The sequence below is a fragment of the Nicotiana tomentosiformis genome, chromosome 3 (genome assembly GCF_000390325.3).
Source record: "Nicotiana tomentosiformis chromosome 3, ASM39032v3, whole genome shotgun sequence".
Lineage (NCBI taxonomy): Eukaryota > Viridiplantae > Streptophyta > Magnoliopsida > Solanales > Solanaceae > Nicotiana > Nicotiana tomentosiformis.
In genome coordinates, this window is record NC_090814.1 from 133,422,054 (window position 1) to 133,494,142 (window position 72,089).

The 72,089-nt window shown below is 40.4% G+C and overlaps 2 protein-coding genes and 1 pseudogene across 2 annotated transcripts; all 3 read left to right on the top strand.

The window, feature by feature from the left end:
* Positions 1-1,582: 1,582 nt before the first annotated feature.
* Positions 1,583-4,139, top strand: LOC138908529 (uncharacterized). Its single transcript, XM_070199204.1, has 2 exons — positions 1,583-2,201; positions 3,754-4,139. The coding sequence occupies exons 1-2, from the start codon at positions 1,583-1,585 to the stop codon at positions 4,137-4,139; spliced, it is 1,005 nt and encodes a 334-aa protein (XP_070055305.1).
* A 40,751-nt stretch (positions 4,140-44,890) lies between these two features.
* On the top strand, positions 44,891-46,960 carry LOC104097346 (protein FAR1-RELATED SEQUENCE 6-like; annotated as a pseudogene).
* Positions 46,961-48,487: 1,527 nt separating this feature from the next.
* Positions 48,488-53,294, top strand: LOC117281520 (ribulose bisphosphate carboxylase large chain-like). Its single transcript, XM_070199205.1, has 3 exons — positions 48,488-48,742; positions 49,635-49,872; positions 52,903-53,294. Exons 1-3 carry the CDS (start codon positions 48,488-48,490, stop codon positions 53,289-53,291), a joined length of 882 nt encoding a protein of 293 aa, XP_070055306.1. The 3' UTR covers positions 53,292-53,294.
* Positions 53,295-72,089: the final 18,795 nt, after the last annotated feature.

Consider the following 72,089-nt stretch of genomic DNA (forward strand, 5'->3'; position numbering starts at 1 on the left):
GAACTAGCAACGTTTATATATTTATATAACTGATCTCTCCCATGTTTTACAAATGGTGATGCGATCCCTTTTTGGATTATGAATGAGTCGGGTAGGAAAGGTTTAATAGGCTTGCTCGAACGAGTTCACTCGGTTGAGCGTCGGTCGCGCTCCCCGAGGTTGGAGCGTGACAAACTTGGTATCAGAGCCTAAGGTTTTAAAGTGTCCTAGGATGTCTCGAAGTCGTGTCTAGTAGATCCCTTCTTATCGGTGTGTTGTCGACCATATCTATAATTAGTGGGCTACTTGGACATTTAGGAATAATACCCTTCATTGTTGTTCTATACGTGCGATTGAGCGAAATGTGAGGTTGTTCTCCTCTAACTCGTGCATTGTTCTAACTTTCGGTAAATGGCACCTAAGAAGAGAGCGAGAATTGGCCAAGAAGCCAATGCTACCCCATGAGTGGCTGTTGATCCCCTACTTGATAATGCGGGTGAGGATAATCCCCCTACTATCACACTGCCTGATTCGTCTACTCCAGAACGGACTACCCCAGTTCCTACACCCACGGAGGATGCCACAATCACTCCCGTCGATACACCTGTTCCACCTCCAGCCCCAGCTCCTGGTCCCGATATTTCCGATGGGGATCTTAGAGGAGCTATTCAGATGCTGACTCAGTTAGTAGTTTCCTAGGCTCGAAGGTCAAATGTTGCACCCACCTCATTTAGCTTACAAGGAGATTCTTCCGGTTCCAGGGTGAATAGGTTCCTTCAGTTAGACCCTCCAGTGTTCACAGGTACTTATCCCGGGGCAGACCCTCAAGATTTCATTGATGAGATGCATAAGACTCTCCGAGTTATGCGTGCTACTGAGACGGAGGGAGTAGAGTTGGCCTCCTATTGTTTGAAAGGGGTGGCATATTCCTGGTTTGAGATGTGAGAGGATTCCCGTGAGGAGAGGAGCCCTCCGGCGAGATGGAGTGAGTTCGCGGATGCCTTCATAGACCAATTCTTGCCTGTCGAGACTAAGGCAGCCCGTGCTCTAGAGTTTGAGACCCTTAAACAAGGTAGTAAGAATGTGTGGGAGTATCACATGTAGTTCGTGAGCCTGTCGAAGTATGTTGTTCATATGATGCCGACTATGGAGGCAAGAGTGCGTCGATTTGTGCAGGGCCTTAGCCCTTTGGTTATTAATGAGGCTACCACAGCTGCTCTAAATTCTGACATGAACTATGGAAAGATGGTGGCATTTTCCCAAGCTACGGAGGATCAAAAATTAAAGCTCAGGATAGAACGAGAGGGTAGTAGTTGGGCCCGATCAGCAAGCAACCTTGGGGACTCGTTTGGAGGTGGGAGATCAGCTTTTCGGGAAGATCGTCAGGGCCATCCTAGTCTTATGCTCAGTCTTCAGTTATTGCCCCGCCAGCAGGGCACGGTCAGCAGCAGATGACTCGCTTTAGGACCGGTCAGGGCAGCAGGGGGTCCCACCATCAGGGCCGATCAGGAGGGAGATTCCAGCAGCAGCAGAGGGCCCCATGACCTAAGTGTGGGAGGTTACATTCGAGAGTCTACTACCTGGACATGCCAGTATGTTACGGATGTGGAATGAGAGGTCATATTCAGAGGGAGTGTCGTGCATCCCGTCAAGGTGCAGGCAGGGGCACAGCTCAGTCATCCAGTCCTACGGCTGCTATATCTTCAGCACACCTCCAGCTCGAGGCTCTCCAGCACCCACAGGGTATGGTGCAGCTAGGGGTGGTGCACAAAGTTCGGGCGAACCCAGCCGATTCTATGTTATGAGTGGTCGACAGAGTGCGGAGGCTTCCCCAAATGTCGTCACAGGTATATTGACCGTTCAATCTCATGATGTGTATGCCCTTATTGATGCTGGATCTTCTTTGTCCTATGTTACTCCTTATGTTGCTACAAGCTTCGGGACAGAACCAGAACAGCTTCATGAGCCGTTCTCTGTATCTACCCTAATTGGCGAGTCTATTACGGCCGCGCGGATTTATAGAGATTGTGTTGTCACGGTGCGTGGTCGGGATACCATGGCTGATCTTATTGAACTAGGGATGATTGATTTTGATGTAATAATGGGAATGGACTGGCTCTATTCATGTTTTGCCAAACTCGACTGTCGGACCAGAATTATGAGACTTGAGTTTCCTAACGAGCCAACTGTTGAGTGGGAAGGGAATAATGTTATGCCAAAAGGTAGGTTTATTTCTTACCTTAAGGACACAAAGATGATCAGGAAGGGGTATATTTATCATTTAGTCTGAGTTTCGGATACCACTGTTGAGGTGCCTGCCCTTGAATCTGTACCAATTGTGAATGATTTCCCCGATGTCGTTTCGGATGAACTCCCTGGAATTCCTCTAGACCGGGAGATTGATTTTGGGATTGATATGATGCTAGACACGCAGCCTATATCCATTCCACCTTATAGAATGGCGTCGGCAGAATAAAAAGAGCTAAAGGAACAACTAAGGGATTTGCTAGAGAAAGGTTTCATCCAACCGAGTGTGTCACCTTGGGGCGCACCGGTTCTCTTTGTCAGAAAGAAAGATGGATCGCTGTGGATGTGTATTGATTACTGGCAACTCAACAAAGTCACAATCAAAAACAAATACCCATTGCCTAGAATAGATGATTTGTTTGACCAATTACAAGGTGCTAAGTTCTTCTCCAAAATTGATTTGCGGTCTGGGTACCATCAATTGAAGGTAAGGGAGCAGGATATTCCGAAAACAGTTTTCAAAACTCGGTATGGGCACTTTGAATTTTTGGTAATGTCTTTCGGGCTAACAAATGCCCCGACAGTTTTCATGGATCTTATGAATCGAGTCTTCAGGCTGTTTCTTGACTCCTTTGTGATAGTATTCATTGACGACATCCTTGTATATTCACAAAGTCGAGAGGATCATGCCGACCACCTCAGGGCAGTTCTACAAACTCTTCATCACCACCACTTGTATGCAAAGTTCTCGAAATATGAATTTTGTCTTGAATCTGTTACATTCCTGGGTCATGTCGTCTCCGGAGAAGGAATTAAGGTTGATCCTCAAAAGATTGCGGCGGTGAAGGATTGGCCTAGACCTACCACTCCAGCAGAGATTCGAAGTTTCTTGGGTTTGGACGGGTATTATAGGAGGTTCGTGGAAGGGTTCTCCACTCTTGCCTCTCCATTGACTAAATTGACACAGAAGGCGATTAAGTTCCAGTGGTCTGATACCTGTGAAAGGAGCTTCCAAGAATTGAAATCAAGATTGACCTCGGCGCCGGTAATGACCCTGCCAGAGGGTATCGAGGGGGTTTGTGGTGTATTGCGATGCTTCAAGGATCGGTCTTGGGTATGTATTAATGCAACATGGTAAGGTTATAGCATATGCTTCAAGGCAACTTAAGAATCATGAAAAGAACTATCCACCTCATGACTTAGAGCTTGCGGCGGTGGTTTTTGCATTAAAACTTTTGCATCATTATTTGTATGGAGTCTATGTAGATGTAATCAAGGACCACAAAAGTCTTCAATACATTTTCAAGCAGAAGGAATTGAACTTAAGGCAGAGAAGGTGGCTTGAGTTGCTGAAAGATTATGACATTGACATTTTGTATCATCCGGGGAAGGCTAATGTGGTGGCGGATGCTCTTAGTCGGAAATCTATGGGTAGTTTGGCTCACTTGGAGGCATGTCAAAGGCCCTTGGCCCGGGAGGTTCACCAGTTGGCCAGTTTGGGAGTTTGTCTTGCGAACTCTAATGAAGGGGGAGTGATTGTGCGGAATAGGACGGAATCATCACTTGTGACGGAGGTCAAGGAGAAGCAATATAGTGATCCAATGTTGGTGCAGCTGAAGGAAGGGATTCATAAACATAAGACTACGGATTTTTCTCTTGTCATGGATGACGGTACATTACGGTACCAAGGACGACTATGTGTTCCAAATGTAGATGGTCTCCGGGAAAGAATCATGGCAGAAGCTCATACTTCTAGATATTCCGTGCACCCAGGCTCTACAAAGATGTATCATGATCTCAAGGAAGGTTACTGGTGGAATGGCATGAAGTGGGATGTGGCGGACTTTGTGGCAAAATGTTCAAACTGTCAACAAGTGAAGGCCGAGCATCAAAGGCCCGGTGGGTTAGCATAGAGTATAGAAATTCCAATGTGGAAATGGGAAATGATCAATATGGATTTTGTGGTAGGGTTGTCGTGCACTCCGCATAAGTTTGACTCAATTTGGGTGATCGTGGATCGACTCACGAAATCAGCACACTTCTTACCAGTTAAATCCACCGACATTGCGGAACAATATTCTCAATTGTATATCAAGGAAATAGTCAGGCTTCATGGCACTCCAGTTTCCATCATTTCCGATAGAGGGGCCCAATTTACAGCTAACTTCTGGAAGCAATTTCAGTAAGGTTTGGGTAAGCAGGTAAATCTTAGCACGGTTTTCCATCTACAGACTGACGGGCAAGCAGAACGGACTATCCAGATGCTTGAGGACATGTTGCGTGCGTGTGTGCTTGACTTCAAGGGTAGCTAGGATGATCATTTTCCGCTCATAGAATTTGCTTATAACAACAGCTTCCATCCCAGTATTTAGATGGCGCCGTTTGAGGCCTTGTATGGTAGAAGATGTAGATCACCGATTGGGTGGTTCGAGGTTGGAGAAGCTGAACTAATAGGACTAGATCTTGTGCATCAGGCTATGGAAAAAGTTAAGATCATAAAAGAGCGGTTGAAAACTTCTCAGAGTCGTCAAAAATCCTACTCGGATGTTTGTCGCAGAGACTTAGAGTTCAAAGAAGATGATTGGGTGTTCTTGAAGGTATCTCCTATGAAGGGGATCATGCGGTTTGGAAAGAAAGGGAATTTAAGTTTGAGGTATGTCAGGCCGTATAGAATCATTCAAAGGATAAGGCAGGTGGCGTACAAGCTTGAACTACCACCTGAGATGTCATTAGTACACCCGGTATTCAATGTGTCCATATTGATGAAGGTAGTTAGAGATCCGTCCGCTATTGTGCCGGTTAAGACCATCGAGGTTAGTGAAGAATTGTCATATGAAAAAATTCTGGTTGCTATTCTTGATAGGCAGGTCCGAAAGTTGAGAAACAAAGAAATTGCATCCGTGAAGGTGTTATGGCGAAACCAACTAGTCGAAGAAGCTACTTGGGAAGCCGAGAATGAAATGAAAGAAAAGTACCCTCATTTGTTTGAATAGCCATGTAATAGTTCTATGAAGTTGTTTCCCCTAAAGTTTGTATCACTTGTTCGTCTAATATAAAGACACTCCTTTCTAGCTATATGTTCCCCATGAGGCTTCGGTTGGTGTTATTTTGCATTTTGTTGTGTCATTTAATTCTATATATGTTGCTAAGGTGTGCTTTGGGGGATCTTTGGCAGGTGGATAGGCCTAAATACAAAGGAAACTCTGGCAAAATCAGGAACTTAAGAAGTTAGGAAAATTTGGGGCTGATGGTATGTGGCATAACTGAAACTATGTTAAGTGAACTTGATCCTCATTCGAGGACGAATGATCTTAAGTGGGGGAGGATGTAAGGACCCGTAAAAATTTTAACCAAAATACTCGGGGTTTCATGGTGCCAAGATAGATACATGTGTTACTATAGTAGAAAGGTTCGGACTTTTTAGATTGGACAGTACCCTACGGACTGAGAGGAAAATGTTTCGCAAAGGAACGTGTTTCTGCGGCCCATTATGCGGACGAATAATCACTCTGCGGCCATTATGCGGTCCGCAGAGTGAAGCAGTAAGTTTGGCCAATTTGAGGTCAGTTTTGCGGTCGATTATGTGACCGCATAATCGATATGCGGACCGCATAATCGATAAACAGACAGCATATCGGTCGCGTAATTCCTCTTGGGTTTCTACGGAGGGAGTTCTGTCGTGCATTATGCGACCGCAGAACAAGTATGCAGACTGCATACTGGTCGCATACCTGAGCCGAAAGTTTGGGCCCCTGAGGGCCATTTCTGCGGTCACTTTGCGGACCGCATAAACATTATGCGGTCGCATATGCGACCGCAAACCTGTGTCATGGCACCATTTTTCTTAATTTAAAACCTGACCCCCATTCCGTTAAAACACCTATTTAGTCTGTTTTGAAGCTCATTTCTGATGTTTCTAGAGTGAGAGAGAGAGGGTTCTAGAGGGAGGGCCTAATTTCTATTAATTAATCTTCATCCATCACTCAAAGCTTGGAAATATTCAAGTAGAACACCAAATTATTCATCTAAAAAGGTAAGACTTCATCACCCAGCTCTTAATTTCAAACATAGCTATAATGGGGTACTAGTGTGATACTTCATGGGTATAAGGGTGGTTTATCTTGCATGCATGTATGATAAAGAGTGTGGGAAAAAGTGAGCTAGAACCATGAACGTTTTCCTAATTCTGGGTTCAATTTGTATATTGCAAAAATAGATTGAGGTTGATAAGGGTTCTGGATAATTGTAGAGTCTAAAGAAGTGCAATTGAGGTATGTATGGCTAACTCTCTTCTTCCTAGAATCGAACTCCTGGTATCCGAATAATGGGTGTAAGTTCTAACTTGATCATAATAGAATTGTTTTCCTTAGTGTGTTGGATTGAAAGATTCATGTTCCCTAATTGTTTTAGATGGTTACCATGTCATCATGCTATTTGAGAAGGTAGTTATGATTTTCTAAGCTCCTTCCCTTATGTGTGAAATGCCTTATGTGATGGTACTTATCGACATGAATGATGATGTTCTTTGGACTAATAAAAAGGGAAAGACTTGAATTGTAAAATGTTCCCAAGTGCCAAGAACTAATTAATAAATGAGGCTATTTGTGCCATGTAACGAAATATGGGAAAGAAATGTGAATTGAGTGAACAATTGAAAGAGGTTATGCCTCAAGTGAGATGGCTTAGCCGATCAGGCCGAGATCGGACGCCATGCTGTACACATGGTGGAAATTGTGTTGGAATTATTGATTTACATTGTGGATATGGATATGTCTCACTTGAGATGGCTTAGCCGGTCGGGCCGAGACCAGACTCTTTGTAAAAACATGGTGGCATTGTCAGTTGTGGCTTTGGCACTAAAGATTATTAATCTAAAAAGATGGAAAGATTGAATTGGAAAATATGTGATCCTTACTTGGTGTTTCTTTGTATTTCTATGAAGTACTTATTGATTATTATGACTGCCTTCTCTTTGTTTCACTGTTCATTCTACTAAGATTGGTGTTTGTCTTACATACTAGTACTATTCGACAGTACAAACGTCCCTTTTGCCGCTGGCGCTACATCTTTGAATGGATGTAGGTGGTTCCATCGCAGATAGTGCCGATCGCAGATAGTGGTGCTCTCTTTCTCTCATCACAACAGTCTGGGTGAGCCCCATTTCTCCTAGGGGTCATGTAGTCCTTCTTTTGTATAAGTTTTCATATTTTGAGGTATAGTCGGGGTCTTGTTGTCGGCATTGTCATGTTACTCTTTTGTACTCTTAGAGGCTCCGTAGACGTTTATATGGTTCATGTATGTATGTTGGGGTGGTCGTTGGATCGAGTTGTATTTTGGGAACTCAACTATGGCATAATGTATATAAGGAAAAATGAACTAGCAACGTTTATATATTTATATAACTGATCTCTCCCCTGTTTTACAAATGGTGATGCGATCCCTTTTTGGATTATGAATGAGTCGGGTAGGAAAGTTTTAATAGGCTTTCTCGACCGGGTTCACTCGGTTGAGCGCCGGTCGCGCTCCCCGAAGTTGGGACGTGACATTATTATTATTATTATATACTGCTACACTGCACAGGTTAATTGATTAGTTAGTTTCTTGACTGTACCTCGTCACTACTCCACCGAGGTTAGTCTTGATACTTACTGGGTAACGACCGTGGTGTACTCATACTACACTTTTGCACATCTTTGTGCAGAGCCAGGTACTGGAGATATCGGACTCGGGCAGAGTTAGTGTGTTGATCGCAAGGATTCAAGGTAGAGCTGCTTTGTTGTCGCAGTCCCTTGGAGTCTTTCCATTTTATTGTACTGTTAATTATTATTCGAACAGAATTGTATATTCGCTCCTTGAGATCATTTCATAAATTCAGTTAGAGTTCATGACTCATAAATTATTTCCGTTGTTGGTTTCGACACATATATTAAATTATATCTTTATTAAAAAAAAGACTTGAATTGTAATTGTAATCGGCTCACCTAGTCTTAGAGACTAAGTGCCATCACGACGCCTGTGGTGAGATTTTGGATCGTGACAATAATTCAAGGGGTAACTTATGTATTTTACCTAAATAATAATATAAAATTGTACTTGATCACCTTGCTATTCCCTTGTGCTCTAAACGGCAAGTTGCAACACTCCGGCCAATCGTTTTGAGAGTTATAGCCCCATTACCACATTAACTACTCAATTTATGCTTCACACTTGTTATGCGACTTACCAGGTTAGTTGGTTCTGGTCTGGAAGGATTTCAGAGTGAAATGAGACACTTAGTCTCATAATTGAAAACTTAAGTTGGAAAAATTGATCGTATGTTGACTTATGTGTAAACGACCTCGGATTTGAATTCTAATGATCCTAATAGCTCCGTATGGTGATTTTGGACTTAGAAGCGTGTCCGAAAAATTATTTGGAGTTTTGTAGTGGAATTGGGCTTGAAATGGTGAAAGACGAATTTTTGGAAAGTTTGACCGGGGGGTTGACTTTTTTATATCGGGGTCGGAATCCGATTCTGGAAATTTAAATAGGTCTGTTATGTCATTTATGACTTGTGTGAAAATTTTAGGTCAATCGGATGTGATTTAATAGGTTCCAGTGTCGTTTGTAGAAATTAGAAGTTTCAAAGTTCATTAGGCTTGAATTGGGGTATGATTCATGGTTTTAGCGTTGTTTAATGTGATTTGAGGCCTCGACTAAGTTCGTATGATGTTTTAGGACTTGTTGGTATATTTGGTTAAGGTCCCAGGGGCCTCAGGTGAGTTTCGGATGGTTAACGGATCGAATTCGGACTTAGAAGAAAATCTGAAAGTTTCTGCCATCTGATGTAACCGCACCTGCGGGCGAAGGAGCGAGCTCGCAGGTGTGAGCTGGGATGCGTAAGGGCGCAGATGCAGAAGGAACATCGCAGGTGCGGACTCGCATCTGCGCGTGGAGGATCGCAGAAGTGGCATTTTGGCTTGGGAGCCGCTGGTCCGCAGAAGCGGACATTTTCGCGCAGATGCGCACCTGCAGAAGCGGTGCCGCAAAAGCGGCTAAGTGCCCGCAGAAACGAAAGTCCTGGTCAGAATGTTGAAAACAGAGGAGTCCGAGATTTTTGTCATTTCTAACATTTCCAACACGGGTTGAGGCGATTGTTGAGTGAGAAATCACGGGGAAACTTAAGGTAAGTCGCATGTCATCATTTTTTGTCAATAAATGGGATTATCATTGAGTATTTCGACTAGATTACATGTTTTCGAGGTGAAATTAGAGGATTTGAGCCTAGGGATTTCAAAATAAGAATTTGAGATTTGGAGGTCGAGTTGATGTGGGATTTTAGTAAAAATTATATGGTTGGACTCGTGGTTGAATGAGGCGTTCGTATTTTGTAACTTTTGTCAGGTTCTGAGACATGGGCCCCATGGGCGATTTTTGGGTTAAATTTTGAATTTTGTTAGAAAAGTTTTCTTTCATATGGAATTTATTCCTATAATTTGTATTGATTGAATCGAATTAATTATGACTAGATTCGAGCCGATCGGAGTCAAAAAATCGAGGAAAAGGCATACTACTTGACTGATTGAGCGTGGGTTGAGGTAAGTGACTTGTCTAACCTTGTGTGGGGGAAATTCTCATTAGGATTGATATTGATATGAAAATGTTGATGTGTTGAAAGACGTGTACGCGAGGTGATGAGTGTGTACACATGCTAAATGTGGAAGATTATGTCTTTAAATTGTATAGATTAGTGATGCATATTAATTACATTATTTTATCCAGTTATATTCATCATCATTAATCTATTTTATGTTTTTAAATTTGCCTAACATTTTTTCTACTAATTACTTTACCTGTTTAGTTGAAACTTTGTTTCTTTTATTTTGTGCTCAATATTTGAAAGTTGAATTTCTTAATTGAATTATTATTAATATGAAGTATTTGACATTTGTAAACTTGGTATTGAGGCAACGTGCTAAAAATTGTGAAATGTTATTTTGCTGAGTTATTCATTCCCGAATATTTTGTGAGATTTTTATACTCATTGTGATTGATCCGCGAGTTCCTTATTGTGGAAATATTATTGTTGTTGATTTCTTTTGGCAAGTTGAAATATTTGGGCACTTGAGGTATAAGTTGTGATATTGATACATATGCGGTGTTATAAAGTTTGGGTGTTGAAACGCATGCGGTGAGATAAGGGTGGATTGATACGCGTGGCTAGTAGGGGAACTACTATAAGTCATGCAGTGTGATAAGGGTGGCTAAAATGGGGGATGCTATTTCGGGAAAAATATTTTCTTTAAAATTTAATGTGAAGGCTCCCACGGTGATATAAGAAAATGAGATATTTTGAATTTATTTATGATTTGGGACTACGAGGCGGTACCTCGGTAGTGCCCTTATTGATATTTCTTTGTGGCTGCACTGCCTTTGGTTATTTTGGTGAATTTCCTTAAATATGTAAATTTCCATTTTTCCTTCCGCGAGGTATTATTTGCCTGTATTCTATGTAGTTAAATTGTGACATACTACTTACTTGATTCATCCCCATTGTCATTATTATTATTATTATTATTATTAATAATAATATTATTATTATTATTATAATTATTATAATACTGTTAAACTGTTCGCCCTGTCTTTTATTATTTTCAGTAGGGCCCTGACCTGACCTCGTCACTACTCTACAGAGGTTAGGCTTGGCACTTACTGGGTACCGCTGTGGTGTAATCATACTACACTTCTGCACATCTCTTTGTGCAGATCCAGGTACTTCCTATCAGACCAGGCATCAGTGAATTAGACTGTACACAGAGAGTTCAAGGTACATCTGCCAGCGTCCGCAGACCCCCGGAGTCCCCTTCTATTCATATTATATCATTTTTCTTATTTTCTTTAGACTCTGATGTATGGAGACAATGAAGATAAATTCTTAGAAGCTTGTGACTTATTCCTATCGGGTTTTGGGAGTTGAAATTGTTAAATTACAGTTTTTATTTATTCGACGGTTAAGGATTAAATTTTAGTTTATATTCAGTTATATTTCGCATTGATAGGCTTACCTAGTCTTAGAGACTAGGTGCCATCACGACATCCTACGGAGGGAATTTGGGGTCGTGACACAAGTAGATTAAAGAAAAGTAGTGAATCATTTTTATCAATTCTTGTGGCCAAAATATTCCGATAATCATTTATTTCTTGTGGCCAAGATTTTTCAATAATTATACTTTTGGTTACATAAATTTTACTGGCCAGTTAATTGTGAGGAATAATTGTAGTTAATTAGATCCCTTTCACTCTACTTTTCTAGCTTTAGATGTCACGGGTTTTGGAGGTTTAATTACTTTACGAAGCAGGGTGAACAAATATTTTTTTGGTTGTAGTAATATGACAGTCTTACATTTGATAAACTAAATCTTTCAAGAAGATTGATGAAACTAGGGGTGTACATGGACCGGGTTGGTTCGATTTTTATCAAAACCAAAACCAAACCAACTACATTGGTTTGGATTGGTTCGGTTTTGTCGGATTTCAAATTTTTCAGATTTTTCTGTTACATGAATATTTTTCAATCTTACTTTGTTAAAGTTATAGATAAAGTTTTGATAAGTGAATATATGTTTAGTAAAAAGTTAAAAAATTGAATAACATATTCTATTAAAATATTCTTATGGGAGAATTTTCTTAGTAACACATGATAGTTATTTTCTTAGTTGTCTAACAATAATTTCGTTGTTAATGTACCCTTTAAAGGTTAACCGAATTAAACATAAAAATCAAGATGATACCTAAATAATGATATATTCTATTTAATTCTAAATCAAATTCGAAAAAGATATAAGAAATCTTGACATATGAATATGGAAGAACAAATAGATGATTGATGCATTTCAGTAACACTTAATAAGAAAGTGATACAATCCATTATTTATAGTAAATAAAAATAAATGCACTTTGTAGTTCTATTAAATATTACATCTCATGAGAGGATCTCAAATATTTTTACATTTTTTAAAGAAATTTCAATATAAAATCTTAAAAGTATATATAAAAATTATATATTTATATGTCGGTTTGGTTCGAATTTTTTTACTCAATACCAAACCAAATCAAATCAAACCAAACCTAGTCGGGTTTTTTAATCGGTTTGGTTTGACCTTTCGATTTGGTGCGGTTTTCCAGTTCGGTTTGAATACCCCTAGATGGAACTATAACAAAGACATAACAGAGCCCTAAAACTTTTTTATTGTGGCTCTATTATCTTTTTGACATCCAAACTTGGTTCTCGACCCCCGAACATGATCCCGACTTAATATTTTGGGCTTCTACTCAAACTTTAAAGCTCCAAATCATCCATTTTAGCTTCAAACTTGCTTCTTTACTCAAAATCACATCCTACACAATATAACACACATAATAAGTACAAAGTACTAACAGTTATGCTCAATACAATCAAAGTGTCATAATTAGAGTGCAAAATGTAGCTAAAACACGAGCTCTTAGCCTACCATCATGATGTAAGTCAGCAAAATAGGGAAACTCCCAATCATAATGAACTTGCTGAGGGAGTGTTGGTAATTTTGTCTGAGAAACAGGGTGTAAAGGAAAAATTGACTCATAGAAGACTACATCTCTGCTCACAAATATTGTCATGTTTTCAATGTCATGCAGTTTATATCCCTTCTGAGTGGGAAAATATCCCAGCAGGACTGCTTTGGTAGCCATGGGTCTAAATTTGTCCCTTCTCAACAGATTGGTTGCATAGTAAAGACAACCAAGAGTTCCCATATGTGAGAAGGATGGTTGTTTCCGATAAAGTAATTTATATGGCATCTTATTTCCAAGTACTGAAGATGGTACTCGATTGATGATGTAAACTACAGTCTCAATGCAATCATCCCAAAACCTGATTGGGAGATGACCTTGAAATCTAAGTGCTCGAGTAGTTTCAAGGATGTGTCTGTGTCTCCTCTCCACCACCCCATTTTGTTGGGGTATGTCACGACCCAATTTCCCCTCCGTGTGACGTCGTGACGACACCTAGTCTCTACAACTAAGTAAGCCTAACATTTTGCGTAATAGTGAAATAAAAATATAAATTTAACCAATTGTTCAAAAATACACAACAAATCCAAAAACTCGGAACATCGTGAATCACAAACTACAGTAGGAAAAATCTAGTGTCTCTATACATCAGAGTCTAACAAGGAAAAATATAGAAGATAATGGACATGAGAAAGAGTAGAAGGGGACTCCGAGGTCTGCGGACATGGCAGATATACCTTGAAGTCTCCAAAGCTATCCCAGCTCATTGATAGTGCGGCTGATAAGGTGCACCTGGATCTGCACACGAAAAATATGTGCAGAGAGTAGCATGAGTACACCACAATCAGTACCCAGTAAGTGCCAAGCCTAACCTCAGTCGAGTAGTGACAAGGTTAGGTCAGGGCCATACTGGTAAATATATAATAAAACAATATAGAGTGTAATACCGCAATAAAAATAAAGGCTGAAATTTAACAACAATGAAATCATAGAAGGTAACAGCTCAGTACACAGAAACACAACAGGGGATCTCCCGAGATACCGTCTTGTAGTCCCAAACGTAAATGTGCAGGGGGAACTCCCAGAATACCGTTCCGTAGTCCCAAAGTAAATGTGTAAGGGGATCTCCCGGAATACCATTCCTTAGTCCCAAAGTAAATATGCAAGACAAGTGGATCTCCCAGAATTACCGTTCCGTCGTCCCAAAGTAAATATGCAGTACAGGGGGATCTCCCGGAATACCATTCTGTAGTCCCAAAGTAAATATGCAGTACAGGGGAATCTCTCAGAATACCGTTCTGTAGTCCCAAAGTAAATATGCAGTGCGAATGATAGAAATACAACTACATCACGAAATTCTAGGGTTGTAGTCAAAGCTGTATTGAGTTTCTGAAAGCTCTCCTCACATTCCTCTGTTCACCTGAACGGAGCACCCTTCTGGGTCAGCCTGGTCATACGTGCTGCAATAGATGAAAATCCCTCTATAAAGTGACGGTAATACCCCGCCAAACCAAGAAAACTTCGGATCTCTGTAGATGAGGACGGCCTGGGCCAACTCTGCACTGCTTCAATCTTCTTCGGATCAACCTGGATCCCCTCACTTGATATTATATGACCCAAGAATGCCACTGAGTCTAACCAAAACTCACACTTTGAAAATTTTGCATATAACTTCTTTTCTCTCAAGATCTGAAGTGCAGTCCTCAGGTGATGCTCATGATCCTCCCGGCTCCTGGAGTATACCACAATGTTGTCAATAAACACAATGATGAATGAGTCAAGATAGGGCTAGAACACACAGTGCATCAAGTGCATAAAAGTTGCTGGGGCATTGGTCAGCCCAAAAGACATCACAAGAAACTCATAGTGACCATATCTGGTCCTGAAAGCAGTCTTTGGGATATCCGTCTCCCGAATCTTCAACTGAAGATAACATGAACGTAAGTCAATCTTGGAAAACACTCTAGCACCCTATAACTGATTAAATAAGTCATCAATACGAGGCAATGGATATATGTTCTTCACTGTGACTTTGTTCAACGGGCGGTAATCAATACACATCCGCATAGAACCATCCTTCTTCTTCAAAAATAAGACAGGAGCACCCCAAGGTGACACACTGGGCTGAATGAAGCCTTTATCAAGCAATTCTTGTAACTGCTCTTTCAACTCCTTCAATTCAGGAGGATCCATATGATATGGAGGAATAGAGATGGGTTGAGTGCCCTGCAACAAATCAATGCCAAAATCAATATCTCTATCGGGCGGCATGCTTGGAAGATCAGCTGGAAACACATCTGGAAAGTCCCTCACTACTGGAACTGACTCCACTATAGGTATATCAATATTGATGTCTCTCACATAAGCTAGATACGCGCCACACCCCTTCTTAACCATTCGTTGAGCTTTAAGAAATGAAATAACTCTGGTAGGAGTATACTCTAAGGTACCTCTCCACTCTAACCGCGGTAAACCTGGCATAGCCATCGTTACGATTTTAGCGTGACAATCAAGAATAGCATAATGGGGCGACAACCAGTCCATGCCCAAAATAATATCAAAGTCCACCATGTTGAGCAATAATAAATCGGCTCTGGTCTCAAAATCACTAAGAGCAATCAAACACGACCGATACACGCGGTCCACAATAAGAGAATCTACCACAGGAGTGGATACATAAATAGGGGAACTCAACGAATCCCGAGATACACCCAAATACAGAGCAAAATAAGAGGACACATAAGAATATTAAGAGCCTGGGTCAAATAATACCAACGCATCTCTATGACAGATCAGAACAATACCTGTAATGATAGAATCAGAAGCAACTGCCTCTGTACGAGCAAGAAGTGCGTAATATCTGGCCTGGCCTCCCCCTCTAGGGCAACCTCTACCTCCCCGACCTCCACCTCAAGCTGGTTGAGCCGGTGGGGTGGCAACTGGTGCTGTAATCATAGCCTGATGACCCGGTGGAGCACGCTGTGGTTGAAAAGTCTGTGGAGGTGCACCCCTCCTAATCCTGGGGCAATCTCTCACCATGTGGCGAGTGTCGCCACACTCAAAACAAGCTCTGGGAGGGCGTGGCTGTTGTGACTGGCTCAGGCCAAGTCTGCTAGACTAGCCGCTAGGAACACCCTACGCAGGAGGCACACTAGATACTAGCAGTGCATAATAAGGCTCCTGGGGTCTAGAAGGAGCTGGAACACCGCTGGAGGCTGGAAGAGCTGAATGAACGGGGTGGCTCACATAACCCCTACCATGGCGAGCTGCTGGGGCACGAGCTCTAGAATAATAACCAGCCTCTCGAGACCTCTTGTCCTCCCTCTCCTCTCTATCCCGGGCAAACATGCCCTCGAATCTCCTAGCAATACCCACAACCTACTGATAAGAAATATCCATCTCCAATTCCCTGGCCATACTACTCCGGATGCTGGGATGGAGACCCTCAATAAACCGTCGAACCCTCTCTTGAACTGTGGAAACTAAGGCCGGTGCATGTCGGGCCAAATCACTAAAGCAAACTGCATACTCTGACACATTCATAGCACCCTGGCGCAACTACTCAAACTCCGCGCGCCATGAGTCCCTGAGGCTCTGAGGGACATACTCTCTCAAAAACATTTTCAAGAACTGAGTCCATGTAAGTGCAGCTGCCTCAGCCGGACTACCCAACTCATAAGCACGCCACCACTGATAAGTTGCTCCTCTAAGCTGGAATGTGGTAAAAGAAACCTCGCTCGTCTCCGCTACGCCCATAGTACGGAGAATACGATGACACTCCTCGAGAAATACCCTGAGCATCATCTGTAGCCAATCCGCTGAAGGTAGGTGGGTGGTACTTCTTGTACCTCTCAAGTCTGAGTTGCTCCGCCTTAGAAGCTGCTGCCCTAACCTCGAGCTGAGATGGAGCTACCGGCTACATTGGTACAATCTTTGGAACCTGGTCGACCTGAACCCACTGCTCTGGAGTACCAGCGACGGGAGTCTATGCTCCTCCCCCGGCCTGAGATATGGCAGGAGCAAGTGGAATCAATCCAGCCTGAGTTGGTGAAGCAACAAGTATCTCAAGTGTCTGCCCTCCAGCTTGAGCTACTGGGGGCTCCTTCGTAGCAGCTCGTGCGGGTGCTCTGGCTGCACCACATGGACGTCCTTGGCCTCTACCCCGGCCTCTCGCAGCTCTAGCAAGGGGTGCGGGTGCCTGTTCATCAGATCCGCTTGTACGTATCCTCACCGTCTGTGAGAGAATAGAATACAAAAATTTAGAATCTCTGAAGTCAATAATTTTCGCACAACAAGGAATCAAAGTAGTGAAATTTTCCAAACAGTTTCATAGCCTCCCGAAGATAAGTACAGACGTCTCCGTACCGATCTGCGAGACTCTAATAAACCGACTTGTGACTCACGACACCTACGAACTTAGAGCTCTGATACCAACTTGTCATGACCTAATTTCCCCTCCGTGTGACGTTGTGACGGCACCTAGTCTCTATAACTAGGTAAGCCTAACATTTTGCGGAATATTGAAATAAAAATATAAATTTAACCAATTGTTCAAAAATACATAACAAATCCCAAAACCCGGAACATCATGAATCACAAACTACAGAAGGAAAAATCTAGTGTCTTTATACATTAGAGTCTAACAAGGAAAAATACAGAAGATAATGGACATGAGAAAGAGTAGAAGGGGACTCCGGGGTCTGCGGACGCGGCAGATATACCTTGAAGTCTCCAAAGCTATCCCGGTTCACTGATAGTGCGGCTGATAAGGTGCACCTAGATCTACACACGAAAAACATGTGCAGAGAGTAGCATGAGTACACCACAATCGGTACCCAGTAAGTGCCAAGCCTAACCTCGGTCGAGTAGTGACGAGGTCAGGTCAGGGCCCTACTGGTAAATAGATAATAAAACAATATAGAGTGTAATACCGCAATAAAAATAAAGGCTAAAATTTAACAACAATGAAATCATAGAAGGTAACAGCTCAGTACACAAAAACACAACAGGGGATCTCCCGAGATACCGTCTTGTAGTCCCAAACATAAATGTGCAGGGGGATCTCCCGAAATACCATTCTGTAGTCCCAAAGTAAATGTGCAGTGGGATCTCCCGGTATACCGTTCCTTAGTCCCAAAGTAAATATGCAAGACAGGGGGATCTCCCGGAATTACCGTTTCGTAGTCCCAAAGTAAATATGCAGTACAGGAGAATCTCCCGGAATACCGTTCCGTAGTCCCAAAGTAAATATGCAGTATAGGGGGATCTCCCAGAATACCGTTCCGTAGTCCCAACGTAAATATGTAGCGCGAATGATAGAAATACAACTACATCACGAAATTCTTACAATTTAGACTAAGTACCAGTCAGGGAAGAAGCGGGAAATTCACTAAGCATGTTGCGCATAATTCACAAATTCACTAAGCATGTTGCACATAATTCACATAAACAATTAAGACACGTAGACATGTTGTATTAGACTAAACATAATAGCTACACATATTTGAATAACTCAATTAAGAATGAAAATAGTTTAGTACTCATTAAAATGGTATAACTCAAAATAATAGGAAAACATGTTGCTGCTCGGTAAGAAAATCGGGTTTTACCACAACTAGCCCGTGTACGTACTCGTCACCTCACGTACACGGCGCTCACATAACACAATAGTTCCAAATCTTAAGGGGATTTCCCCCACACAAAGTTAGGCAAGCCACTTACCTCGAGTCAAGCTCAATCAATCCATAAGTATGCCCTTTCCACGCATATCCGGCTCTGAATGGGCCAAATCTAGCCAAAAGGAATTATATATCATAATTACAACAATAATAGACTCATCTAATTAACGAAATCAACATTTTTAACAAAAATTCCGAAATTAACTCAAAATTCACCCATGGGGCCTACGTCTCGGAATCGGGTAAAAGTCATAAAATACAAAAGCCCGTTCACTCACGAGTCTAACCATATTAAAATTACTAAAATCCGACACCAAATGATCCTCCAAATCCACAAATTAAACTTCCAAATCCCTAGCCTCCAATTCCAAATTTCCACCTTAAATACACACTAACTAGGTGGGAAAATACATGGGGAAGCAAGATTATTGATCAAAAATAAGAACAATGGACTTACCTTAAGAAATATCTCGTAAATGATCTCAAAATATGCCCTAAACCGAGTTGCAAAGTCTAAAAATGACAAAAATGGCGAAGCCCTTCGGTTTTAACCACTGCCTAGGTATTTCCGCACCTGCGAAGCCTGGGCTCACACCTGCGGGTGCGCTTGTGTGGCAAAATGTGCTCATCTGCGCAAATCCCTTACCCCTTATGCCTTCGAACCTGCGATGAAGGGCCGCACCTGCGCGTGCGCGCATGCAAAAAATCCCTTCCGCTTCTGCGGACATTGCACACTTGCGATGACCCTGACGCATCTGCTGGAATAGCAGATGCAGAATTCACCTCGCAGCTGCGACCCCTGGCACTCCTCCATTTTTCCGCTTTTTCGCTTGCCTCTCCACACGTGTGACCACGCACCTGCGGTCTCTCCACCGCAAGTGCGAAAATGACAGATGCCTGAAGACTTCAGCAGCAACTCAAATCCAACTTTTGATCCGTTAAGCACTCGAAACTCACCCGAGGCCCCCGGGACCTCAACCAAACATACCAACCAATCCTAAAATACCATACGAACTAAGTCAAGCCCCCATATCACATCAACTAACGCTAAAATCATGAATCACCCTCCAATTCATACCTAAAGAACTTGAAACTTCAAATTTCTACAACCGATGCCGAAACCTATCAAACCACGTCCGAATGTCCCCAATTTTGCACACAAGTCATATTAAACATTATGGACCTACTCCAGCTTCCAGAATTGGAATCCGACCCCGATATCAAAATTTCCACTACCGGTCCAAAACTCTAAAAATTCGCTTTTTAGCCAATTCTAAATAAGCTACGGACCTCCAAAATACAATCAAGACATTCCCCTAAGTCCAAAATCACTTAACGGAGCTGACGAAGTCGACGGAATTCCATTTCGGATCCGTCTTCACACTGTTCCGACTACGGTCCAAATTTTAAGACTTAAGCTCTCATTTAGGGACTACGTGTCCCAAAACACTCCGAAACTCAAAACCAATCATCTCGGCAAGTCACAATAGCAGAAATAAATATGGGGAAAGCAGTTAATAGGGGTTCGAGGCTCTAACTCTCAAAACAACCGGTCGGGTCGTTACAAGGTGTGTGTAGACATGAACTTTGGTGAATTATCCCATGTCATTTGAATAACTCTGCACAGTTCTGGCTATAAAATTTAGTTCCATTATCTGACCTAAAAGTTTTAACCAGTTTCCCAAACTGAGTATGAACCAAACTATGGAAGTTTTTAAGTATAGTAACTACATCAGATTTTAGATGCATCAAGAACACCCATGTCCATCTAGAAAAATCATCAACTACTATAAGAAAATACCTCATTTCATTGTATGTAGGCACTTTATAAGGACCCCAAACATCCATATGCAACAAATTGAAAGTTTTAATAGATTTATTATCACTAGTGGGAAAAGGCATTCTAGTATGCCTAGCTATTGGACATACATCACAGTGATCAATGCTGAAACTAGATTTATTATTAAACTCAGTTATCTTCCTCAATACAGACATAAGAACATGTCTCATCCTTTTATGTCAAGTATCTGCATCTACTGACTCTGTTACTGCCATAGATGTAACGATCCAACCGGTCATTTTGACTTTTAGAACCCCGTTACCCTAAATATAACTCCCCGTATGTGCTTTTACTGTTTTATGACTTGCGCGAATGGTTGGTTCGGGATTTGGAAGTGCTCGGGCTGAAATCGGAATACTTAGTTCCTTAATTTGGCTCTAAAAGGGCAGTTTGACTTTGGTAAAGATTTTTAGAAAATGACCCCGGAATCGGGATTTGATGATTCCAATAGGTTCGTATGATGATTTTGGACTTGGGCGTATGTTCAAATTGAGATTCGGACAACCCGGGAGCATTTCGACGCTTAATAGTGAATATTAGCTATTTGAAGGTTTTAAGGTTCTTTAAATTTGATTTAGAGTAGGTTTTGGAGAAATCGAGGTCCGTTTGAAATTCTGAGCCTGGGAATAGCTCTGTATGGTGATTTAAGACTTGCACGCAAATTTTGGTGTCATTCTGAGTAGTTTAAGTATGTTTCGGCCCGTTCGGAGTAAGTTTGAAGAATTTGAAAATTCTAAGTTGAATCAATTTGGTTTGAGGTATGATTCTTTGTTTTGATATTGTTTTACGCATTATGAGGGTTCGAGCGAGTCCGTTTTATGATTTCAAACTTATTGGTATGTTCGGGCAGGACCCCGAGGACCTTAGGTGTTAACCGGACGAGGCTCGGACCAAGTCTGGATTTTTGAAGGGCAGCTGTTGCACCAGGCTTCTGGTGTAATCGCACCTGCGGTGGGTTAGCCGCAGGTGCGAGCTCGCAGAAGTGAGCCCAAAGTTTGCAGAAGCGGCCAAGAGTTGGCAGCCTAGAAGACGCAGGTGCGGACGAGTTGGGCACAGATGCGCGACCGCAGAAGCGGTCCAAGGGCCGGAGAAGTGGAAGCCAGCGCAGGTGCGGCACATGCACCGCAGAAGCGGACTCGCAGGTGCGAGTCGCTGACCGCAGAAGCGGGTGAGCCGGCAAAAGGGGAGAGCCGCATGTGTGAGGTCCTTTTCGCAGATACGGAGCCGTAGAAGCGACAGGCCTGTTTGGGTAGAGTGTTTAAAGGATCGGGAAACGTCCATTTTTGCCCACTTTTCTTCATTCATGGGCGATATTTGGAGCTTTTTGAGAGGGGATTTCAACAAGCAACTTGAATATAAGTTAATTCTACACACTTTGAGTTAAATACATAGATTATTGGTAGATTATAACCTGTAAATCATGGAAATCAAGGGTTTAGATGAAAAACTTAGGTTTTGATAAAAATGAGATTTTAACCAAGAAAATGGTTATGGAATTGGATGGAAATTGTATATTTTAGTTCTTGAGATTATGGGTAACGTTTTCCTCCAATTATTTTAGGAATCCGAGCACGTGGGCCCGGGGTGAATTTTAGGAATTTTACCATTTTGGGTTGGGTAATAAATTTATTAGTCTAATTTCGAATTATTGAGCATGTATTAATTATTTTGTATAACATTTGGATATTTTCGGATTTTTCAGCATCGAATTGAGACTTTAACGCGACATTGTGATCAGGAAGTGGACTTTGAGATAAGTTAAGTCTCTTGTCTAACCTTGTAAGAGGGAATTTACCCCATAGGTGATTTAAAGTAATAATTGTTGCTAATTGCGGGGGCTACATACGCACGAGGTGACGAGAGTCCGTGCGTAGTTACTAATTATGTTATGTCCGGGTGGTTTAGGACTCAGATCATGAATTACTTGTGATAATTGCATCTTTTATTTAATTAAAGTACTGGAATTATATTGTAAGCTGTTAGAAGAAATAGTAAAAGACTAAAGTTTCGCATACTTGAATTTTTGTGCAAATTATTTGACTATTAATAGAAATTGTACATCCTTATGTATTAGCCTTATAATAACTTCTCTTTCCGAAGGTTCATAAGAAAATGTCCTCCTTTCTTGTGGAGCGGGCTGAATGCCTCGGCAATATAGATGCATCTATGGATCATGCCGCACGTCTCTCGGCAGTGTACACGACACTCTAGACCGGACCGAATGACCTCGGCAGAAATCGTGCCTAATAATAATAGTTACACGATACCCTGACAGTTTATTGCAGCTTGTGAAGTTAATTGATAAATTGAAAATTATCGAAATTTAAAGAATTAATTAATTCTGCTTGTTAAGGAAATTATTGTTGTTCATATAAATCACGGTTAATTAAATATTTCTATTTTAATATTATCGACCCATAGTGAGTGTCAAAGTCGACCTCTCGTCACAACTTCTTCGAGATTAGACTTGATATTTACTGGGTACACGTGGTTTACGTACTCATGCTACACTTGTTGCACTTTTTGTGCAAGATCTAAGACAGGAGTTTTAAGTGGTCCTACCAGAGCGCATCCACGTTACCCCGAGGCGTAGTGGTGAGCTGCCTTTATGAGTCGTTCTGCAGCAACTAGTGCCTCTCCTTATATTTGTATTATGTCTATTTTATTTCAGACAGTATTTAGAATTTTTGTATAATCTACTAGATGCTCATACACTTGTGACACCAGGTCTAGGCACACACACTAGTAGAATTATGGATTTAAATATTTTTCTTGGTTTTTATTTAATTAGACCCTTTATATTTCCTTAAATATAGCAAGTGAGAAGAGTTTAATTACTCGAAAAAATTACTAAAAGAATAAATATATGTTTAATTCACTAGTAGGCTGGCCTAGTTGTGATGTTGGGGGCCATCATGACCTATAGGAGAAATTGGGTCGAGACAACATGGTATCAGAGCACTAGGTTCACGTAGGTCTCACAAGTTATGAGCAGGCCTAATAGAGTCTTGCAAATCGGTACGGAGACGTCTGTACTTATCTTCGAGAGGCTATAGGGTGTTAGGAAACTACCTTTCTTGATCTGCCATCATGCAATTGATGTAGTGCTAAATATGTTTCTCTTATTCTCTCACAGATGGTGAGAACGCGCTCTAATGAGGTTCCAGACCAGGGAAGAGCTGATCCCCCTATTCTTAGAGGCCGAGAGAGAGCTCCAGCCCGTGGTAGGGGATGAGGACGTCCCAGAGTTGTTCCAGTTATGCCACCAGTGGATCCAGTAGAGGATCCTATTATCGAGGAGCACGGCGAGGTGCCCACAACCGAGCTAGCTCCGGTGGATTTCACATCCGCACCGGGATTTCAGGAGGTCATGGGCCGTATGCTGCGATTCATGGACACTATGACTCAGGCCAGTTTATTTCTGGCAGACCCAGTAACATCTCAGGCGGGCGGGGGAGCACATACCCCTACCACACAGGCTCATGGGTAGGCAGCTGCCGTATATCATACCTAGGGTGCACTACCCATGGGTGGATCCCAACCAGTGGCAGCAGCTACACCTGAGCCCAGACCAGCTGCAGCCGCCAAGCCACAGAAGCTATTGGACAGATGGACTAGGCTACATCCTCCTGTATTTGGGGGAGAGCGACATGAGGATCCCCAGGACTTCATTGATCGGTGCAGGGACAGACTGCACAACATGAGGATATTGGAGTCTCATGGGGTAGACTTTGCTACCTTTCAGCTGGAGGGCAGGGCCCATAGATGGTGGAAGTCTTATTTTCTTGGCAAACCAGCAGATTCTCCTCTAATGAATTGGGACAGGTTCACCCGTATTTTGCTGGATAGGTTTATTCCACCCTCCCAGAGGGAAGATTTACGGTTTCAGTTTGAGCAGCTCCAGCAAGGTCAGATGTTAGTGACTGATTATGAGGCGAGGTTCTCTGAGTTATATTGCCATGTACTTATGATACTCCCTACTGATGTAGAGAGAGTACGGAGGTTTATTGCGGGTTTGCATACTGGCATCCATGCCACTATGGCCCGAGAGGTTGAGATGGGGACTTCTTATAAGCTTGTTATGGAGATAGCCCGGAGGATTGAGGGTGAGCGTCAGCGTAGCCGATAGCAGGTTATGAGAGATAAGCGATTTAGATATTCTGGAGAGTTTAGAGGTGCTCCATCTGGGAGTAGAGGTCAGTTCGTGAGAGGGCAGTCCAACAGGCCCCCATATCCAGCACCACCGCCTCCTCGGGGTACTCTAGTGCAACCTTATTTCAGCATTATGCCAGAGAGTTCTTACCGCCCACCGGCTATTCAAGGTTCTTCCAGTGGGTATTCAAGTTTCTAGGGCCAGACTTCCAAGTCACCATCCCATCGCACCGAGAGGTTGTTTCGAGTGTGGGGATTTCAGTCACATGCGGAGATTCTTCCCCAGGCTTCGGGGTAGACCAGTGCAGCAGGGTCAGCAGCCTATGATTACTGCACTAGTTGCTCCACCAGCCATCCGGCCGCCCAAGGGTGGAGGGTAGGTGGGCAGCCGTCCTAGAGGTGGAGGTCAGCCAGTTGGCACTCCAACTCGGTTCTATGCTTTTCCATCCAGACCAGATGCAGAGGCCTCAGATGCCGTGATCACAAGTATTATTTCTATTTGCGTCAAAGATGCCTTCGTATTATTTAATCGAGGGTCTACTTATTTCTATGTGTCATCTTTATTTGCTCATTTCCTCGCTGTTTCTCGTGAGTCCTTGGGTACTCCTATTTATGCGTCCACTCTTGTGGGCGATTTTGTTATTGTGGATCGGATCTATCGGTCCTGTATTGTTACATTCTATGGTTATGAATATATAGCAGATCTTCTACTGCTTGAAATGACTGACTTCGAGATCATCCTAGGCATGGACTGGTTATCTCCATATCATGCTATCCTAGATTGTCATGCCAAAACTGTTACCTTGGTGATTCCATCCTTACCTGGATTGGAGTGAAAAAGTTCGTCTGTCAGTGCATCTAATCAGGTCATTTCCTTTCTAAAAGCTTGACACATGGTCGAGAAGGGTTGTTCGGCTTATCTATGTCACGCCCCGAACCTGGGGGTCGAGACCGGCGCCCGGTGCCTCACCTAACCTAGCGTACCAACTTGCGACTAAGGGACTCTGAACATATAATGTCATAATTTGGCCATGGGGCCACATTGCAAGACACTTTGCGAAGCAAAATATAAAACTGAACGGAAACTAGTACTGACTAAACATCAATATAAAGCTGGGCCGACAAGGCCGTCATAACTACTACAGCTGACAAACTAACAAATTATACATACCAGGCCTACAAGCCCAACATACTGCACTAGCTGACAGGATATGTCTACAAGCCTCTACTGATAGATGTATTGTGATCAGAACAGGGCCCCGACCTACCCATAACATATATACATACATACAGAATATGTACATGAAATCCTAGACCTGATAACTCCGAAGGACGTGTAGCTTACCGATTAGGCTGAACTCGAGAAATACCTACTGAGGAGGTCTACCCGTCTGTCTATCTGAACCTGCACGTATGAAATGCAGTGTCCCTAGAAAAGGGACGTCAGTACGAAATAATGTACCGAGTATGTAAGGCAATAACATAAATGAAAGCTAAAACTGAACTGATAAAATAATAACTGAAAGTAACTGGGAGTCAAAGATGATCTAGAGATATACTTAACTGTTGATACTAACTCAACTCCATCAATATAGTAAGTAAAATAATTATCCGACCCTATAAGGCTCGGTATGTGTAGCTGCTCGGCCATAGTAGCCTCGCTCATTGGTACTCAGGCATACTAGGCTCTGTATCTCGGCCATCCTGGGCTCGCTCATAGGCGCTCGGTATATAACTTACCATCTGATCAGAGGTTGCCCAATAGGGGCTTGCCCACTGATTATAACTCGATGGTGGTGAAAATATTGTAATACTTTATATATATAGACCCTCTACTCTCTTGACTAGAAGAATACAATACTCAATTGAATATAAAGTCCCGATAAGGGAGAATACTGTAACTTATGAGACTAGGATAATGTATATAAATCCGGGAGTATGAACTTCTCTTTATGCCTCATTATCAAACACATGTAGTTACGAGATCATGCCAAAATGAAGGAAGGAATTAGCCTTAATATACCTTATCACCATCTTTCCATTCACCAAGTTGAACTCGCCTCTTCGCACCTTAATCTATAACAATGATAATAATACTATCATTAAGTTACGAAAGGTACAACTATCGCACAACGAACGACAAGCTTATTTTGCATTAAAACGGGCAATATCTCCCCTATAATCCTTACTTCCTCCAAATTCAAGATAACACCAACAACCCAAAAATTCAATAATAACAACATATATACATTATGTTTCAACCTTATATACACCACAAAATACTACAAAATAGCCCAACACACCCCAATCTCTTCATACACAAAACGACCACTGTAGTAGTGTCAAATAGCCCGAAATTGTTACGATGAATGACCAGCCCACCACCCTGAATTTATGCGGTGTTTCTCCACACCCTTCCTCCACCAAAACTCCACAAAACAGTAGTAAAATACGCAGCCCAACAGCAACACAAAACAGTCCATAAAACAGTCTGCTACAAGTAAATAACTCGAATTCACGGCTTCCGATCACCGTCCTGTGAGTTCTTACAAATATAGAACGACTTAGTATGAGTTTGCAGTAGAAAAAAATGGATGAAAGAGAGCAGGAAACTTACCTTATTTGTTGAATAACTCAGCTCCTATCTTGGTTCTTCAAACTCTAAGTTTTACCTCCAATTAGAACTTGAAAGGGAGAGAAAATCAATTGGGGTTTGTGGGAATTTTTTGTGAGGATTTTTGCAGAGCTTATGTCTGGTTATTATGCCCTATTATCAGTATAATATATGAAGGAGATTGGCCTTTTAAAAGGCCTCTTTGGACGACCCGAACTGGCCTATATTTGGACTTTTATTTAAGCAAGTAGGTGACAGTCAGCGCAGTCTTGCAAACATGCCCATATCTCTCTACTCCAATATCGTATTGACAAACGGTTTAATGCGTTAGAAAATAAACTCATAGATATTAAATTGGATAGGTGGAATACCCCATAAATCTAAGTATATTGGGAGAGAATCATAGTTACATTTGACCCAAAGTTTCAGTAAAACTTATGAACGTAACTTGTGATGACTTTTATCGACTTTTGTTCCACCACACGCTTGACTTCAAAACATAACACACGACTATAATACGACTATCATAAGTCATAAAATAACCTCCTTATTATGTTAAGCACCCTGGTCTCACCCCAAAAGTACATGTTATAACATTCCTAACTTGTCGACTTTCGACGAAACATTATTTTCTTCAATTCTTTTAGCTTCTGAACCTTCCAACCCTCTTTGTACTTGTTGTTCATGATCTTCAATATTTGTAACCTCCGAGGTAACATGATTAACTTACTTTATATATTTTCAAAGATGATCTCATTTTTGGTCCTACATTAGTTTGCTCACGATGCACTTTTACGTACGAAAATATAGGGTGTAACATCATTCCCCCCTTGGGAACATTCGTCCTCGAATGTTTACTCTTAGAGACTTTGGAAAATTTTTGCCAGAGTCTCCTCCGTACACTAGACTAAAATCAACCTGCATGCAGCCAGAAAACATACTATGCATGCCACACATGGCCAATGTCTATAAATAGCAACACTTTGCCTCACATCCATAAATCATAAATACTGAAAGTCAAGAAATAAGAGCTTACCTGATAACCTACTAGCCTGAATAGAGTTATGTTGTAGCATCCCATCTCGATCCATATCTTCAGTTTGAAATAGTTGGGGGTATTTAGACTTCATTTCTTCCTCCGCTTCCCACGTCATCTCTTCTACATTTTTTCTTCTCCATAAAACCTTTACGGAGGCTACCTCCTTATTTCGTAGCTTGCGGATTTGTCGGTCTAGGATGGCAACTAGAATTTTCTCGTATAATAAGACTCTGTAATCTGTACATCATCTGTGGGTACCACTCTGGTAGGATCGCCAATGCACTTCTAAATCATAAGCTACTTGGCATACTCTTTGAATGATCCTATAAGGCCCAATATACCGTGGGCTAAGCTTGCCTTTCTTGCCAAACCTCATCACGCCCTTCATAGGTGATACCTTTAAGAATACCAATCATTAACCCAGAACTCTAAGTCTCGTCTCCGCACGTCAGAATATGACTTCTGATAACTCTGAGTTGTCAACAGTCACTCCCAGATAAAATTTACTTTCTCTATGGCCTGCTGAACTAGGTCGGCCCCATGTAACCCAGATTCTCCAACATCAAACCACCCTATAGGAGATCTGCACTTAAGCCCATACAAAGCCTCGTACGGAGCCATCTAGGTATTGGAGTGGTAAATGTTATTATATGCAAACTCGACAAGAGATAGATGTTCATCCCAACATCTTTTAAAATCCAACACACATGCTCGTAACATATCCTCGAGCGTCTAAATTGTGCGCTCGGCTTGTCCATCAGTCTATGGATGAAAAGCTACCCTAGACCTCTATGAAAGGACCTCAAAAAATATGTTGTAAACTGGGCCCCACGATCAGATATAATAGATATTGGTACTCCGTGTAGCCGCACTATCTCCTTAATATATAACTTTGTATAATCTTCTGCTGTATATGTAGATCTGACCGGTAGGAAATGAACTGATTTTGTGAGCCTATCGACTATCACCCATATTGAATCGAACTTACGATGAGAACGAGGTAAACCCGTGAAAAGTCCATGTTTATCGCCTCTCATTTCCACGTTGGGATCTCTATAGTATGCATTAACCCTCCGGGCTTCTGATGCTCTACCTTCACCTGCTGGCAACTAGGACACTGGGAGACAAACTCAGCAATGTTCTTCTTCATATCGTTCCACAAGTACACATCCTTAATGTCATGATACATATTCGTCGACCTAGGATGAATGGAGTACCACGAATAATGTGCCTCTGACATAATCATGTCTCGTATCCCTACTACATCTGGAACACACAGACGACCCCTGTATCTAAGAACCCCATCTTCTTTGAGCTCTAACAACGACTTCTTCTGCTGCGGAACTTTCTATCTCAACTCGACCAACTCTGGGTCCTCGTACTGCCTTTCCTTGACTTCAGCTATGAGAGATGCTTTTGCAGTGTTTTGGAGTACAACTCCACCATCGTCGAAATCTACTAACCGAACCCCCAAATAAGTCAATTAATGAATCTCTCTAGTTAATTGTCTTTTCTCGGCCTCTACATGTGCTAAGCTACCCATAGATCGGCGACTTAAGACATCTGCTACAACATTAGCTTTACCTTGATGGTAGAGAATGTTAACATCGTAATCTTTCAATAACTCAAGCCAATGCCTATGTCGCAAATTCAACTCTTTTTGCTTGAAGATATATTGCAGGATTTTATGATCTGTAAATATATCAACATGAACACCATATAAATAATGCCGCCATATCTTAAGTGTATGGACAACCGCAGCTAACTTGAGGTCGTGGGTTGGATAATTCTTCTCATGCTTCCTTAACTACCTTGAAGCATACGCAATTACCTTCCCATGTTGCATCAGGACACATCCTAACCCGACATCCGAGGCATCATAATACACGGCATAACCCACTGGACCTTCTGGAAGTGTTAGAACTGGCGCTGAGGTCAACCTGTTCTTAAGCTCTTAGAAACTCCGTTCGCAAGCCTCCGTCCACCGAAACTTAGTTTCTTTCTGTGCCAACTTTGTCAATGGTACCGAAAGGGAAGAAAAACCCTCTACGAACCTCCGGTAATATCCTGCTAAGCCTAAAACGCTATGAACCTCTGTAAGAGTGGTAGGTCTAGGCCAAGATTTTACGGCCTCAATCTTTTGAGTGTCTACCTTTATACCTTCATCGGATACAATATGCCTGAAGAATTCTACAGACTTCAACCAGAACTCACATTTAGAAAACTTAGCTTACAACTTACGATCACGGAGGGTTTGGAGTAGGTGGTCCGTATGCTCATCCTCTGAAATTGAATAAACCAAAACATCATCAATAAATACTATCACGAACAGATTTAAAAATGGCTGGAATAGGCTATTCATCAAGTCCATAAATATGGCGGGTGCATTCATCAACCCGAAGGACATGACAAGGAACTTGAAGTGGCCATATCAGGTCTTGAAGGCTGTCTTCGGAATATCTTTCTCCCGAACTCTGACCTAGTGGTATCCCGACCTCAAATCTCTCTTTGAAAAGAATCTAGCCCCCTGAAACTGATCAAACAAGTCATCGATCCTTGGAAGTTGATACTTATTCTTAATAGTTATCTTGTTCAGCTGCCTATAATCGATACACATCCTCAGCGAGCCGTCTTTCTTTCGCAAAAACAGTACCGGTGCACCCGAAGGTGAGGTACTGGGCCTGATGAAACCTTTCTCCAGCAAATCTTTTAATTGCTCCTTCAACTCCTTTAATTGTGAGGGCTAGAAACTGATCGACCTGAGCCTGTCGGATCTCCCGCGGTAAGTACTGGTCAAGGAAGGCATCTAAAAAATTCTCCCAACTAGCTGAAGATGCATCACGTGACCTGGACCTCTCCCATCCCCCGTATCAAAATATGGCTATATCTCGGAGTCAAAAAGCTGCTAGCTCAACTGCCTCTTTATCTGTGGCATGCATAACCCGAAAGATCCTGTGAAGCTGATCTATGAAATCTTTAGGGTCCTCCCTCTAACCTGTCCCCGTGAACTCTGGGGGACTCAAAGAAATAAACTCTCGGACCCTTGAACTCCCAGGCCCCCAGAAGATCCTGTACTAGCTGATTCCCTAGCTTGTTGTTGGGTAGCTACCAACTGTGTCAACAAATGCACCGCACTCCTCAAGTCTTGATCTGATGGAAGTGGAAGGGGAACTGGGTGTGCGGTATCCCTAGGAATCTCCTCAGGTGGTGGAGGAGCCGGTAATGGCTGAGTAGGGGTCTCTCTCTGGGCCTTAGACTGGGACCCATCTACTGAGGGTACCCTGCTAGTCCCCTCACTTGCTATTGCATCTGCCCTCTGGCTAGCCGTAGTCTTCCTAGTCACCGTTATCTGTGTATGCAACACCAACACGTAAGTTTAACTCAAATTTCCTATAACTCAGTTCTACATCACGATTTAGATTTGAATGAAGGGTAACCAACTCATAAATACCCTGTAGTTCCCTGCTTATATAATGTGGTGCATAACACATCTATAAACAAGACCCTACTAGACACGGCTTATAGACTCCCTGGGACAGAACTGCTCTGATACCAAATTTGTCACGCCCCGAACCTGGGGATCAAAACCGGCACCCGGTGCCTCACCTAACCTAGCGTACCAACTTGCGACTAAGGGACTCTGAACATATAATGTCATAATTTGGCCATGGGTCCACATTGCAAGACACTTTGCGGAGAAAAATATAAAACTGAATGGAAACTAGTGCTGACTAAACATCAATATAAAGCTGGGTCGACAAGGCCGTCATAACTACTACAGCTGACAAACCAACAAATTATACATACCAGGCCTATAAGCCCAACATACTACACTAGCTGACAGGATATGTCTACAAGCCTCTACTGATGGATGTATTATGATCGGAACAGGGCCCCGACCTACCCATAACATATATACATACATACAGAAGATGTACACGAAACCCTCGACCCGATAACTCCGAAGGACGCGGAGCTTACCGATCAGGCTGAACTCAGGAAACACCTACTGAGGAGGTCTACCCATCTGTCTATCTAAACCTGCACGCATGAAATGCAGCATCCCCAGAAAAGGGACATCAGTACAAAATAATGTACCGAGTATGTAAGGCAATAACATAAATGAAAGCTGAAACTCAACTGATAATATAATAACTGAAAGTAACTGGGAGTCAAAGATGATCTGGAGATATACTTACCTGCTGATACTGACTCAACTCTTTCAATATAGTAAGTAAAATAATTATTCGACCCTATAAGGCTCAGTACGTGTAGCTGCTCGGCCATAGTAGGCTCGTTCATAGGCATTCAACCATACTAGGCTCTGTATCTTGGCCATCCTAGGCTCGCTCTTAGGCGCTCGGCCACATTAGGCTGGGTATATAACTTACCATCTGATCAGAGGTTTCCCAAAAGGGGCCTGCCCACCGATTATAACTCGATGGTGGTGAAAATACTGTAATACTGTGTATATATAGACCCTCTACTCTCTTGACTGGAAGAAGACAATACTCAATTGAATATAAAGTCCCGATAAGGGAGAATACTGTAACTTATGAGACTAGGATAATGTATATAAATTCGGGAGTATGAACTTCTCTTTATGCCTCATTATCAAACACATGTAGTTACACGATCATGCCAAAATGAAGGAAGGGCTTAGCCTTAATAAACCTTATCACCATCTTTCCAATCACCAAGTTGAACTCGCCTCTTTGCACCTTAATCTATAACAACGATAATAATACTATAATTAAGTTATGACAGGTACAACTATTGCACAACGAACGACAAGCTTATTTTGTATTAAAATGGGCAACATCTCCCCTATAATCCTTACTTCATCCAAATTCAATATAACACCAACAACACAAGAACGCAGCAATAACAACATATATATACATTATTTTCCAGCCTTATATACACCACAAAATACTACAAAATAGCCCAACACACCCCAATCTCTTCATACACAAAACGACCACCGTAGTAGTGTCAAACAACGCGAAAATATTACGACGAATGACCAGCCCACCACCCTAAATTTATGTGGTGTTTCTACACACCCTTCATCCTCCAAAAATCCACAAAACAATAGTAAAACACGCAGCCCAACAGCAATAGAAAATAGTCCACAAAATAGTCCGCTACAAGTGAATAACTCGAACTCATGGCTTCCGATCACCGTCCCGTGAGTTCTTACAAATATAGAATGACTTACTATGCATTTACAGCAGAAACAAATGTATGAAAGAGAACATTAAACTTACCTTATTTATTGGATAACTCAGCTCCTATCTTGGTTCTTCAAACTCTAAGTTTTACCTCCAATTAGAACTTGAAATGGAGAGAAAATCAATTGGGGTTTGTGGGAAGTTTTTAGGAGGATTTTGGCAGAGCTTATGTCTGGTTATTATGCCGTATTATAAGTTTAATATATGAAGGAGATAGGACTTTTAAAAATGCCTCTTTGGATGACCCGAACTGGCCCATTTTTGGACGACCCGAACTAGCCCATTTTAGGACTCTCATTTAAGCTAGTAGGTGACAGTCTGTGCAGTCTTGCAAAAAGCCTATATCTCTCTACCCTAATGTTGTATTGACAAACAGTTTAATACTTTAGAAAATAGACTAATATATCTTGAATTTGATAGGTCGAACACCCTATAACTCTAAGTATATTGGGAGAAAACCGCAGTAACATTTGACCCAAAGTTTCAGTAAAACTTATGAACATAACTTGTGATGACATTTATTGACTTTTGTTCCACCACTCGCTTGACTTCAAAACATAACACACGACTATCATACGACAATCATAACTCATAACATAACCTCCTTATCATATTAAGAACCTTGGTCTCACCCCAAAAGTATATGTTATAACATTCTCAACTTGTCGACTTTCGATGTAACATTATTTTTTTCAATTCCTTTAGCTTCTGAACCTTCCAACCCTCTTTGTACTTGTTGTTCATGATCTTCAATATTTATAACCTCTGAGGTAACATGATTAACTTACTTTATATATTTTCAAAGATGATCTCATTTTTGGTCCTACATTAGTTTTCTCACGATGCACTTTTACGTACGAAAATATAGGGTGTAACAATCTAGCCTATGTTCGGGACACTACTGCAGGGATTTTGACTATTGATTCAGTGCTTGTAGTCTGAGAGTTCTCCGATTTATTTCCTTCATATCTTCCAATCATGCCACCCGATTGTGATATTGATTTCTGTATTGACTTGGCTCCAAATACCCAGCCTATATCTATCCCACCGTATCGCATGACTCCAAAAGAATTGAAGGAGTAAAAAGAACAGCTTGAGGAGTTACTAGCCAAAGAGTTCGCCAGACCGAGTGTATCACTTTGGGGTGCACCAGTATTATTTGTGAAGAAAAAGGATGGAACTATGCGAATGTGTATTGACTATCGCCAATTGAACAAAGTCACCATTAAGAACAAGTACTCATTGATGCGTATTGATGATCTATTTGACCAGTTGCAGGGTGCTAAGGTGTTCTCTAAGATCGACTTGAGTTCGGGATACCATCAATTTAAGATTCGGGATTCGGATGTTTCGAAGACCGCTTTCCATATTAGATATGGTCATTATGAATTTCTAGTAATGTCTTTTGGATTGACTAATGCCCCGGCGGGGTTTATGGATTTGATGAACAGGGTATTCAGGCCATATATTGATTCGTTTGTCATTGTCTTCATTGATGACATTTTGATCTACTCGCGCAGTAAGGAGGAGCACGGGCAGCATATGAGAGTGGTGCTTCAGACGTTGCGGGAACAAAAGCTATATGCTAAGTTCTCCAAATGTGAATTTTGGCTAGATTCTATAGCATCTTTGGGGCATATTGTATCGGGCGGGGGTATTAAAGTTGATCCCAAAAATATCGAGGCAGTTCAGAATTGGCATCGTCCCACTTCGGCGATTGAGATCAGGAGTTTCCTAGGGTTAGCGGGTTATTATCGTCAGTTCGTGGAAGGTTTTTCATCTATTGCAGCACCTTTGACCAAATTAACTCAGAAGGGGGCTGAGTAAGGATGGTCTGATGATTGTGAGGTGAGCTTTTAGAAGCTTAATACAGCATTGACTACAGCACCAGTGTTAGTGTTGCCTTCCGGTTCGGGGATGTATACAGCGTATTATGACACTTCGCGTGTTGGTTTGGGTTGTGTATTAATGCAGGAGGGGCGAGTTATTGCATATTCTTCACGTCAACTGAAGCCTCACAAGAAGAATTACTCGGTACATAATTTGGAGTTAGTTGCAATTGTTTACGCTCTTAACATTTGGAGGCATTATCTTTATAGGATGTCTTGTGAGGTTTACACTGATCATCGCAATTTGCAGCATTTGTTCAAGCAGAGGGATCTAAATTTGAGGCAGCGCAGATAGCTTGAGTTACTAAAAGATTATAATATTGCTATCCTGTATCATTCGGGCAAAGTAAATGTAGTTGCAGATGCCTTGAGTAGAAAGGCAGAGAGTATGGGTAGTTTGGCTTTCATTTCAGCAGAGGAGAGGCCATTAGCTTTGGATATTCAGTCCTTGGCTAACAAACTCGTGAGATTGGATATTTCATAGCCCAGTCGAGTTCTTGCATGTGTTGTTGCCTAGTCTTCACTATCTAAGCAGATCAAGGCTCGCCATTTTGATGATCCACACTTATTGGTTCTTCGAGAAACGGTACTATGGGGTGGTGCCAAGGAAGTTACTATTGGCAAAGATGGTGTTCTGCGACTCCAGGATCATCTATGTATTCCTAATGTGGATGGACTGAGGAAGAAGATCCTAGAGGAGGCATACAGTTCTCGGTATTCTATTCATCCAGGTGCTATGAAGATGTATCGTGACCTGAGGCAGCATTTTTGGTGGCGTCGGATGAAAAAAGACATAGTTGAGTATGTAGTTAGGTGCCTAAATTACCAGCAAGTTAAATATGAGCACCAGAGGGAAGGTGGCCTACTTCAGTAGATGACTATACCGGAGTGGAAATCGGAACACATTACTATGGACTTTGAAGTTGGGTTGAGGCGGACCTTGCGGAAGTTTGATGCAGTTTGGGTCATTGTCGACCGGTTGACCAAGTCGGCACACTTCATTCCAGTTATGACTACGTATACATCAGAGAGGTTGGCCCAGATTTATATTCAGGAGATAGTTCGGTTGCACGGTGTGCCAATTTCCATCATATCAAATAGAGGCCCTCATTTTACTTAACATTTTTGGAGAGCAGTACAGAGTGAATTAGGGACACGTGTAGAGCTCAGCACAACCTTTCATCCGCAGACTGATTTTGGAGGATATGCTCAGGGCATGTGTGATTGACTTCGGAGATCAGTGGGATCATTTCTTGCCTTTGGACGAGTTTTCTTATAACAACAGTTACCAATCCAGCATCGAGATGGCTCCATTTGAGGCTTTATATGGTCGGCGATGTCGTTCGCCTATCGGATGGTTTGAGCCCGGTGAGGCTAAATTATATGGTACTGATTTGGTGAAGGATGCCTTGGAAAAGGTAAAGTTAATTCAGGAGTGACTTCGTACAGCATAGTCCAGACAAAAGAGTTACGCGGATCAGAAAGCGCGTGATTTATCATTTATGGTGGGTGAAAAAGTTCTCTTGAAAGTTTTGCCGATGAAGGGAATCAAGAGATTTGGGAAAAATGGCAAGTTCATCCCAAGGTTTATAGGTCCATTTAAGGTGTTGAAATGAATTGGGGAGGTTGCTTACGAGCTTGCTTTGCCTCCCAGTCTATCGGAAGTTCATCCGTTTTTCCATTTATCTATGCTCCAAAAGTATCATGCCGACCTATCACATGTGTTAGACTTCAACACAGTTCAGCTGGATTAGAGCTTGGGTTATGAAGAGGAACTAGTTGCCATTGTTGATAAACAGTTTCGCCAGTTGAGGTCCAAGAAGATTTCTGCGGTAAAAGTCCAGTAGAGGGGCCAATCAGTCGAGGAAGTGACTTGGGAAGCCGAGGAGGATAGGCGGAGCAGATATCCACACTTATTTAGCACTCCGGGTATAATTCTAAACTCGTTCGAGGACGAACGTTTGTTTAAGAGGTGGAGAATGTAACAACCTAACCGGTCATTTTGACTTTTATAACCTCGTTCCCCTAAATAAAACTCCTCGTATGTACATTTACTATTTTATGACTTGCGGGGATAGTTGGTTCGGGATTTGGAAGTGTTCGGGTTGAAATCGGAACACTTAGTTCCTTAATTTGGCTCTAAAAGGAAAAGTTTGACTTCGGTCAACATTTTTAGAAAATGACCTCGGAATCTAGATTTGACGGTTCTAATAGGTTTGTATGATGATTTTGGACTTGGGCGTATGTTCGAATCGGGTTTCAGATAACCCGGGAGCGTTTCGGAACGACGCTTAATAGTGAAAACTAGTTATTTGAAGGTTCTAAGGTTCTTTAAATTTGGTTTGGAGTAGGTTGTGGAGAAATCGAGGTCCGTTTGAAATTCTGAGACTGGGAATAGCTCTGTATGGTGATTTAAGACTTGTACACAAAATTTGGTGTCATTTCGAGTAGTTTAAGTATGTTTCGGCGCGTTCGGAGTAAGTTTGAAGAATTTGAAAAATTCTAAGTTGAATCAATTTGGTTTGAGGTATGATCCTTAGTTTTGATGTTGTTTTACGCGTTTTGAGGATTCGAGCTAGTCCGTTTTATGATTTCAAACTTGTTGATATATTCGGGCAGGGCCCCCGGGGCCTCGGGTGTTAACCGGACGAGGCTCGGACCAAGTTTGGATTTTTGAAGGACAGCTGTTGCACCAGGCTTCTGGTGTAATCGCACCTGCGGTGGGCTAGCCGCAGGTGCGAGCTCGCAGAAGCGAGCCCAAAGTTCGCAGAAGTGGCCAAGAGTTGGCAGCCTAGAAGGCACAGGTGCAGACAAGTTGGGTGCAGATGCGCGACCGCAGGAGCGGTCCAAGGGCCGTAGAGCGGAAGCCAGAGCAGGTGCGGCGCATGCACCGCAGAAGCGGACTCGCAGGTGCGAGTCACTAACCGCAGAAGTGGGCGAACCAGCTAAGGGGGAGAGGCGCATCTGCGAGGTCTTTTCCGCAGATGCGGAGCCGCAGAAGAGAAAGGCATGTTTGGGCAGAGTGTTTAAAGGAACGGGAAACAACCATTTTTGTCCATTTTTCTTCATTCTTAGGCGATATTTGGAGCTTTTTGAGAGAGGATTTCAACTAGGAACTTGAAGGTAAGTTAATTGTACACACTTTGAGTTAAAAACATAGATTATAGGTAGATTATAACCTGTAAATCATGGAAATCAAGGGTTTAGATGAAAAACTTAGGTTTTGATAAAAATGAGATTTTAACCACGAAAATGGTTATGGAATTGGATGGAAATTGTATATTTGAGTTCTTGAGATTATGGGTAACGTTTTCCTCCAAAACTTTCCGGAATCCGGGCACGTGAGCCCGGGGTGAATTTTAAAAATTTTACCATTTTGGGTTGGGTAATTAATTTATTGGTCTAATTTCGAATTATTGAGCATGTATTAATTATTTTGTATAACATTTGGATAGTTTCGGATTTTTTGGCATCGAATTGAGACTTTAATGCGACATTTTGATCGGGAAGTGGACTTTGAGACAAGGTAAGTCTCTTGTCTAACCTTGTAAGAGAGAATTTACCCCATAGGTAATTTAAAATAATAATTATTGCTAATTGTGGGGGTTACGTATGCACGAGATGACTAGAGTCCGTGCGTAGCTACTAATTATGTTATGTCCGGGTGGTTTAGGACTCAAATCATGAATTACTTATGATAATTGCATCTTTTATTTAATTAAAGTACTAGAATTGTATTGTAAATTGTTAGAAGAAATAGTAAAAGACTGAAGTTTCGCATACTTGAATTTTTATGCAAATTATTTGACTGTTAATAGAAATTGTACATCCTTATGTGTTAACCTTATAATAACTTCTCTTTCCAGAGGTTCGTAAGAAAATGTCCTCCTTTCTTGTGGAGCGGGCCGAATGCCTCGGCAATATAGATGCATCTATGGATCGTGCCGCACGTCCCTTAGCAGTGTATACGACACTCTAGACCGGGCCGAATGACCTCAGCAGAAATCGTGCCTAATAATAATAATTACACGATACCCTGACATTTTATTACAGCTTGTGAAATTAATTGATAAATTAAAAATGATCGAAATTTAAAGAATTAATTAATTCTGCTTGTTAAGGAAATTATTGTTGTTCATATAAATCACATTTAATTAAATGTTTCTATTTTTAATATTATCGACCCATAGTGAGTGTCAAAGTCGACCTCTCGATACTACTTCTTCGAGATTAGACTAGATACTTACTGGGTACACGTTGTTTACGTACTCATGCTACACTTGCTGCACTTTTTGTGCAGGATCTGAGACATGATTTTTAGGTGGTCCTACCAGAGCGCATCCACATTACCCCAAGGCCTAGAGTGGTGAGCTGCCTTTCTGAGTCATTTTTCAGCAACTAGTGCCTCTCCTTGTATTTATATTCTGTCTATTTTATTTCAGAGAGTATTATTGAGTGTCAAAGTTGACCCATATTTGTATTTTGACACCCATAGTGAGTGTCAAAGTCAACCTCTCGACATTACTTCTTCGAGATTAGACTTGATACTTATTGGGTACACGTTGTTTACGTACTCATGCTATACTTGCTGCACTTTTTGTGCAGGATCTGAGACATGATTTTTAGGTGGTCCTACCGGAGCGCATCCACATTACCCCAAGGCCTAGTGGTGAGCTGCCTTTCTAAGTTGTTCTGCAGCAACTAGTGCCTCTTCTTGTATTTGTATTTTATCTATTTTATTTCAGAGAGTATTTAGAATTTTGTATAATCTACTAGATGCGCATACACTTGTGACACCAGGTCTTGCATACACACTAGTAGAATTGTGGATTTAAATTTTTTTTTTTTTGGTTTTTATTTAATTAGACCCTTTATATTTTCTTAAATATGGCAAGTGAGAAGAGTTTAATTACTCAATAAAATTACTAAAAGAATAAATATATGTTTAATTCATTAGTAGGTTGGCCTAGCTGTGATGTTGGGCGCCATCACAACTTATAGGCGAAATTGGGTCATGACAATAGATCTCTTACCAACTGATATTCTTCCTTTCCTACGAGAATATAGGACATACAAACCTCCTTCCTCTCTACCAATCTCCTTCACCTTCCTAGTGAAGAGATCCTGAAATATGAAGAAGTTAGGGAAAAAGGTAGCATAACAGTTCAAGCTCTTTATCAACTTTGAAACAGACAAGAGATTGAACTTAAATTCTGGCACACATAATACATTCTCAAGTAGATCACCTCCGGTTAATTGATAATTCCATATCTGAATTATGGCTGCAGCCTCTCCATTTGGCAATTGCACAGTTCCAGAATTTTCTACCATTGTGCCATTACATAAAGTATTTTTATCACTAATCATGTGATTTGTTGCCCCTATATCTACTATCCATTTCAAGTCAGCCTCATTGATTGAAGAGACCATACCTGCCATATTTGTATTATGTACAGTCATTGGAGATCTGCTCAGCATGTTTAAGATCCGTTGGTACTACTTTTGCGTAAAGTGTGGTGCCTGTGGTCTGTTCCAGTGTATTGAGGCATGGTATTTTCACCATTGCTCAAGTTTCCTCCTACTGCATTAGCCTTCTTTTTTCCCTTGAAATCATCAGGATATCCTATGATCTTGTAGCAGTTCTCTTTAAGATGCCCCTTCATATGACACCGCTCCATTGCAACTTGCAGTTATCCTTTGTGTGTCCTTTCATATTGCAAAAATCACAATACACAGATGGCTTTCTCTGCTTCTGTAATCCATTTCTTGCGGTGAAAAGAGTTGTTGGCTCCATATGTTCATTCGAATTGTAAGCTCCTTCTCCAACTAGTTTTTGACTTTCATCTTGCACAATTAATGCATAACAGGTCATTTTAACAGAAGAAACTAAAAAGATACTAGTTCCCTTATTTTTTCTTCGTTGTATACTAGTTTCCTTTTAGTTATTTCTTTTTTATTCATTTACAACTTATTTATTTTTCTAACTCCTTTCATCCAATAAAACAATTTCTAGTCAACAGTTTTTTTAACAGAAGAAAAGGCAAGGGTAATTTAGACTTCCCTCTTTTATATTTACAAGCCTTTTACGTTAAAATTCAATTAGTGCGTTGAATCGGAAATTTCCAAAATTAACAGCTTCTTTTTTTTTAAACTAGAAATGAAAAACATATTTTACGCCAACCCAATGAACAAATCCGTGACTTTTGTTAACGATAGGTGCAAATCAGATCTTGGGCAAGCTAGCTGTAGATTAGAATATATAAAATGGAATTATTTCAAAGACCTACAAAAATTGTGGCACAAGAAGTGCGGTTGGAATTATTTAAGATATATTCGGTTTTAGGGTCATGAGATTGTTCAACCATTTATGTGCAATGTATAACATTTAGCATAATTTCAAATAAGTATTCATTGATTTTCTCTTTTTCTTGTCCTAGTATTCCTAAAAGTAGGATCTCACCTTTTGCTAAATTAAACTAGAAAAGTCAATTAGTTTCTCGTGTAACAAACACACACTAAAAAAAAAAAAAATGTGATAGTAATGACAATTTGACATCTAATATTAATGATAACTTAATTTCTCATTTTGTAGAAATAGTAAACCAGTAATTAAAATCAGATTACAATTTAATGCTTTCATATTGAATAATAGAAAAAGTAACTTTATGCTTTTTTGCTCCTCTGACATCATCAGTTGCGTCACTTTGGGTATTAGCAAAGCACTCAAAGTTCGTCATATTAACAAAATTGTACTGCACAACTAAAGTAAAAACGAACTAGTCAATGGGCAAAATGATTTTTGAAACTAGTGGCCAGTACACATCTTTAGGAAGATCCAACACATTCCAAAAAAGGGCTTTAGCATTATTGTTATTTTGAAAGCAAGAAAATAAGTGGAGTAATAAAGGCATATACATAGGGGTAAAATAGACCTTCGAAAATAGCGGCACAAGGGGTTAGGTTGTAATTAAATTAATACATTTAGCATCAACTCATGAAAACTGTCCAATTTTAATTTGGTAGCTAATTTAATTCAAGTGGACCAAGTTGAAAATGGTTTTGATTATGTTGGAAAATTTTGCCTATAAATAGAGACCAGTTCCTTCTCATTGTTTCATCAATCTTTTATTAATTCTTTTTGTGTATTGTAAGAAAAATATTGAGAGTATGAAAAATTATTAGAGAAGTGAATATTAAGAAACACTTGTGTAAAATTTCTCTCTAAATTTGTGAGAAATTCTCTTAGGTATATATATCCTAGTTATATTAGATATACATCTCTACTTTTATACTTTTATGTATAGACGTGATTTAGTAGGACTCGATGAAGATATATTTGTTCGAACCACGTAAAAAGCTCAGAGTAAGTGGATTCTTTTTTTGTTATTCAAATTGCATCGGATCAGATTCAATGCTGAGGGCAAAATGTATGCCCAATTTGCAGGATGATTGAGATGGAAATTAGCAAATTTTTGTACGTCGTGAAGCTGAAGGACATGAACAACAAATCATCGTCCTTTACCTTCCAGACCTCATAAAAGTACTCAATTTCCGTCTTCTATCTCCTGACAATTTGGGCATTTCATTATGCCCTTCGCATTGAATTCGGATCCGATGCAGTCTGCATAACAAAGAAAAAATCCATTATTTGCAAGGAAACTCCGCTTTTGTCGAGCTAAAGCTAATCGAAGATGTCCATATGTCGCAACATATTTGACTTGGGAAACGTTAATGGGATTTTGAGATATTTAGAATGATTCCTTCTAAAGTTTGAGTTTATATCATCATCTTTTAATATCCTCCTTTATTCATATATATTTTATTCAATTCATTCATATATCTGTTTTGGTTCTGTACCTACATTTGTTGAAAAAGTATACACTGGTTATATATTGCCTCGTCGCAAAGTGGATACTAAGCTATTATTTTAATATGCTAAAATATATACATCGATTATACATTAATCGGGTTTTGAAAAAGTGCTTGTTGATACCGCCTTTTTATCACCCTTCTCTCCGTGGTGAATCCAGAATTTTAAAGTCATGGGTGCTCGCCGATTAAAATTTCAAAAGAAGAAGAAAATAGAGTTTAGTTGTGGGTGCTCACTCAATATTTATCTAAATATTTGTATAAATTGCCTATGTAAAATACTGAATATGATCAAAGGTAATGGGTGTTTAAGTACCCACAAGTGTGTATGTAGATCCACTAATACTTCTCTATAGATGTTCAAGTTTAAAATTAAACTAAAATATTTTCAATCTGGGAACGATTTTGATTAATTGTATACCGACTTGTCATGAGACTTGCTTGTTTGGCCAATCTTCTCCAATCCTAGAAGCACTTTTTTTTAAAAAAAAGTGTTTTTTTTTTTTCAAAGTTGAAGTAGTTGGCCAAGTTTTTGGAAGAAAAAAAAAGTGTTCTTGAGGAGAGGCAGAAGCAGTTTTGGAGAAGCAGAAAAAATACTAATTGCTGTTCAGAAGTATTTTTCAAGTGAATTAGCCAAACACGGACTGCTTCTCACCAAAAGTACTTTTGAGAAAAAACACTTCTCAAAATAAGCTGATTTTTGAAACTTGACCAAAAAGGCTATTATTTAAGATAAAGGATCAGTGAACTCATGAAAATCTCCAAACACCAAACATTTCCTTTTGTCAGATTTGCGGATCAAAATTTTGGGCCCATTTGAGGAGCCCAAATCATCTTTTTGGCCCGTAACTGAAATGACGCTAGAGTATTTTTTTTTGTTTTTAAATCCCTCCCAAATTAGGTGGAGTTGGTTTAAGCAAGCCTCACTTGTCGGCAGTTTCACTCAGCTGCGAGGCCGCTCCTCTCCATCCTCTCCGGCGAATTAAGTTGTAAGTCCCCCCTCCCAGTTCTTTAAAATAAACAGTAATTTTTATATGTGATGATGGCTCCAAGATTGTGGTGCTACATTAATTACGATTTAATTTCATCAAAAAAGAAAAGGAAAAAACATTATCATCTTGTTTCGAGTTTTTAGTTCTTCAAATAAAAGTAACAAATTAAATTTATCTACTCTTCTAATAATCACAGACACTGTTTTCAATCTCTAAAATATTTCAAACACAAGCATTTAATTAAAAGACCCCGTAAATTCAGAGTATGAGTCTTTTGTGTTTAAGCTAGTAAACTGGGAACTTGGTAATTAATCTCTGTAACAGCTAATAATTAGAGTGCACCACATTATTCTGAAATTTTATTTTTTATCCTATCCATGAGCTCTTCAAGTTAGTCGTTTATTAGAAAATTTGTTAGCTAATATTTATAACAGTATGTAATTATAGAGCTCACTGAAGGTTCTTCTTAGAGTTTATACAGTCTTTAAAATGTTGCAGATAATCTATAGGTTGTTTGTAGTGTGTAGCCCGAAACAGTTGTTTCAAGCTAAACGAACATGACTGTGAGTGGATGTTGACCTGCATTTGGTGGGTTTAACAAAGTAGTACAAAATTTAAACCTACGTCAAGTGATAATGGTTAGCTGTCAGTTGCTTTTATTAAGAGACAATGACTGAGATGACGCCCTTTGTCATCTTAAAATTTAAGCCTAAGGTACATAATCAAATTCCATGTAGTGTTACTTGACAAAAAAGTTGAGTTTGCTTGTGATATACCCAAGTTGTTTATTATTACAAGCAGATAATTAGATTGGCCTTTACGTGATTTTGTTCCAATGAGTAGAAGTTTAATTTGCTAATATATTTTATCTATTTGATACATCTCAATTTCAGATGGAAGAAGCTTCTCTTGATGGTGAGCAAGATGTTACTCGGCAAGGCAGGGGGAGATTGCAAGAAATAGAGTCAGATAGGTTAGATGACCAAAACAGTGAGCAAATTGAGTCGGATAAATTATTTGCTCAATATGGTGGGCAAATAGAGTCAGATTGGTTAAATGATCAAAATGATTTTATTGATGGGCAGAAGGAATTTGTTGCCCCACCGCTAGGAATGGAGTTTGAATCGTATGATGATGCTTACAACTATTATAATTGTTATGCCAGGGAGATTGGTTTTCGTGTTAGAGTAAAGAATTCTTGGTTCAAAAGAAATATCGGGGAGAAGTATGGTGCAGTGCTATGCTGCAGTAGCCAGGGCTTTAAGAGAATTAAAGATGTAAACCGGCTGTGCAAGAAAACTAGAACTGGTTGTCCAGCAATGATGAGGATGAGAATGGTGGACTCCAAAGGATGGAGAGTACTTGAAGTTACCCTTGAACATAATCATTTGTTAGGTGCAAAAGCATACAAGTTTATTAAGAAGACAGGTGCTGGAAATAAGAAAAGTTGGATTCGAACTATGATGTTGAAGTCCGAACAATCAAGTTATATCGGGCACTTGCGATTGATGCAGGTGCGAATTGGAATGCCAATTTTTAGTGCAAGGAGGTGAAAAACTTCATCTGATTGTCACGATAAGCTGAACTTAAGGAAGGGAGACACGCAAGCCATGTATAATTATTTATGTCGTATGCAATTGACAAACCCAAACTTCTTTTACTTGATGGATCTGAATGATGAAGAGCAGTTGACGACTGTGTTCTGGATTGATGTCAAGTCAAGGGCATATGCTTACTTCATTGATGTGATCTATGTTAATAATTCATATTTATCCAACAAATATGAGATTCCTCTTGTGGCATTTGTGGGAACAAATCACCATGGTCAATCATTGTTGCTGGGCTGTGGCCTGCTTGCGGGCGAGGCAAAATCCTCTTATATTTGGGTGTGTGTTCAAAGCTTCGCTCACCGGCTCACTTGGATGTTTCCCTCAAACAATTATTACACAAAGATGCAAGATTTTGGAGAGTGCTATAAGTGTGTTTTTCCAGGAAAGTTGGGAGGGTTGCGTAACTATGATGCTATTAGAAAGGCATTAATTAAAACAATATATGAGGCTCTGAAGCCATTTGATTTCGAAGTAGCATGGAGATTTATTATCCAAAGATTTGGAGTTGGTGATCATGAGTGGCTTCTTTCACTCTATGACGACCGAGCTAAATGGGCTCCAGTTTATTTGAAAGACACTTTTTTGCTGGAATGGCCACTGCAAGGTGTAACGAGACATTGACTGCTTTTTTCGATAAATATTTGCACAAGCAAACTCCTCTAAAAGAGTTCTTTGCAGAAAAAGAACAAGGAAGAAGCGGTTGCAGGTACAGAGTCGAGAAACTCGAACCCTGAACTCAAAACAAGATGTTCCTTTGAGTTGCAGCTTTCAAAAGTGTACACTAGAGAGATCTTCAAAAGATTTCAGTTAGGGGTGGAGGAGATGTATTCTTGTTTCAGAACAACACGTCGACGGGCAGATGGTAACATTTTTGGTGAAGGAGCGTGTTTTGGGAGAGGGAAATAGAAGAGAGATACGGGATTATGAAGTTCTGTACAACAGAGCTGCAGCCGAAGTTCGTTGTATTTGCAGCTGCTTCAACTTCTATGGATATCTATGCAGGCATGCGTTGTGTGTACTGAACTTCAATGGTGTGGAAGAGATCCCTTCAAAGTACATTTTATCACGTTGTAAAAATGATTACAACCGATTATGTGCATCAGATCTTGAATCCAGTTCTACTGAGTCCACTGAACACGTTCATGATTTAGCCAGTTGTATAGAAGTGCATTACAAGTTTTGGAGGAAGGGGTGATTTCCCTAGATCATTAGAAAGTATCTCCAAGTGCATTTGAAGAGTTTCTGACCAGAGTTCACCACATTGAAGAAAACATAAATGTTATGGCATAAAATAGAACAAAAAATAAAAAAAATAAAATAAGATGTTGTGGTACGTGAACTCAGGCGCTCGCCGGAACCCTAGCTTCTGCTGGGCGCGTGAGGGGGCCTTTGGTCGCCAGTGCTTTCTGAACCTAATGGTGGTGTTGGTTTTTGCACAACACTCACCGAAAGTATGTTTACGCAGATTAGATCGGAGGAGTCACCGGAAAGACGTACGGCGACTGATTTTTTTCTGTCCTGGATTTTTCCCATTGCCGCTCTGATACCATGTGAGAAATAGCAAGGGAAAAATATATTATTGATATGTTCTATGAAGCGTTTTACAATAGCGCTATTTATATACAATGTTTACATATACCTAAAACCTTCTCGATCAATGTGGAGCACTATACATGAACTAACTCTAACACTTGTTATACTCATCTTCCTTGCTCATCATATCAACATTGTAGTGAATCGAATATCTTTATTTTATTTAATCGCCTGATGATAAATTACCTTTGCATACTTTATTAAAGATAAAAGATCGATCTTCTTTCTTGTACTCTCTCTTCTGCCCTTATTTTAGATAAAAACTCTTCAGTTTTATATCCTTGCCACTTTAGATTTTCTACATGAAAAACTTTGACAGAAAATTGGGTATTTTGCAGGGAAGAAAATCAAATTTATCTCGGCCGGTGGCAGGATATGGCTCTCTAACACTGTTCTTTGGTGTAACTGTCTCAAGTGTGATCTTGATAAAGACATTTTTTTTAATCCTAGACATCAGCCTTTGTGGCAGACCTACAAAAGATAGTAAAACGCAATCAAAGGGGAAGAAGACCGAGGCAGACTAGGAATAAGCAGAAATAACTGTCATAAGAGTATTCAAGTGTAGGTGAAAAGGAAAGTCAAGGTATCAAATGTGGAATTTTGTCAACTTTAAGGAAGTGGCAGCAGGTAGTGCTTTTTGTTATCACAAGGTGGTAATTGCCGGTAAATGGCTACTAAAGCTGTATGGTTTGTAATATTTCACCAGCTGTTTAGACCTAGGTCAGGTTCGCTGTGGATGTCTTTTGCAACTTCTGCCATGGGTAAATATTGGTAGTACTATGTTTTAGGAAATTGTCTTAAAGCTTCTGAAGGTTTAATAGGGCTTGAACCTAACGCCTCATAATGGTTACTTTGTTAGTAATCACTCAAACCATTGAACATTTTTTATTATGTCATTACACAACCAGTCTATTGGCAGTCAACATCTGTTTAGATCGAAAGTATAGTGCTAATATAATTTACTTATTTATTCGTGTATAGTTCCATTGATGTGCTAGCAATCTACTAGTAGTACCTAAAGGAAAAAGTGAAAATTAAAGTAAAAGGAATATAAATTCAGTAATTTCCTTCGATTTTTATGGTTACAACAACAACAACAACCAAGTATAATCTCACTAGTGGGGTCTGGGGAGGGTAGTGTGTACCCCTACCATGAGGTAGAGAGGCTATAGTGTGTGCTTCTGGGGGGCGCGCATGCAGGAATGAAGTTTGAGCTTGATGCAAATGGCTAAAATATCGTCTGCTTTATATGATTATCAATTAAATAAAAAGTTATTTTATGTATCAATCCTTACATCTCCGACAACTGGTGGAGTGACAGCAGGTTTTGGTATGTTGGGGGATATCATTATTGCCGAACCCAATGCCTACATTGCATTTGCAGATAAAAGAGTAATTGAACAAACATTGAATAAAACAGTACCTGAAGGTTCACAAGCAGCTGAATACTTATTCCAGAAGGGTTTATTCGACCTAATTGTACCACGTAATCTTTTAAAAAGCGTTTTGAGTGAGTTATTTAAGCTCCACACCTTTTTCCTTTGAATCAAAAGTCAAGCAAAATCAAGTAGAGCACTACGTTCAATTATTTTTTTTGTGTTTGTAGCAAAAAAGTAGTTAGTTTATCGAAATCAAAGTAAATAAGATAACAATGGCGCTTTCTTTGGTGATAGAAGATCTAATTGTAGAAAGAATCAAAACTAAAGTTGAGGATAACTCTTTTTTTGACATATATTCCTAATTACGAATCAAGAAGCTTTTATCAACAAGAGTGAGTTCTTCCTTTCGTGAAATTAGGAAAATAAAACAAATTTCTTCTTCTTGTCTTAGGTATATAATTTGAAATTCAAATATAGATAATAGAGTTTTGTCTCTTTCTCTATCTCCCGAAAAATCATTTTAGCTAAAAATTCATGTTGGGTCGGATTCGTACGAATCTTTCGATAATCTCTAAGAAACTCTTTATCTATTTTTAGAAAATTAGAAGACAAGAACAAAAGACAAAGAAATGAAGAAAAATAATAAAGTTTATTATCATACATATCTTTCTCATAAAGGAGATGAATAAGTCCATTTATTTAGTTCTACAGGTCTACATTCTTTGCACTTATTATACCTACTCAGTTAGATTTAGATATATAGATACTTAGATCTATACTAAGAATTTCAAATTCTTCAAATTCTATTAATAATAAATATTATCTAATTTCTAATTATTAATTAGAATTTAAATTCTTAATTTAATTATTATTATTACAAGATATCTTTATTTATATAATAACATAATAACATATACAAATAGTAAATCGAGGTACCCCTTCTATGACAAATTTGAACCTTCCATATATTTTTGTGCCGTTAGTAGTCCTAGTCTCTCCGGCAATTGCAATGGGGTGTTCCGATCGTAATGCATGACTACTTAACGGGGAAATTTACCGCAAATACTAGCTTGGCTCATTATTGCCGAGATAATGGTCTACTTCTTCACATCCACCGTGCAATGCATGCGGTTATTGATAGACAGAAAAATCATGGTATCCACTTCCGGGTATTAGCAAAACCGTTACGTATGTCTGGTGGAGATCATATTCACTCTGGTACCGTAGTAGGTAAACTTGAAGGTGAAAGAGACATAACTTTGGGCTTTGTTGATTTACTGCGTGATGATTTTGTTGAACAAGATCGAAGTCGCAGTATTTATTTCACTCAAGATTGGGTCTCTTTACCAGGTGTTCTACCCGTGGCTTCAGGAGGTATTCACGTTTGGCATATGCCTGCTCTGACCGAGATCTTTGGGGATGATTCCATACTATAGTTCGGTGGAGGAACTTTAGGATATCCTTGGGGTTAGGGGTGGCAAGTGGGCCGGGCCCGGTCCTAAGTGGGCTTCGCGGGCCCCGTCCTAAGTGGGCCGGTCCTATGTGGTCCGGTCCTAAACAGTCCTGGGCCTCGCGGGCTTATTGCTGGAACCAGCTCGGGACCGGGACCACGAACTAACGGGCCCGGGTTTAGTGGGCCGGTCCCGGTCCGGTTCCGGGCCCAAACGGACCTAAACGGGCCCAACAAAAACTTTCTATTTTTAATTTTTTTTTTATAGAAGTTAGAGAAAAAAATAGTAATAAAGATATATAAGCTATATTCGATTTATATACTATATATACATCTTAAAATATATATATATACTATATTATATATACATAGTATACATCTTAAGATATACTATATATATATAGTATAGTATAGTAGATCTTAATATATATATACATCTTAAGATATATATACATCTTAAGATATATAAGCTATATATATATATATAGTAAGATGTATATATAGTATATCTTAAGATGTATACTATCGAATATGACTTATAAACTATGTATATATATTATAGTATATTATAGTGTATATATACATTTTAAGATATATATATATATATAGTTATATAGTTATATACACACTATACTATATATACATAGTATATTCGATATACTATAGTATATATACATATATATATATATATATATATATATCTTATACTATACTATACTATATATACATCTTAAGATATATAAGCTATATTCGATTTATATACTATATATACATCTTAAGATATATATATATATATATATATATATATATATATATATATATATATATATATATACAGTATACTATATATACATAGTATATAAGTCATATTCTATAGTATACATCTTATATACTATATATACATCTTAAGATATATATATATATATACACACACTATACTATATATACATCTTATATATACACACACTATACTATATATACATAGTATATAAGTCATATTCGATAATATACATCTTAAGATATATATAATATATATAGTAAGATGTATATATATTATAGTATAGTATAGTATATACTATATATACAACTTAAGATATATAAGCTATATTCGATATACATATATATATAAGCTTATATATATATACTATACTATACTATGTATACATCTTAAGATATATAAGCTATATTCGATTTAAATACTATATATACATCTTAAGATATATATATATATATATATATATATATATATATATATATATATATATATATATATAAGCTTATATGTATACTAAACTATACTATAATATATATACATCTTACTATATATAAGCTATATTCGATTTATATACTATATATACATCTTAAGATATACTATATATACATGTATATCTACTATATATATCTAGTATATCTAGTATACTATGTATATATAGTATATCTTAAGATGTATATGTAGTATAGTATATATAGTATATCTTAAGATGTATATATAGTATAGTATATATAGTATATCTTAAGATGTATATATAGTATATCGAATATAGTTTATATATCTTATGAGATGTATATATAGTATAGACTATAGTATAGTATAAATATAAGCTTATATGTATACTATACTATACTATAATATATATACATCTTACTATATATAATATATATATATGTATACTATACTATATTATACTATATGTATAGCTTAAGATATACTATATATACATGTATATCTACTATATATATCTAGTATATCTAGTATACTATGTATATATAGTATATCTTAAGATGTATATGTAGTATAGTATATATAGTATATCTTAAGATGTATATATAGTATAGTATATATAGTATATCTTAAGATGTATATATAGTATATCGAATATAGTTTATATATCTTATGAGATGTATATATAGTATAGACTATAGTATAGTATAAATATAAGCTTATATATATATAAGCTTATATATATATATATATGTATACTATACTATATTATACTATATGTATAGCTTAAGATATACTATATATACATGTATATCTACTATATATATCTAGTATATCTAGTATACTATGTATATATAGTATATCTTAAGATGTATATGTAGTATAGTATATATAGTATATCTTAAGATGTATATATAGTATAGTATATATAGTATATCTTAAGATGTATATATAGTATATCGAATATAGTTTATATATCTTATGAGATGTATATATAGTATAGACTATAGTATAGTATAAATATAAGCTTATATGTATACTATAATATATATATATATATATATATATATATGTATGTATACTATACTATATTATACTATATGTATAGCTTAAGATATACTATATATACATGTATATCTACTATATATATCTAGTATATCTAGTATACTATGTATATATAGTATATCTTAAGATGTATATGTAGTATAGTATATATAGTATATCTTAAGATGTATATATAGTATAGTATATATAGTATATCTTAAGATGTATATATAGTATAGTATATATAGTATATCGAATATAGTTTATATATCTTATGAGATGTATATATAGTATAGAATATAGTATAGTATAAATATAAGCTTATATGTATACTATACTATAATATATATACATCTTACTATATATAAGCTATATTCGATTTATATACTATATATACATCTTAAGATATACTATATATACATGTATATCTACTATATATATCTGGTTATTGATAGACAGAAGAATCATGGTATCCACTTCCGGGTATTAGCAAAAGCGTTACGTATGTCTGGTGGAGATCATATTCACTCTGGTACCGTAGTAGGTAAACTTGAAGGTGAAAGAGACATAACTTTGGGCTTTGTTGATTTACTGCGTGATGATTTTGTTGAACAAGATCGAAGTCGCGGTATTTATTTCACTCAAGATTGGGTCTCTTTACCAGGTGTTCTACCCGTGGCTTCAGGAGGTATTCACGTTTGGCATATGCCTGCTCTGACCGAGATCTTTGGGGATGATTCCGTACTACAGTTCGGTGGAGGAACTTTAGGACATCCTTGGGGTAATGCGCCAGGTGCCGTAGCTAATCGAGTAGCTCTAGAAGCATGTGTACAAGCTCGTAATGAAGGACGTGATCTTGCTCAGGAAGGTAATGAAATTATTCGCGAGGCTTGCAAATGGAGCCCGGAACAAGCTGCTGCTTGTGAAGTATGAAAAGAGATCGTATTTAATTTTGCAGCAGTGGACGTTTTGGATAAGTAAAAAAAGTAGACATTAGCAAATAAATTAGCAGGAAATAAAGAAGGATAAGGAGAAAGAACTCAAGTAATTATCATTCGTTCTCTTAATTGAATTGTAATTAAACTCGGCCCAATCTTTTACTAAAAGGATTGAGCCGAATACAACAAAGATTCTATTACATATATTTTGACTAAGTATATACTTACCTAGATATACAAGATTTGAAATACAAAATCTAGAAAATTAAATCAAAATCTAAGACTCAAATCTTTATATTGTTGTTTTGGATCTACAATCCACTAGTGGGGTCTGGGGAGGGTAGTGTGTACCCCTACCATGAGGTAGAGAGGCTGTTTCCAATAGATCCTCGGCATCCTTCCCTCCAAGAACTCCTCACCTTGTTCTTGGGGTGACTCGAACTCACAACCTCTTGGTTGGAAGTGGAGGTTGCTTACCATCAGAGCAACCCCTCTTGGTTTTTAAGGTTCTTATTGTAAATTGTTTCTATGGCATCATAAAAAATTAAAGCAAATTTGGACAAAATGTGAGGGTTACGCAAAAATTGTTTTCATGGTTTATTATTGTTAAAAAAAAAAATGAAGCGTCTTAGGATGTTCATTTTAAAGTAATATTCAATAGACGATGTTTTATGTTCTCAATATTCAAGTGTATAAGTTACTTTTTCATTACTAAATTCAATTTTTTTTAATCAATTTTTTTCTTATTCTAAGTGACGTCATATCTTACAATTTAATTTCATTATTTATCATTTAGGACAAGGCATGGTCGGGCATAGGGCCACGGACATAAGTCGCGCCCCCACCGGCTATCTTTGATTGTCTAAGTCGGAAAATTGGGGTCTTTCGAGTCTTGAGTACCTTTGAGAAAGAAAAGAAAAAGAGAGTATGGACTATTAAGTATGGTGCAAGGGACAATCAATGGTAATTGGTATGCTATCACGACCCGGAATTCCCACCGATGGGACCGTGATGGCGCCTAACATTTCACTTGCTAGGCAAGCCAACGTTATAAAATCATTAAACCAATTCCTTATTTCCATTCAGTAAATAATAATAATTAACTAAGATAAAATATGATAAGTGCGTAATATTATAAAATTGTATTAATTACTACCACCCGGATCTGGAGTCATAATTCACGAGCATTCTAGAATTTTCTACAAGTAATAGTCTGAAAGAAATACAACTGTCTGAATGAAAGAAACAGTAGGACAGAGAAGATAGACGGGGACTTCAAGGTCTGTGAATGCCGACAGATCTACCTTGAATCTCCGGACAACGGACCTATAACAAAAATCTCGATCAACCCGAGCCGGTACCAAAATCTACACAGAAAGTGCAGAGTGCAGTATCAGTACAACCGACCCCATGTACTGGTAAGTGTCGAGCCTAACCTCAACGAAGTAGTGACGAGGCTAAGGCAAGGCACCTACAAATCAACGTGTAATATTTAACAATGTATATACAAATAACAGAAATGCAGAACTAAACAGGAAATGTCCGGAGGGGAACATGCTGAGGGGAATACGAGATAAAGAAATACAACAGAATGATAACCGGAGCAGTCAACATACCATGAATCAACAGGAATAGTGAATACAGTAAAGGAAAAATGCACGGCATCACCCTTCGTGCTTTTACTCTAAATCTCGTCATAAAATCAATATAAACGTAACGACATCACCCTTCGTGCATTAACTCTCATATCATGGCATGGTATCACCCTTCGTGCATTAACACTCACAATATGGCACGACATCACCCTTCGTGCATTAACACTCACACTATGGCACGGCATCACCCTTCATGCATTAACACTCTCCCTTACCATAATGCAATGCATAAATAACAACAGGGAGATAGAATAACAAGTACAAACCTTACTTCAACATTTGGTTCCATACTATCAATCTCAACTTTGAAATAAAAACTCAATTATCACCAGAAAATTCGTAAACATGATAAGAACGATAAATTGAACAACACTAGTATAACACGTAGCAATTAGGTATAGGAAAGAGACAATATAAGAAAAACAGAGAAACATGGAAAAAAGGTAAATTGGCGGCACATAAGTACTCGTCACCTCACATATATGCCGTTCACATGAATTTCACTTAGCAAGTAATCTAAGGTTCCTAATTCCCTCAAGTCAGGGTTAGACACAACACTTACCTCGCTCCGAAGGCCACTTAAATCTCAATCACAGCTTTTCCTTTGGAATTCACCTCCAAACCACTCGTATCTATTAAAAAATGACTCAATAATATCAAATATTTCTAAAGGAATCAATTATATTGCATAAATTAAATTTCCCAAAATTTTCTCCAAAAAGTCGAAACATTGACCCCGGGCCCGCTTGGTCAAAACCCGAGGTTCGGACAAAAATTCATTTACCCATTCACCCCCGAGCCCGAATATATAATTAGTTTTGGAATCCGACCTCAAATTGAGGTCTAAATCCCTAATTTTCGAAATTCCTAGTTTCTACCCTATCCCCTAATTCTACCATGAAAACTCTAGATTTTAGGTTGATAATTCATAAAGTGTAATGGGTAATTGAAATAAAATGGTTTAGAATCACTTACCAATACTTTGGGGAGGAAAATGACTCTTGAATATCGCCTCTACCCGTTTGGTTCTTGAAAAATATTGAAGAAATTGCTTAAACCCGTGTTTGATTCTGTTTTATGCACTGGGCGATAGTGTGCATCGCGTTCGCGAGGCTACTGTCGCGTTCGTGAAGGGTACTGGCTGCCAAGCCTTCGCGTTCGCCAGACCCTGCTCGCGTTCGTGATGGTTACTCCCCCTGGCCTTCACGTTCGCGAGACATTGCTCGCGTTCGCGATGAAGTAACGATCGACTCTTCCCCAGGTGTGCCTAACACTATGCGTTCGCGAGGAGCTGGTCGCGTTCGCGAAGGGTAACACCCCATCGTTTCGCGTTCGCGAAGGGTAACGCCCCATCGTTTCGCGTTCGCGAAGAAGAAAATTCCAGCTGCCCAGTTTACTCTTCGCGTTCGCGAGAGTACCTTCGCGAAAGCGAAGAAGGACATACCAGAATACCTGCTGCAGCAAAATACCAGATTTTCTAAGTCGAAAACATCTCGTGGCCTATCCGAATCTCACGCGAGCCCTCGGGGCTCCAAACCTAACATGCACACAAGTCTAAAAACATCATACGAACTTGCTCGCATCATCAAATTGCCAAAATAACACCTAGAACTACGAATTTAGCACCAAATCGAATAAAATTCTCAAGAACACTTTAAAATTCATATCTTCTCAACTGGACGTCCGAATCACGTCAAATCAACTCCGTTTCTCACCAAATTTCACATACAAGTCTTAAATATCATAATGAACCTGTACCAGGCTCCGAAACCAAAATACGGACCCGGTACTCACAATGCCAAACATCAATCAATTCTTAGAAATAATTAATTTTCAGACTTTTAATTTTTCTCAAAAATTCATAACTCGAGTTAGGGACATCCGAATTTGATTCCGGGAATACGCCCAGTTCCCATAAATCAATACGAACCCACCGGGACCATCAAAACACGGATACAAGCTCATTTACCAAAACTGTTGACCAAAGTCAACTCAAATTAACTTTTAAGGCATAAATTCTTATTTTCATCAGTTTTCAACATAAACGTTTTTCGGAAACACGACCGGACTGCGCTGGCAAATAAAGGAGGGTAAAAATGAGATTTTTAAGGTCTAAGAGCGCAGATTCAAGTTCTAAAACATAAGATGACCTTTTGCGTCATCACATTCTCCACCTCTAAAACAACCGTTCGTCCTCGAACGGACATAGAAAAGTACTTGGACTGGTGAAAAGGTGGGGATATCTACTCCGCATATCGGACTCGGACTCCCAAGTAGCTGCCTCAATAGGCTGACCTCTCCAATGCACTCGAACTGAAGGGTAACTCTTTGATCTCAACTGGCAAACTTGCCGGGCTAAAATAGCCACCGGCTCCTCCTCGTAAATCAAATCCTTGTCCAACTAGACAGAGCTGAAATCTAACACATGGGACGGATCGCCGTGATACTTTCGAAGCATGGACTCATGGAATACCGGATGAACAACTGCTAAACTTGGTTGCAACACAAGCCTGTAAGCCACCTCTCCCACTCTCTCCAGAATCTCAAAAGGTCTGATATACCTAGGGCTCAACTTGCCCTTCTTTTCGAACCTCATTACACCCTTCATGGGTGATACCCGAAGTAACACTCTCTCTCCGACCATGAATGCAACATCACGAACTCTACGGTCAACATAACTCTTCTGCCTGGACTGAGCTGTGCGAAGTCGATCGTGAATAATCTTGACCTTATCCAAGGCATCCTGTACTAAGTCTGTGCCCAACAACTGAGCCTCTCCTGACTCGAACCACCCAACTGGCAAACGGAACTGCCTACCATATAATGCCTCATAGGGAGCCATCTGAATGCTCGACTGGTAGCTATTGTTGTAGGCAAACTCTGCAAGGGGAAAGAACTGATCCCAAGAACCTCCAAAGTCTATGACACAAATGTGGAACATATCCTCTAAGATCTGAATAGTATGCTCGGACTGCCCGTCCGTCTGAGGATGGAATGTTGTGCTCCACTCAACCCACATACCCAACTCACGTTGTACTGCCCTCCAAAAATGCGAGGTAAACAACGTACCTCAATTAGAAATGATAGACACGGAAACACCATGAAGACGGACGATCTCCCGAATATAAATCTCTGCTAACCACTTAGAGGAATAGGTAGCTGCCAAAGGAATAAAGTGCGCTGACTTAGTCAGCCTATCCACAACAACCCACACGACGTCGAACTTCCTCTGAGTCCGTGGGAGTCCAACAATAAAGTCCATAGTGATACGCTCCCATTTCCACTCAGGAAGCTCCATCTGCTGAAGCAAACCAACGGGTCTCTGATGCTCATATTTCACCTGCTGACAATTCAAGCACCGAGCCACGTAAGCAACTATATCTTTCTTCATCCCCTTCCACCAATAATGCTGCCGCAAGTCCTGATACATCTTGGAGGCGCCCGGATGAACTGTGGACTTCCTCAAGAATCAACTCATGAAGTCCATCCACATTAGGCACACAAATACGGCCCTGCATCCTCAAAACTCCGTCATCTCCAACAGTAACCTGCTTGGCACCACCGTGTCGCACTGTGTCTCTAAGGACAAGTAAATGAGGATCGTTATCCTGCCAATCTCTGATGCGCTCAAACAAAGAAGACTGAGCAATTGTACAAGCTAAAACACGGCTGGTCTCAGAAACATCCAACCTCACGAACCGGTTGGCCAAGACCTGAACATCCAATGCAAGCGGTCTCTCACAACCTGGAATATATGCAAGGCTACCCATACTAGCTGATTTTCTACTCAAAGCATCGGACACCACATTGGCCTTCCCGAGATGATACAATATGGTGATATCATAGTCTTTCAATAGCTCCAACCATCTTCTCTGCCTCAAATTGAGTTCCTTCTGCTTGAACAAATACTACAAGCTCCGATGATCAGTGAATACCTCACATGCCACGCCGTAAAGATAGTGCCTCCAAATCTTCAACGCGTGAACAATGGCTGCCAGCTCTAGATCATGAACAGGATAATTCTTCTCGTGGACCTTCAGCTGACGCGAAGCATATGTAATAACCTTGCTACCCTGCATCAATACCGCACCCAGACCAATACGGGATGTGTCACAATATACTGTATAAGATCCTGAACCTGTGGGTAACACCAATACCGGTGCCGTAGTCAAAAGAGTCTTGAGCTTCTGAAAGCTCGCTTCACACTCGTCTGACTACCTGAACGGGGCACCCTTCTGGGTCAATCTGGTCAACGGGGCTGCTATAGATGAAAACCCCTCTACATATCGACAGTAATAGACCGCCAAACCCAGGAAACTATGGATCTATGTAGCTGATGTGGGTCTAGGCCAGTTTTGAACTGCCTCAATCTTCTTATGATCCACCTGAATAGCCTCTGCTGATACAACGTGACCCAAAAAAGCAACTGAACTCAATTAAAACTCGCATTTTGAGAACTTAGCATATAACTGGCTGTCTTTCAGAGTCTGAAGAACGATCTGAAGGTGCTGCTCATGCTCTTCTCACTGTGGGAGTAGATCAAGATATCATCAATAAACACAACCACAAAGGAATCCAAGTAGGGTTTGAACACACGGTTCATCAAATCCATGAATGCTGCTGGGGCATTTGTCATCCCAAATGACATCACTAGAAACTCATAATGCCCATACCGAGTCCGAAAAGCTGTCTTAGGAACATCAGATGCCCTAATCCTCAATTGATGGTAGCCAGATCTCAAATCAATCTTTGAAAACACCTTGACACCCTGAAGCTGATCAAATAAATCATCAATCCTCGGCAATGGATACTTCTTCTTGATGGTGACTTTGTTCAACTGCCGATAATCTATACACATCCTCATCGATCTATCTTTCTTCTTCACAAACAACACAGGTGCACCCCAGGGTGAGACACTAGGTCTAATGAAGCCCTTATCAGGTAAATCTTGTAATTGCTCCTTCAAATCTTTCAACTCTGGCGGGGCCATGCGGTATGGCGGAATGGAAATAGGCTGAGTGCCCAGAGCCAAATCAATGCAGAAATCAATATCCCTGTCGGGTGGCATCCCCAGCAGGTCTACAGGAAACACCTCTGGAAACTCACGAACAACCGGCACTAAATCCATGGAAGGAACCTCCGCACTAGAATCGCGGACATAAGCCAAATAAGCTAGACACCCCTTCTCGACCATATGCCGAGCCTTCACATAAAAGATAACCATGCTGGCAGAATGGCCAACATTCCCTCTCCACTCTAATCGAGGCAACCCTTGCAAGGCTAAGGTCATCGTCTTGGCGTGAAAATCTAATATAGCTTGATAAGGTGACAGCCAATCCATACCTAGTATGACATCAAAATCAACCATGTTGAGAGGTAGAATATCTACATGAGTCTCACGACTCCCAATGGTGACCACACATGAACGATAAACACGATCTATAACAATAGCATCTCCCACTAGTGTGGACACATACACAGGAGCACTCAAAGAATTACGGGACACAACCAAATAGGAAGCAAAATAGGATGACGCATAGGAGTAAGTAGATCCCGGATCAAATAGAACTGAAGCATCTCTACTGCAAACTGAAACAGTACCTGTGATAACAACGTCAGATGGCTCAGCCTCGATCCTGGCTGGGAAAGCATAACACCGGGGCTGGGCCCCACCACCCTGAACTACGCCCCTGGGACGGCCTCTAATTGGCTGGTCTCTACCTCTAACGGCCTGACCTCCACCTCTAACAGTCTGGCCTCTACCTCTGGCTGCTTGACCCTAGCCTCTGGCTGGCTGAGCAGGTGGTGCAGCAATTGGTGCCGGAACCATGGCATGAGAACTCTGATGATGTGAGCTGCCCGTTGCCCTAGGGAAAAATCTAGCAATGTTCCTCGAATCACCACAAGTATAACATAACTTCGGCTGCTGTGACTGCTGACCCTGAAACTGACCCTTTCAACCTGAATAACCACCCTGATAACTCTGGAGTGGAGGTGCACTAATAGGAGCTGGTGGTGCACTGTAGGCTAGCTGGTCAGAATAATGCATCTGAGGGCCACGACCACCTGATGCACTGTGGGATGCCTGGAGCACTGAATGAAATGGCCTGGGAGGATGGCCTCTACCAAAAGTACTCCTGCCTCTAGACGAGGCACCGCTGAATGCACCGGAATGACGAGGTCTCTTGTCAGACCCCTGACTTCCCTGAGTACGAACCATTTCGACTCGTCTGGCGACATTAGCAGCCGCCTGAAAAGAAATCTCACTCCCAGTCTCCTTAGCCATCTGCAATCTGATTGGCTGAGCAAGTCCATCAATAAACCTCCTCACCCTCTCTGCCTCGGTGGGAAGCAGAAGAATAGCAGGACGGGCCAAATCCACCAAACGGGTCTCATATTGAGTAACAGTCATACTGCCCTGCTGGAGATGCTCAAACTGACGGCGATGCTCCTCTCTCAATGTGATAGGCAAAAACTTCTATATGAAGAGATGAGAGAACTGGTCCCAAGTAAGAGCAGGAAACCCAGCTGGTCTGGTCAACAAGTAATCTCTCCACCATTTCTTGGCGGAACCAGTCATCTGAAATGCAGCAAAATCGACCCCATTAGTCTCCACTATACCTATGTTTCGTAGAACTTCGTGACAGCTGTCAAGATACTCCTGGGGATCATCTGAAGGAGCACCACTAAAGTGAACCGGAAAGAGCTTGATAAACTTGTCCAATCTCCATAAAGCCTTAGAAGACATAGATGGCCCATCTCCGACCTGTGCCGCAATAACCGGCTGAACTAATCCGACTGGATGAGCTGCTGGAGCCTGATACTGGGGTGCTATTAGCTATGGAGAGGGAGTGGTAGGAGTCTAGGCTCCTTCTCCAGCCTAAGAGACTGCTGGTTCCATGGGAAATACGCCAGTATGGGCCACACTCTCCATAAGGCCCACCAAACGGACCAAAGAATCCTGAAGTACTGGGATAGCAATGAACCCCTCTAGAACCTGAGCTGGTTCAGTAGGAACAGTCTGGGCTGGAACCTCCTCGTCAAGCTCTATCTGAGGCACCACTACTGGGTCTGCTGCTCTTGCTCTAGGCTGAGCCCTGCCCCTGCCTTGGCCTCGACCTCTACCCCACGTAGGAGCTGCCATTGGAGGCTCTGGCTGCTGCTCAGCTGAGGAAGCAATACGTGTTCTTGCCATCTGCGAGAGAATAAGAGTAGAAGAGTTCAATCAGCATTGAGAAAGAAAAATCGCACGACAGAGAAGAATAGAAGTGAAACTTCTTCCTAAACTTCATAGCCTCTGGAAGATAAGCACAGACGTCTCCGTACTGATCCTCCAGACTCTACTAAGCTTGCTCGTGAATCGTGAGACCTAGGCAATCTAGTGCTCTGATACCAACTGTCACGATCCCACCGACGGGACCGTGATGGTGCCTAACATTTCACTTGCTAGGCAAGCCAATGTTAGATAATCTTTAAACCAATTCCTTATTTCCATTTAGTAAATAACAATAATTAACTAAGATGAAATATAATAAGTGCGGAATATTATAAAACTATATTAATTACTACCACCCGGATCTGCATTTACAATTTACGAGCATTCTAGAACTTACTACAAGTAATAGTCTGAAAGAAATACAACTATTTGAATGAAAGAAACAGTAGGACATAAAAGATAGACGGGGACTTCAAGGTCTGTGAACGCAGGCATATCTACCTTGAGTCTCCGGACAACGGACCAATAGCAAAAGCTCGATCAACCTGAATCGCTATCAAAATCTACACAAAAAGTGCAGAGTGCAGCATCAGTACAACCGACCCCATATACTGGTAAGTGTCGAGCCTAACCTCGGCGAAGTAGTGACGAGGCTAGGACAAGACACCCACATATAACCTGAACAATATAATCATGCTAGTGGCAACAATATTAAATAAAGAAATAATGTAGAAATAATGGGAAGGGGACATACAGTGGGGGAACACAATATAAAGAGTGAGAACAATGAAAAGACAGAATTAAACCAAAAATCCTTAAATGAATTGAGCAAATAAAACAGCAAAGGAAAACTGCACGGCATCACCCTTCGTGCTTTTACTCTCAACCTCACCAAATAATTAAATAGAATGGCACGGCATCACCCTTTATGCTTTTACTCTCAGCCTCACCAAATAAATAAATAGAACGGCACGACATCACCCTTCGTGCTTTTACTCTCAGCCTCACCAAATAAATAAATAGAATGGCACGGGATCACACTTCGTGCTTTTACTCTCAACCTCGACAAATAAATAAATAGAACGGCACGACATCACCCTTCGTGCATTAAACCTATCATAATATACACGGCATCACCCTTTGTGTATTACACTCTTCCTCACAATAGAAATAATGCATGCACGGCATCACCCTTCGTGCTTTACACTCCTCTTCACAAATTACAGAATCAATAACAACGGATAGATAGGAGTATCACAAAGAAACCAGTATTTTACCCATAATCAATAGCATAATGTAACCTCAACCTTGAATCAATATTCGAAGGTTACCAAATCTCAGTGAAACTAGATATAAGTCACCCAACATATCAAATAACCCGCTAAGCATGGATAGTAGAATTTAAGGCTACAAAATAGACAAGAATAGAATTTCACTCGCATGCTATGACTCGACAACGACGCATAGATGCTCATCACCTCACCTATACATCGTATTTAACAACCAAACACATTGCAAATAAACACATAATACATATTCCCTCAAGCCAAAGTTAGACACGACACTTACCTCGCTCCGAAGGGCACTAATTTCTCAATCACAGCTTTTTCTTTGGAATGCACCTCCAAACGACTCGTATCTATTCCAAAATGACTCAATAATATCAAAAATTGCTAAAGGAATCAACTTTAATGAATAATTACAGATTTCCCAAATTTTCCTCCAAAAAGTCGAAAATCGACCTCGGGCCCGCTTGGTCAAAACCCGAGGTTCAGACCAAAATCTATTTACAAAAAATGTTGACCGAAGTCAACTCAAATCAACTTTTAAGGTATAAATTCTTATTTTCATCAGTTTTCAACATAAAAGTTTTTCGGAAACATGCCCGGACTGTGCAGGCAAATCAAGGAGGGTAAAAATAAGATTTTTAAGGCTTAAGAGCGCAGATTCGAGTCTAAAACATAAGATGACCTTTCTCCACCTCTAAAACAATCGTTCGTCCTCAAACGGATATAGTAAAGTACCTGGGCTGGTGAAAAGGTGGGGATATCTACTCCGCATATCGGACTCAGAATTCCAAGTAGCCGCCTTAATAGGCTGACCTCTCCACTGCACTCGAACTGAAAGGTAACTCTTTGATCTCAACTGGCGAACTTGCCGGGCTAAAATAGCCACCGGCTCCTCCTCGTAAGTCAAATCCTTGTCCAACTGGACAGAGCTAAAATCTAACACATGGGACGGATCGCCGTGATACTTTCAAAGCATGGACACGTGGAATACCGGATGAACAACTGCTAAACTAGGTGGTAATGCAAGCCTGTAAGCCACCTCTCCCACTCTCTCCAGAATCTCAAAAGGTCTGATATACCTAGGGCTCAACTTGCCCTTCTTTCTGAACCTCATTACACCCTTCATGGGTGATACCCGAAGTAACACTCTCTCTCCGACCATGAATGCAACATCACGAACTCTACGGTCGGCATAACTCTTCTGCCTGCACTTAGCTGTGCAATCCTGAATAATCTTGACCTTATCCAAGGCATCCTGTACTAAGTCTGTGCCCAACAACAGAGCCTCTCCCAGCTCAAACCACCTAACTGGCGACCGGCACCGCCTACCATATAATGCCTCATAGGGAGCCATCTGAATGCTCGACTGGTAGTTGTTGTTGTAGGCGAACTTTGCAAGGGGCAAGAACTGATCCCACGATCCTCCGAAGTCTATAACACATGCGCGGAGCATATCCTCCAAGATCTGAATAGTGCGCTTGGACTACCCGTCCGTCTGAGGATGGAATGATGTGCTCAACTCAACCCGCGTACCTAACTCATGTTGTACTGCCCTCCAAAAGTGTGAAGTGAACTGCGTACCTCGATCAGAGATGATAGATATGGGCACCCTGTGAAGACGGACGATCTCATGAATGTAAATCTCTGCCAACTGCTCCGAGGAATAGGTAACTGCCACAGGAATGAAATGCGCTGACTTAGTCAGCCTGTCCACAATGACCCAAACTGCATCGAACTTCCTCTGAGTCTGTGGAAGTCCAACAACAAAATCCATAGTGATACGCTCCCACTTCCCCTCAGGAATCTCCATCTTCTGAAGCAAACCACCGGGTCTCTGATGCTCGTACTTTACTTGCTGACAATTTAGATACCGAGCTACATATGCAACTATGTCTATCTTCATCCTCCTCCACCAATAATTCTTCCGCAAGTCCTGATACATCTTGGCGGCGCTCGGATGAATAGAATACCGGGAACTGTGGACCTCCTCAAGAATCAACTCACGAAGTCTATCCACATTAGGCACTCAAATACGACCCTGCATTCTCAAACTGGCACTAAATCCACAGAAAGAACCTCTGCACTAGAATCGCGGACATAAGCCAAATAAGCTAGACACCCCTTCTCGACCATATGCCGAGCCTTCACATAAGAGATAACCCTGCTTGTAGAATGACCAAGAGTCCTTTCCACTCTAATCGAGGCAATCCCTGCAAGGCTAAGGTCACCGTCTTGGCGTGACAATCTAATTTAGCATGATAAGGTGACAGCCAATCCATACCCAGTATGACATCAAAATCAACCATATCGAGTAGTAGAAGATCTACACGAGTCTCAAGACTCCCAATGGTGACCACACATAAATGATAAACACAATCTACAACAATAGCATCCCCCCACTGGTGTGGACACATACATATGAGTACTCAAGGAATCACGGGGCACAACCAAATATGAAGCAAAATAGGATGACACATAGGAGTAAGTAGACCCCTGATCAAATAGAACTGAAGCATCTCTACTGCAAATTGAAATAGTACATGTGATTACAGCATCAGATGACTCAGCCTCAGGCCTGGCTGGGAAAGCATAACATCGGGGTTGGGCCCCATCACTCTGAACTACGTCCCTGGGACGACCTCTAACTGGATGGTCTCTGCCTCTAACAGCCTGACCTCTACCTCTAACAGTCTGGCCTCTACCTCTGGCTGCCTGACCCCTGCCTTTGGCTAGCTGAGCAGGTGGTGCAACAACTGGTGCCGGAACCATAGCAGGAGAACTCTGATACTATGAGCTGCCCGTTGCCTGAGGGCAAAATCTAGCAACGTGCCTCGGATCACCACAAGTATAACATAACCTCGGCTGCTGTGACTGCTGACCCTGAAACTGACCCTGTCAACCTGAATAACCACCCGGATAACTCTGGAGTGGAAGTGCACTAATAGGAGCTGGTGGTGCAGTGTAGGCTAGCTGGTCGGAATAATGCATCTGAGGGCCACGACCACCTGAGGCACCGTAGGATGCCTAGAGTGCTGAATGAAACAGCCTGGGAGGATGGCCTCTACCAAAAGTACTCCTACCTCTAGATGCGGCACCGCTGAACTCACCGGAATAATGAGGTCTCTTGTCAGACCCCTGACCTCCTTGAGTAACAACCATTTCGACTCATCTGGCGACATTAGCAGCCGCCTGAAAAGAAATCTCACTCCTAGTCTCCTTAGCCATCTGCAATCTGATAGGCTGAGCAACTCCATCAATAAACCTACTCACCCTCTCTCTCTCGGTGGGGAGCAGAAGAATAGCATGACGGGCCAAATCCACAAAACGGGTCTCATACTGGGTAACTGTCATACTACCCTGCTGAAGACACTCAAACTGACGGCGACGCTCCTCTCTCATTGTGATAGGCAGAAACTTCTCTATGAAGATCTAGGAGAACTGGTCCCAAGTAAGAGCAGGCGACCCAGCTGGTCTGGTCAACAAATAATCTCTCCACGATTTCTTGGCGGAACCAGTCATCTTAAATGCAGCAAAGTCGACCCCATTGGTCTCCACTATACCCATGTTCCGTAGAACCTCGTGACAACAGTCAAGATACTCCTAGGGATCCTCTGAAGGAACACCACTGAAGTGAATTGGGAAGAGCTTGGTAAACCTGTCCAGCCTCCATAAAGCCTCAGAAGACATAGCTAACCCATTACCGGTCTGTGGCGCAACAACCGGCTGAACTACTCTGACTGGATGAGCTACTGGAGCCTGATACTGGGGAGCTATATGCTCCGGAGCGGGAGTAGTGGGAGTCTGGGCCCCTCCTCCAGCCTGAGAGACGACTGGTGTCATGGGAAATACGCCAGTTTGGGCCACACTCTCCATAAGGCCCACCAAACGGACCAAAGCGTCCTGAAGTACTGAGGTGGCAATGAACCCTTTCGGAACCTGAGCTGGTCCGGCAGGAATAGTCTGAGTTGGAATCTCCTCATCAAGATCTATCTGAGGCTCAACTATTGGGGCTACTGCTCGGGCTCTGGACTGAGCCCTGCCTCTACCTCGGCCTCTGGCACGGCCTCGGCCTCGACCTCTGCCCCTCGTAGGAGTTGCCACTAGAGGCTCTAGCTACTGCTCAGCTGTGGAAGTGGTACGTGTTCTCGCCATCTGTGAGAGAATAAGAGTAGAAGAGTTCAATCAGTATTGAGAAAACAACACCGCACGACAGAGGAGAATAAAAGTGAAATTTGTTCCTAAACTTCATAGCCTCTAGAAGATAAGCACAGACATCTCCGTACCGATCTTCCAGACTCTACTAAGCTTGCTCGTGAATCATGAGACCTAGGCAACCTAGTGCTCTGATACCAACTTGTCATGACCCGGAATTTCCCACCGACGGGAGCGTAAAGGCGCCTAACATTTAACTTGCTAGGCAAGACAATTTTAGAAAATCATTAAACCAATTTCTTATTTTCATTCAATAAATAACAATAATTAACTAAGATGAAATATGATAAGTGCGGCATATTATAAAACTGTATTAATTACTACCACCCGGATCTGGAGTCATAATTCACGAGCATTCTAGAATTTTCTACAAGTAATAGTCTGAAAGAAATACAACTGTCTGAATGAAAGAAATAGTAGGACAGAGAAGATAGACGTGGACTTCAAGATCTGTGAACACCGACAGATCTACCTTGAGTCTCCGGAAAATAGACCAATAGCAAAAATCTCGATCAACCCGAGTCAGTACCAAAATCTGTACAGAAAGTGCAAAGTGCAGTATCAGTACAACCGACCCCATGTAATGGTAAGTGTCGAGCCTAACCTCGATGAATTAGTGACGAGGCTAAGGCATGGCACCTACAAATCAACCTGTACAATTTAACAGTGTATATACAAATAACAGAAAGGAAGAACTAAACAGGAAATGTCGGGAGGGGAACATCCTGAGGGGAATACGAGATAAAGAAATACAACAGAATGATAACCGGAGCAGTCAACATACCATGAATCAACAGGAATAGTTAATACAGTAAAGGAAAAATTCACGACATCGCCCTTCGTGCTTTTACTATCAATCTCACCATAAAATCAATAGAAACGGCACGACATCACCCTTCATCCATTAACTCTCATATCATGGCACGACATCACCCTTCGTACATTAACACTCACAATATGGCACGGAATCACCCTTCGCGCATTAACACTCACAATATGGCACAGCATCACCCTTCGTTCATTAACACTCTCCCTTACCATAATGCAATGCATAAATAACAACAGAGAGATGGAATAACAAGTACAAACCTTACTTCAACATTTGGTTCCATAATATCAATCTCAACTTAGAAATAAAAACTCAATTATCACCAGAAAATCCGTAAACATGATAAGAACGATAAATTGAACAACACTAGTATAACACGTAGCAATTAGGCATAGGAAAGAGACAATATAAGAAAAACAGAGAAACATGGAAAACAGGTAAGTTGGCGGTGCATAAGAACGCGTCACCTCACATATACGCCGCTCACATTAATTTCACTTAGCGAGTAATCTAAGGTTCCTAATTCCCTCAGGTCAGGATTAGACACAACACTTACCTCGCTCCGAAGGCCACTTAATTCTCAATCACAACTTTTTCTTTGGAATTCACCTCCAAACCATTCGTATCTATTCAAAAATTACTTAATAATATCAAATATTGCTAAAGGAATCAATTATATTGCATAAATTAAATTTCTCAAATTTTTCTCCAAAAAGTCAAAAAATTGACCCCGGGCCCGCTTGGTCAAAACCCGAGGTTGGGATTAAAATCTATTTACCTATTCGCCCCTGAGACCGAATACATAATTGGTTTTGGAATCCGACCTCAAATTGAGGTCTAAATTCCCAAATTTCCGAAATTCCTAGTTTCTACCCTAACCCCTAATTCTACCATGAAAACTCTAGATTTTAGGTTGATAATTCATAAAGTGTAATGGGTAATTGAAAGAAAATGGTTTAGATTCACTTACCAACACTTTGGGGAAGAAAATGACTCTTGAATATCGCCTCTACCCATTTGGTTGTTGAAACATGTTGAAGAAATGGCTTAAACCCGTGTTTGATTCTGTTTTATGCATTGGGCGACAGTGTGCATCGCGTTCGCGAGACCACTGTCGCGTTCGCGAAGAGCATTGGCTAACAAGCCTTCGTGTTCGCAAGACAATGTTCGCGTTCGTGTAGGCTATCCCCCTGGCCTTCGCGTTCGCGATACATTGCTCGCGTTCGCGATGAAGGAACGATCGACTCTTCCCCAGGTGTGCCTAACACTATGCGTTCGCGAGGAGCTGGTCGCGTTCGTGAAGGGTAACGCCCCTATCGCTTCGCGTTCGCGACAAAACCTTCGCGTTCGCGAAGAAGAAAATTCCAGCTGCCCAGTTTACTCTTAGCGTTCGCGAGAGTACCTTTGCGAACACGAAGAAGGACATGCCAGAACACTTGCTGCATCAAAATACCAGATTTTCTAAGTCCAAAACATCCCGTGGCCTATCCGAAATCACCCGAGCCCTCGGGGATCAAAACCAAACATGCACACAAGTCTAAAAATATCATACGACTTGCTCGCACGATCAAATCGCCAAAATAACACCTACAACTACGAATTTAGCACCAAATCGAATAAAATTCTCAAGAACACTTTAAAATTCATATCTTCTCAATTGGACGTCCGAATCACGTCAAATCAACTCCGTTTCTCACCAAATTTTATAGACAAGTCTTAAATATCATAATGAACCTGTACTGGGCTCTGGAATCAAAATACGGATCCGGTACTCACAATGCCAAACATCAATCAATTCTTAAAAATAATTAATTTTCAGACTTTTAATTTTCCTCAAAATTTCATAACTTGAGCTAGGGCCCTCCGAATTTGATTCCGGGCATACACTCAGGTCTCATAATTCGATACGGACCTACTGGGACCATCAAAATATGGATACAGGTTCGTTTACCAGAAATGTTGACCAAAGTCAACTAAAATCAACTTTTAAGGCATAAATTCTTATTTTTATCAGTTTTCAACATAAAAGTTTTTCGGAAACATGCCCGGACTGCGAACGCAAATCGAGGAGGATAAAATGAGATCTTTAAGGTGTAAGAGCGCAGATTCAAGTTCTAAAATATAAAATGACCATTTGGGTCATCACATATGCGTACATGTGACTATTACCCTTCATTGTGGCACTAGGGGTGTGGTTAGAAGTAAATTCAAATGTTTTGTTTTAGCGTCAACTCAAAAAGATTATACAACCATATATGTGCAATGTATAACACTTCAAATATACACTTTTTCTCATCATGCTATTTCCACAAATAGGATCTCAACTCTTTGTTAAATCAAAATTATACAAAAGTTAGTTGAATTTGCTCATGTGACAAACATATACTAAATGTGAAATATGGTTGTACAAACTTCGAAATCGAGTAGTAATAATAATTTGATGTCTGAAATTAATGATAACTTAAATTCTTATTTTGCGAAAGTAGTAAATCAGTAATCACAGTCAGATGACGATTTAAAGCTTTCACATTGGGTAACAGAAAAGAAACAGTTGAGTACATCTTTACTCCTCTGACGTTATCAACATCGTCATTTTAGGTATTAGAAAAGTACTTAAAGTTTTTCATATTTACGAAATGTACTGAACAACTAAAGTAATAAAGGACTAATCAATAGGCAAAAATATACTTGCAAAAAGTGGCATGTACACAATATTTAAAAGGATCTAATGCATTCCAAATAAGGGCTTTAGAATAGCATTATTTTCTTGAACATAAGAAGATAAGTGGAGTAATAAAGGCATATATATAGGGGTAAAATATACCTTCAGAAATAGCGACACCAGGAATGGGGTTGGAATAAAATTAAAATATGTATGGTTTTAGCGTCAACTGATAAAGATTGTCCAAATTCAACTTGGTGGCTAATTTAACTCATGTGGACAAAATAGAAAATAATTTTGATTATGTTCAAAATTTTACCTATAAATAGAGGCAACTTCTTCTCATTTTTCTATCAATCTTTTATCAATTTTTGTTGAGTGTTGTAAGAAAAATATTGGGTGAAAGAGAGTTGTGAGATATTATTAGAGAAGTGAGTGTGAGAAATATTTGTATAAAGTTTATTCTTGAGTGAATTTGTGAGAGACTTTCTTGTATTTTTTCTGTGTAAAGTAGAGCGAGATCTCTAATTTCGTTTTCTATATACTTTATATAGTGAAACTATTCCTTCTTACCAGCAGACATATTGGTCGAGCCATGTAAATCTCGATGTCACTATTTTTTATCCAGTCTGCCACATAACATGAATTGTAGATGCGAAAAAGGTATACCCAAAGTACACGAACAACAAAGTCAGATAGTGAATTGTTTTGGTTATGCAAACTGTATTGGATTGGATTTAATGGTAAGGGTGGAATGTATTCCCCAAATTGTAAGATGACTTAAGAAGGAAACTAGATGTTATTTGTAGGTCCTGAAGGTGAAGAACCATGATTTGTTGTTCAGGTTCTGTCACGACCCAAATACCTAACTTGTCGTGATGGCGCCTATCGTGGTACTAGGCAAGCCGACTCATTCCAAAATCAACCGAT

Excerpts from the sequence above, each read along its gene's own strand:
- LOC138908529 (XM_070199204.1), top strand. The coding sequence starts at position 1,583 with ATGTGGAATGAGAGGTCATATTCAGAGGGAGTGTCGTGCATCCCGTCA. Across the intron at positions 2,202-3,753 it reads GAATAATGTTATGCCAAAAG|GGGGAGTGATTGTGCGGAAT; the intron begins GTAGGTTTATTT and ends ACTCTAATGAAG.
- LOC117281520 (XM_070199205.1), top strand. The coding sequence starts at position 48,488 with ATGGCTAAAATATCGTCTGCTTTATATGATTATCAATTAAATAAAAAG. Across the intron at positions 48,743-49,634 it reads AGGGTTTATTCGACCTAATT|TCTCTCCGGCAATTGCAATG; the intron begins GTACCACGTAAT and ends TAGTAGTCCTAG. Across the intron at positions 49,873-52,902 it reads TCACTCTGGTACCGTAGTAG|GTAAACTTGAAGGTGAAAGA; the intron begins GTAAACTTGAAG and ends GTACCGTAGTAG.